The sequence below is a fragment of the Meles meles genome, chromosome 11, assembly GCF_922984935.1.
Source record: "Meles meles chromosome 11, mMelMel3.1 paternal haplotype, whole genome shotgun sequence".
NCBI classification, from domain to species: domain Eukaryota; kingdom Metazoa; phylum Chordata; class Mammalia; order Carnivora; family Mustelidae; genus Meles; species Meles meles.
Window position 1 is genome coordinate 64,542,424 of NC_060076.1, and position 72,089 is coordinate 64,614,512.

Genomic DNA, 72,089 nt, shown 5'->3' on the forward strand with positions numbered 1-72,089 from the left:
ACTATAAGGTGTATAAGGTACAGGTCACTTAAGGAAAAAGTATCCCTAGTCTAGAGGAGCAAACATTACGGAAAAAGAAATGTTTAAAATAAGAAGCAAAAGGGTCTTGCCGTGCACTTAACTTAGATTATGCAACTTGCCTTGAGTGTGCCCTTGTTCTAACTTCTTTCCACAACTGGGAACACACAGCCACATAAGAATCTTCACTAAAAATTGAATTTACGTTTATGAAGCATAAGGGTCTTGGCGTGCACTTAACTTAGAGTATTCAACGTGCCTAGAGTGCACCTAGGTACTTACTTCTTTCCACAACTGGGAACAAACTGCCATTTTGAATCTTCACTTTAAGATTGAGTAGACGTTTTCGAAGCAAAAGCGTCTTTGTGTGCCCTTAACTCAGAGGATCCCATAGGCTTCTAGTCCAACCTTGTTCTAAATTCTTTCCTTAACTGGGAACACACTGCCACTTATGAGACTTAACTTTAAGTGAGATTATATGTTTTGGAAGCAAAAGGGACTGGACGGGCACTTAACTCATAGTGTCCAACTATCTTATAGTCTGCCCTTGTTCTAAGTACTTTCCTGAACTGGGAACACACGGCCGCATAGGCCTCTTCGCCTTAAGAGCACTTATACGTTTTGGAAGCCTAAGGGCCTTAGCCTGCATTTTCCTTAGAGCTTCCAACTTGCTTATAGTCTGCCTTTGTTCTAAGTTCTTTCCTGAACTGCGAACACACTGCCACTAATGACACTTCACCTTAAGAGCGATGATATGTTTTGGAAGTCTAAGGGACTTGGTGTGCAGTTCATTCAGAGTATCCAACTTGCCTACAGTCCTTCCTTGTTCTAACTTCTTTCCTCAACTGGGAAGACACTGCCAGAACGGGTTTTCCTCCTCAGTGGGATTTTTCGTTTTGGAAGAAGAAGTGCATTGGTGAGCACTTCACTCAGAGTCTCCAACGTGCATCGAGCCTGCCTTGCTCTAACACCTTTCCTCAACTGGGAAAACACTGCCATTTAGGAGTGTTCCTCTTCAGGGCATTTGTAGGTTTGGAAGCATAAGAGTCTTCACCTGAAAAAACTAAGAGTGACCAACATGCTTATAGTCTGCCCTTGTTCTAAGATCTTTCCTCACCTGGGTACTCACTGACACTTAAGAGACTTAAGCTTAATAGCGATTATACGTTTTGGGAGCAAAAGGGACTTGGCATGCACTTACCTTAGAGTATCCGAATTGCCTATAGTGTGGCCTTGTTCTAACTTCTCTCCACACTGGGCACAAACTGCCACATATGAATCTTCACTTCACATAGAGTTTGCGTTTTGGAAGCATAAGGGTCTTGGAGTGCACTTAGGTTACAGTATGCAACTTGCCTATAGTGGGCCCCGGTTCTAACTTCTTTCCACAACTGGGAACACACAGCCACATAGGAATCTTCACTAAAGATTGAGTTTACGTTTTGGAAGCATAACGGTCTTGGCCTGCACTTAACTTAGAGTATCCAACTTGCCTAGAGTGCACCCAGGTTCTAACTTCTTTCCACAACTGGGAACACACAGCCACATAGGAATCTTCACTAAAGATCGAGTTTCCGTTTTGGAATATAAGGGTCTTGGCGTAAATGCACTTAACTTAGAGTATGCAACTTGCCTATAGTGCCTTCAGGTCTATCTTCTTTCCACAACTGGAAACAAACCGCCATTTTTGAATTTTCACTTGAAGATCGCGTTTATGTTTTGGAAGCATAAGCGTCTTTGTGTGCCCTTAAGTCAGAGGATCCAACAAGCTTCTAGTCCGCCCTTCTTCCAAATTCTTTCCTCACCTGGGAACATACTGCCACTTATGAGACTTAACCTTAAGAGCGATTATACGTTTTGGAAGCAAAAGGGACTTGGCATGCACTTACCTTAGAATATCCAACTTGCCTATAGTGTGGCCTTATTCTAACTTCTTCCACAACTGGGCACAAACTTATTGAACTTATGCAAATGACGGATTGTTAAGCAAGAAAGAATACTTGCTGATACCTTTTGCTTTCAGGAGGTCCAGACAGAGAAAAGTTGAATGCCTTGATTTATTTACAAATGAGCGCTTTTACATCTCTATAAGGTACAGGTCACTTAAGGAAAAAGTATCCTTAGTCTAGAGGAGCAAACATTACAGAAAAATAAATGTTTAAAATAAGAAGCAGAAGGGTCTTTCCCTGCACTTAACTTAGAATATGCAACTTGCCTAGAGTGTGCCCTTGTTCTAACTTCTTTCCACAACTGGGAACACACAGCCACATATGAATCTTCCATAAAAATGGAATTTATGTTTTGGAACCATAAGGGTCTTGGCGTGCACTTAACTTAAAGGATGCAAATTGTCTATAGTGCACCAGGTTCTAACTTTTTTCCACAACTTAGAACAAACTGCCATTTTGAATCTTCACTTTAAGATTGAGTTGACGTTTTGGAAGCATAAGCGACTTTGTGTGACCTTAACTCAGAGGATCCAACAAGCTTCTAGTCCGCCCTTCTTCTAAATTCTTTCCTTAACTGGGAACACACTGACACCTATGAGACTTAACCTTAAGTGCGATTATATGTTTTGGAATCATAAGGGACTGGATGTGCACTTAATTCAGAGTATCCAACTATCTTATAGTCTGCCCTTGTTCTAAGTTCTTTCCTGAACTGGGAATTCATGGCCGCATAGGCCTCTTCATCTTAAGAGCGCTTATACGTTTTGGCAGAATAAGGGCCTTAGCCTGCATTTTCCTTAGAGCTTCCAACTTGCTTATAGTCCGCCTTTGTTCTAAGTTCTTTCCTGAACTGTGAACACACTTCCACAAATGAGACTTCACCTGAATAGCGGTGATACGTTTTGGAAGTCTAAGGGACTTGGTGTGCAGTTCATTCAGAGTATCCAACTTGCCTACAGTCCGCCCATGTTCTAACACCTATCCTCAACTGGGAAAACACTGCCAGAATGGGATTTCCTATTCCGCGGGATTTTACGTTTTGGAAGCAGAAGTGCATTGGCGAGCACTTCGCTCAGAGTCTCCTACCTGCCTAGAGTCCGCCCTTGTTCTAACACCTTTCCTCAACTATCAAAACACTGCCATTTAGGAGTGTTTGTCTTCAGGGCTTTTGTAGGTTTTGGAAGTCTAAGGGCCTTAGCCTGCATTTTACTTAGAGTTTCCAACTTGCTTATAGTCCGCCTTTGTTCTAAGTTCTTTCCTGTACTGGGAACACACTGCCACTAATGAGACTTCACCTTAAGAGCGATGATAGCTTTTAGAAGTCTAAGGGACTTGATGTGCACTTCATTCAGAGTATCCAACTTGCCTACAGTCTGCCCTTGTTCTAACTTCTTTCCTCAACTGGGAAAACACTGCCAGAATGGGTTTTCCTATTCAGGGGGATTTTACATCTTGGAAGCAGAAGCGCTTTGGGGATTCTCCAACCTGCCTAGAGTCCGCCCTTGTTCTAACACCTATCCTCAACTGGGAAAACACTGCCATTTAGGAGTGTTCATCTTCAGGTATTTGTAGGTTTTGGAAGCATAAGGTCCTTCACTTGAATTTAACTCAGAGTGTCCAACATGCTTATAGTCTGCTCTTGTTCTAAGATCTTTCCTCACCTGGGAACTGACTGCCACTTATGAGACTTAACCTTAAATGCGATTATACGTTTTGGAAGCATAAGGGACTTGGCATGCACTTACCTTAGTATCCAACTTCCTTCAGTCCGGCCTTGTTCTAACTTCTCTCCACAACTGGGCACAAGCTGCCGCATATGAATCTTCACTTCAGATCGAGTTTACGTTTTGGAAGCATAAGGGTCATGGCGTGCACTTACGTTAGAGTACGCAACTTGACTATCGTGCCCCCAGGTTCTAACTTCTTTCCACAAATGGGAACACACAGCCACATATGAATCTTCACTAAAGATTGAGTTTACATTTTGGAAGCATAAGGATCTTGGCGTGCACTTAACTTAGAGTATGCAACTTGCCTATAGTGCTTTCAGATTCTATCTTCTTTCCACAACTGGGAAAAAACTGTCATTTTTGAATCTTCAATTTAAGAGCGCGTTTAGGTTTTGGAAACATAAGCGTCTTTGTGTGCCCTTAACTCAGAGGATCCAACAGCTTCTATTCCGCCCTTGTTCTAAATTCTTTCCTTAACTGTGAACACACTGCCACTTATGAGACTTAACCTTAAGTGCGATTATACGTTTTGGAAGCATAAGGGTCTTGGCCTGCACTTCACTTAGAGTATGCAACTTGCCTATATTGTCTTCAGGTTCTATCTTCTTTCCACAACTGGGAACACACAGACACATATGAATCTTCACAAAAGAATGAGTTTACATTTTGGAAGCATAAGGGTCTTGGCGTGTACTTAACTTAGTGTATGCAGACTGCCTATAGTGCCTTCAGGTTCTATCTTCTTTCCACAACTGGAAACAAACTGCCATTTTTGAATCTTCACTTGAAGATCGTGTTTACATTTTGGAAGCATAAGCTTCTTTGTATGCCCTTAACTCAAGGATCCAACAAGCTTCTAGTCTGCCCTTGTTCTAAATTCTTTCCTTATCTGGGAACACACTGCCACTATGAGACTTAAACTTAAGTGCGATTCTATGTTTTGGAAGCATAAGGGACTGTACGTGCACTTAACTCAGAGTATCCAACTGGCTTATAGTCCGTCCTTCATCTAAGTTCTTTCCTAAACTGGGAACACACAGCCGCATAGGCCTCTTCACCTTAAGAGCGTTTATATGTTTTGGAAGCCCAAGGGACTTGGCATGCACTTACCTTAGAGTATCCAACTGGCCTATAGTGCGGCCTTGTTCTAACTTCTCTCCACAAATGGGGACAAACTGCCACATATGAATCTTCACTTCAGATCGAGTTTACGTTTTGAAAGCATAAGGGTCTTGACATGCACTTAAGTTAGAGTATGCAACTTGGCTATAGTGCGCCGAAGTTCTAACTTCTTTCCACAAATGGGAACACACATCCACATAGGAATCTTCACTAAAGATTGAGTTTATGTTTTGGAAGCATAAGGGTCTTGGCCTGCACTGAACTTAGAGTATGCAACTTGCCTAGAGTGCACCCACATTCTAACTTCTTTCCACAACTGGGAACACACAGCCACATATGAATCTTCACTAAAGATCGAGTTTACGTTTTAGAAGCATAAGGGTCTTGTCGTGCACTTAACTTAGAGTAGGCAATTTGCCTATAGTGCCCTCAGGTTCTATCTTCTTTCCACAACTGGGAACAAACTGCCATTTTTGAAACTTCACTTGAAGATCGCGTTTATGTTTTGGAAGCATAACCGTCTTTTTGTGTCCTTAACTCAGAGGATCGAACAAGCTTCTAGTCCGCCCTTGTTCTAAATTCTTTCCTTAACTGGGAACACACTGCCACTTATGAGACTTAACCTTAAGTGCAACTATAAGTTTTGGAAGCATAAGGGACTGGAAGTGCACTTAACTCAGAGTATCCAACTGGCTTATAGACTGCCCTTGTTCTAAGTTCTTTCCTGAACTGGAACAGGTGGCTGCATAGGCCTCTTCGCCTTCAGAGCATTTATACGTTTTGGAATCATAAGGGAGTGGATGGGCACTTAACTCAGAGTATTCAACTCTCTTATAGTCTGTCCTTGTTCTAAGTTCTTTCCTGAACTGGGAACACACAGCCGCACAGGCCTCTTCACCTTAAGAGCTTTTATACATTTTGATAGACTAAGGGACTTGGAATGCACTTACCTTAGAGTATCCAACTTGCCTATAGTGCGGCCTTGTTCTAACTTCGCCCCACAACTGTGCACAAACTGCCACATATGAATCTTTACTTCAGATCCAGTTTACGTTTTGGAAGCATAAGGGTCTTGGCGTGCACTTAAGTTAGACTATGCAACTTGCCTATAGTGCACCCAGGTTCTAATTTCTTTCCACGAATGGGAACACACAGCCATATATGAATCTTCACTAAAGATTGCGTTTACATTTTGGAAGCATAAGGGTCTTGGTCTGCAGTTAACTTAGAGTATGCAACTTTCCTTGAATGTGCCCTTGTTCTAACTTTTTCCATAACTTGAACACACAGCCGCATATGAATCTTCACTAAAGATTGAGTTTACGTTTTGGAAGTTTAGATAAGCCTGCACTTATCTTAACTATATCTGCACTTATCTTAACTATAGGCAACTTGTCTATAGTGCACCCAGGTTCTAACGCCTTTCCACAACTGGGAACAAACAGCCACATATGAATCTTCACTAAAGATCAAGTGTATGTTTTGGAAGCATATTGGTCTTGGCCTGCACTTAACTTAGAGTATGCAACTTGCCTATATTCCCTTCAGGTTATATCTTCTTTCCACAACTGGGAACACACAGCCACATATGAATCTTCACAAAAGAATGAGTTTACATTTTGGAAGCATAACGGTCTTGGCCTGCACTTAACTTAGAGTATGCAACTTGCCTATATTGCCTTCAGATTCTATCTTCCTTCCTCAACTGGGAACAAACTGCCATTTTTGAATCTTCACCTTAAGATCGCATTTACGTTTTGGAAGCATAAGCGTCTTTGTTTGCCCTTCATTCAGAGGATACAACAAGCTTCTAGAACGTCCTTGTTCTAAATTCGTTCCTTAACTGGGAACACACTGCCACTTATGAGACTCAAACTTAAGTGCGATTATATGTTTTGGAAGCATAAGGGACTGGACGTGCACTTAACTCAGAGTATCCAACTGGCTTATAGTCCGCCCTTGGTCTAAGTTCTTTCCTGAACTGGGAACACACAGCCGCATAGGCCTCTTTGCCTTAAGAGCGTTTATATGTTTTGGAAGCCTAAGGGACTTAGCATGCTCTTACCTTAGAGTATCCAACTTGCCTATAGTGCGGCCTTGTTCTAACTTCTCTCCACAACTGGGCACAAACTACCACATATGAATCTTCACTTCAGATCGAATTTACGTTTTGGAAGCAGAAGGGTCTTGGCATGCAGTTAAGTTAGACTATGCAACTTGCCTATAGTGCACCCAGGTTCTAAATTCTTTCCACAAATGGGAACACACAGCCACATATGAATCTTCACTAAAGATTGAGTTTCCGTTTTGGAAGCATAAGGGTCTTGGCCTGCACTGAACTTAGAGTGTGCAACTTGCCTATAGTGCACCCAGGATCTAACTTCTTTCCACAACTGGGAAGACACTGCCACATATGAATCTTCACTAAAGATCGAGTTTAGGTTTTGGGTGCATAAGGGTCTTGGCGTGCACTTAACTTAGAGTAGGGAACTTGCCCATAGTGTTTTCAGGTTCTATCTTCTTTCCACAACTGGGAACAAACTGCCATTTTTGAAACTTCACTTGACGATCGCGTTTACGTTTTGGAAGCATAAGCGTCTTTGTGTGCCCTTAACACAGAGGATCAACAAGCTTCTAGAACGCGCTTGTTCTAAATTCTTCCTTAACTGGGAACACACTGCCACTTATGAGACTTAACCTTAAGTGCGATTATACGTTTTGGAAGCATAAGGGACTGGACGGGCACTTAACTCAGAGTATCCAAATGGCTTATAGTCTGAACTTGTTCTAAGTTCTTTCCTGAACTGGGAACACACGGCCGCATAGGCCTCCTCGCGTTAAGAGCCCTTATACGTTTTGGAAGCCTAAGGGCCTTAGCCTGCATTTTACTTAGAGCTTCCAGCTTGCTTATAGTCCGCCTTTATTCTAAGTTCTTTCCTGACTGTGAACACACTGCCACTAATGACACTTCACCTTAAGAGCGATGATACGTTTTGGAAGTCTAAGGGACTTGGTGTGCACTTCATTCAGAGTATCCATCTTGCCTACAGTCCATCCTTGTTCTAACTTCTTTCCTCAACTGGGAAAACACTGCCAGAATGGGTTTTCCTATGCAGCGGGATTTTATGTTTTGGAAGCAGAAGCGCATTGGTGAGCAATTCACTCAGAGAATCCAACCTGCCTCGAGTCTGCCCTTTTAACACCTTTCCTCAACTGGGAAAACACTGCCTATTTAGGAGTGTTCGTCTTCAGGGCATTTGTAGGTTTTGGAAGCATAAGGGCCTTCACTTGAATTTAATTCAGAGTGTCCAACATGCTTATAGTCTGCCCTTGTTCTAAGATCTTTCCTCACCTGGGAACACACTGCCACTTATGAGACTTCACCTTAAGACTGATTATACATTTTGGAAGCCTAAGGGACTTGGCATGCACTTATCTAAGAGTATCCAAGTTGCCTATAGTGCGGTCTTGTTCTAACTTCTTTCACAACTGTGTACAAACTTATTGAACTTATGCAAATGACGGATTGTTAAGGAAGAAAGAATACTTGCTGAGACCTTTTGCTTTCAGAGGGTCCAGACAGAAAAAAGTTGAATGCCTTGATATATTTACAAATGAGCTCTTTTACATCTCTATAAGGTACAGGTCACTTAAGGAAAAAGTATTCCTAGTCTAGAGTAGCAAACATTACTGAAAAAGAAATGTTTAAAATAAGAAGTAGAAGGGTCTTGGCGTGCACTTAACTTAGAGTATGCAGGTTGCCTATAGTGCACCCAGGTTCTAACTTCTTTCCACCACTGGGAACGAACTGCAATATTTGTGTCTTCACTTTAAGATCGCGTTTACGTTTTGGAAGCGTAAGCGTCTTTGTGTGCCCTTAACTCAGACGATCCAACAAGCTTCTAGTCTGCCCTTGTTCTAAATTCTTTCCTTAACTGGGAACACACTGCCACTTATGAGACTTAACCTTAAGTGCGATTATACGTTTTGGAAGCATAAGGGACTGGACGTGCACTTAACTCAGAGTATCCAACTGGCTTATAGTCTGCCCTTGGTCTATGTTCTTTCCTAAACTGGGAACACAGCCACATAGGCATCTTCGCCTGAAGAGCGTTTATACATTTTGGCAGCCTAAGGGACTTGGCATGCACTTACCTTAGAGTATCCAACTTGCCTATAGTGCGGCCTTGTTCTAACTTCTCTCCATACCTGGGCACAAACTGCCACATATGAATCTTCACTATAGATCGAATTTACGTTTTGGAAGCATAAGGGTCTTGGCGTGCACTTAAGTTAGAATATGCAACTTGCCTAGAGTGCGCCCAGGTTCTAACTTCTTTCCACAAATGGGAACACACAGCCACATATGAATCTTCACTAAAGATTGAGTTTACTGTTTGGAAGCATAAGTTCTTGACGTGCATTTAACTTAGAGTATGCAACTTGCCTATAGTGCACCCAGGTTCTAACTTCTTTCCACAACTGGGAACAAACAGCCACATATGAATCTTCACTAAAGATTAACTTTACGTTTTGGAAGCATATGGTCTTGGCCTGCACTTAACTTAGAGTATGCAACTTGCCTATACTGCACCCAGGTTCTATCTTCTTTCCACAACTGTGAAAAAACTGGCATTTTTGAATCTTCACTTTAAGATTGCATTTCCGTTTTGGAAGCATAAGCGTCTTTGTGTGCCCTTAACTCAGAGGATCCAACAAGCTTCTTGAACGCCCTTATTCTAAATTCTTTCCTTAACTGGGAACACACTTCCGCTTATGAGATTTAACCTTCAGTGCGATTATACGTTTTGGAAGCATAAGGGACTGGACGTGCACTTAACTCAGAGTGTCCAACTGGCTTTGTAAGCCCTTGGTCTATGTTGTTTCCTGAACTGGGAACACACAGCCACATAGGCCTCTTCGCCTTAAGAGCGTTTATACGTTTGGAAGCCTAAGGGACTTGGCATGAACTTACCTTAGAATATCCAACTTACATATAGTGCAGCCTTGTTCTAACTTCTTTCCACAACTGGGCACAAACTGCCACATAGAATCTTCACTTCAGATCGAGTTTACGTTTTGGAAGCATAAGGATCCTGGCCTGCACTTAACTTAAAGTATGCAACTTGCCTATAGTGCCTTCAGGTTCTCTCTTCTTTCCACAACTGGGAACAAACTGTCATTTTTGAATCTTCACTTTAAGATCACATTTACGTTTTAGAAGCATAAGCGTCTTTGTTTGCCCTTCACTCAGAGGATCCAACAAGCTTCTAGTCCGCCCTTGTTCTAAATTCTTTCCTTAACTGGGAACACACTGCCTCTTATGAGACTTAACCTTAAGTGCGATTATACGTTTTGGAAGCATAAGGGACTGGACGTGCACTTAACTCAGAGTATCCAACTGGCTTATAGTCTGCCCTTGGTCTATGTTCTTTCCTAAACTGGGAACACAGCCACATAGGCATCTTCGCCTGAAGAGCGTTTATACATTTTGGCAGCCTAAGGGACTTGGCATGCACTTACCTTAGAGTATCCAACTTGCCTATAGTGCGGCCTTGTTCTAACTTCTCTCCATACCTGGGCACAAACTGCCACATATGAATCTTCACTATAGATCGAATTTACGTTTTGGAAGCATAAGGGTCTTGGCGTGCACTTAAGTTAGAATATGCAACTTGCCTAGAGTGCGCCCAGGTTCTAACTTCTTTCCACAAATGGGAACACACAGCCACATATGAATCTTCACTAAAGATTGAGTTTACTGTTTGGAAGCATAAGTTCTTGACGTGCATTTAACTTAGAGTATGCAACTTGCCTATAGTGCACCCAGGTTCTAACTTCTTTCCACAACTGGGAACAAACAGCCACATATGAATCTTCACTAAAGATTAACTTTACGTTTTGGAAGCATATGGTCTTGGCCTGCACTTAACTTAGAGTATGCAACTTGCCTATACTGCACCCAGGTTCTATCTTCTTTCCACAACTGTGAAAAAACTGGCATTTTTGAATCTTCACTTTAAGATTGCATTTCCGTTTTGGAAGCATAAGCGTCTTTGTGTGCCCTTAACTCAGAGGATCCAACAAGCTTCTTGAACGCCCTTATTCTAAATTCTTTCCTTAACTGGGAACACACTTCCGCTTATGAGATTTAACCTTCAGTGCGATTATACGTTTTGGAAGCATAAGGGACTGGACGTGCACTTAACTCAGAGTGTCCAACTGGCTTTGTAAGCCCTTGGTCTATGTTGTTTCCTGAACTGGGAACACACAGCCACATAGGCCTCTTCGCCTTAAGAGCGTTTATACGTTTGGAAGCCTAAGGGACTTGGCATGAACTTACCTTAGAATATCCAACTTACATATAGTGCAGCCTTGTTCTAACTTCTTTCCACAACTGGGCACAAACTGCCACATAGAATCTTCACTTCAGATCGAGTTTACGTTTTGGAAGCATAAGGATCCTGGCCTGCACTTAACTTAAAGTATGCAACTTGCCTATAGTGCCTTCAGGTTCTCTCTTCTTTCCACAACTGGGAACAAACTGTCATTTTTGAATCTTCACTTTAAGATCACATTTACGTTTTAGAAGCATAAGCGTCTTTGTTTGCCCTTCACTCAGAGGATCCAACAAGCTTCTAGTCCGCCCTTGTTCTAAATTCTTTCCTTAACTGGGAACACACTGCCTCTTATGAGACTCAAACTTAAGTGCGATTATACGTTTTGGAAGCATAGGGGACTGGACATGCACTTAACTCAGAGTATCCATCTGGCTTATAGTCCTCCCTTGTTCTAAGTTATTTCCTGAACTGGGAACACACAGCCGCATAGGCCTCTTCGCCTTAAGAGCGTTTATATTTTTTGGAAGCCTAACAGACTTGGCATGCACTTACCTTAGAGTCTCCAACTTGCATATAGTGTGGCCTTGTTCTAACTTCTTTCTGCAACTGTGCACAAACTGCCACATATGAATCTTCACTTCAGATCAAGTTTATGTTTTGGAAGCATAAGGGTCTTGGTGTGCACTTAGAGTATGCCACTTGCCTATAGAGCACCCAGGTTCTACCTTCTTTCCACAAATGGGAACACACAGCCACATATGAATCTTCACTAAGGATTGAGTTTACATATTGGAAGCATCAGGGTCTTGGCGTACACTAAACTTAGAGTATGCAACTTGCCTATAGTGCGACCAGGTTCTAACTTCTTTCCAAAAATTGGAACACACAGCCACATATGAATCTTCACTAAAGATTAAGTTTACGTTTTGGAAGCATCTGGGTCTTGGCGTGCACTTAACTTAGAGTATGCAACTTGCCTAGAGTGCACCCAGTTTCTAACTTCTTTCTACAACTGGGAACAAACTGCCATTTTCAAATCTTCACTTTAAGATTGAGTTGACATTTTGGACGCATAAGCATCTTTGTGTGCCCTTAACTCAGAGGATCCAACAAGATTCTAGTCTGCCCTTGTTCTAAATTCTTTCCTGAACTGGGAACACACAGTCGCATAGGCCTTTTCGCCTTAAGAGCATTTATACGTTTTGGAATCCTAAGGGACTTGGCATGCACTTAACTTAGAGTATGCAACTTGCCTAGAGTGCACCCAGTTTCTAACTTCTTTCTACAACTGGGAACAAACTGCCATTTTCAAATCTTCACTTTAAGATTGAGTTGACATTTTGGACGCATAAGCATCTTTGTGTGCCCTTAACTCAGAGGATCCAACAAGATTCTAGTCTGCCCTTGTTCTAAATTCTTTCCTGAACTGGGAACACACAGTCGCATAGGCCTCTTCGCCTTAAGAGCATTTATACGTTTTGGAATCCTAAGGGACTTGGCATGCACTTACCTTAGAGTATCCAACTTGCCTATAGTGCGGCCTTGTTCTAACTTCTCTCCACAACTGGGCACAAACTGCCACATCTGAATCTTCACTTCAGATCGAGTTTATGTTTTGGAAGCATAAGGGTCTTGGCGTGCACTTAAGTTAGAGTATGCAACTTGCCTATAGTGCACCCAGGTTCTATCTTCTTTCCACAACTGGGAACAAAATGCCATTTTTGAATCTTCACTTGAAGATCGTGTTTACGTTTTGGAAGCATAAGCGTCTTTGTGTGCCCTTAACTCAGAGGATCCAAGAAGCTTCTAGTCCGCCCTTGTTCTATATTCCTTCCTTAACTGGGAACACACTGCCACTTATGAGACTTAACCTTAAGTGTGATTATACGTTTTGGAAGCATAAGGGCCTGGATGTGCTCTTAACTCAGAGTGTGCAACTGGTTTATAGTATGCCCTTGTTCTAAGTTCTTTCCGGAACTGGGAACAGAGGGCCACATAGGCCTCTTCGCCTTAACAGCGTTTATACGTTTTGGAAACATAAGGGACTGGAAGTGCACTTAACTCATAGTATCCAGCTGGCTTATAGTCTGCCCTTGTTCTACGTTCTTTCCTGAACTGGGAACACTGGGCCACATAGGCCTCTTCGCCTTCAGAGCCTTTATACATTTTGGAAGCATAAGGGACTGGACGTGCACTTAACTCAGAGTATCCAACCTTCCTGGCGTCTGCACTTGTTCTAACTTCTTTCCTCCAGGGAAACCCTGCCATTTATGAGAATTCGCCTTAAAAGCATTTATACTTCATGGAAGCATAAGGTCCTAGGCGTGCACTTAACTCAGAATATCCAACCAGCCTGGAGTCCTTCCTTCTTCTAACTTCTTTTCACAACTCTGAACGCTCTGCCTCATAGGAGTGTTAGCATTGAGAGCATCTAAACATATTGTAAGCATAATGCCTTGGCTAGTGCTTAAGTCAGATTATCCAACCTGCCTTGAGGCCATCCTTGTTCTAACTTCTTTCCTCAACAGGGAACACTCTCCAAATATGAGTGTTAGCCTTAAGAGCGATTATATGTTTTGGAAGCATAAGGGCCTTGGTGAGCACTTAACTCAGAGTATCCAACCTACCTTGAGTCCGTCCTTGTTCTAACTTCTTTCCTCAACTGGGAACACTCTCACATATATGAGTGTAAGTCTTAAGAGTGATTATATATTTTGGAATCATAAGGGACTTGGCGTGCACTTAAGTCAGACTATCCAAACTGACTAGATTCCATCATTTTTCTAACTTCTTTCCTCACCTGGGAAAACACTTCCATTTAAGAGTATTTGCCTTAAGAGCATTCATACTTTATGGAACCATAAGGGCCTTGGCATGAACTTAACTCGGAGTATCCAACCAGCCTGGAGTCCAACCTTCTTCTAACTTCTTTTCTAACCTGGGAACACTCTGCCACATACGTATGTTAGCCTTGAAGGTGACTATACGTTTTGGAAGCATAAGGGCCTTTTCTAGCCCTTAATTCAGAGTATCCAACCTGCCTTGAGCCCGTCCTTTTTCTAACTTCTTTCCTCAACTGGGAACACTCTCCCACACATGATTGTTAGCCTTTAGAGCGACTATACGTTTTTTTTTTTAACCTTTTCCATTTTATTTATTTTTTCAGCGTAACAGTATTCATTCTTTTTGCACAACACCCAGTGCTCCATGCAAAACGTGCCCTCCCCATTACCCACCACCTGTTCCCCCAACATCCCAACCCTGACCCTTCAAAACCCTCAGGTTGTTTTTCAGAGTCCATAGTCTCTTATGGTTCACCTCCCCTTCCAAATTTTTTTTTAATAAACATATAATGTATTTTTATCCCCAGGGGTACAGGTCTGTGAATCGCCAGGTTTACACACTTCACAGCACTCACGATAGCACTTACCCTCCCCAATGTCCATAGCCCCCTCCCCTCTCCCAATCCCACCTCCCCCCAGCAACTCCCAGTTTGTTTTGTGAGATTAAGAGTCATTTATGGTTTGTCTCCCTCCCAATCCCATCTTGTTTCATTTATTCTTCTCCTACCCCCCTAACCCCCCATGTTGCTTCTCCATGTCCTCATATCAGGGAGATCATATGATAGTTGTCTTTCTCCGATTGACGTATTTCACTAAGCATGATACGCTCTAGTTCCATCCACATCGTCGCAAATGGCAAGATTTCATTTCTTTTGATGGCTGCATAGTATTCTATTGTGTATATATACCACATCTTCTTTATCCATTCATCTGTTGATGGACATCTAGGTTCTTTCCATAGTCTGGCTATTGTAGACATTGCTGCTATAAACATTCGGGTACACATGCCCCTTCGGATCACTATGTTTGTATCTTTAGGGTAAATACCCATAGTGCAATTGCTGGGTCATAGGGTAGTTCTATTTTCAACATTTTGAGGAACCTCCATGCTGTTTTCCAGAGTGGTTGCACCAGCTTGCATTCCCACCAACAGTGGAGGAGGGTTCCCCTTTCTCCACATCCTCTCCAGCATCTGTCATTTCCTGACTTGTTAATTTTAGCCATTCTGACTGGTGTGAGGTGATATCTCATTGTGGTTTTGATTTGTATTTCCCTGATGCCGAGTGACGTGGAGCACTTTTTCATGTGTCTGTTGGCCATCTGGATGTCTTCTTTGCAGAAATGTCTGTTCATGTCCTCTGCCCATTTCTTGATTGGATTGTTTGTTCTTTGGGTGTTGAGTTTGCTAAGTTCCTTATAGATTTTGGATACTAGCCCTTTATCTGATATGTCGTTTGCAAATATCTTCTCCCATTCTGTCAGTTGTCTTTTGGTTTTGTGAACTGTTTCCTTTGCTGTGCAAAAGCTTGTGATCTTGATGAAATCCCAATAGTTCATTTTTGCCCTTGCTTCCCTTGCCTTTGCCGTTGTTCCGAGGAAGATGTTGCTACGGCTGAGGTCGAAGAGGTTGTTGCCTGCATTCTCCTCAAGGATTTTGATGGATTCCTTTCTCACATTGAGGTCCTTCATCCATTTGGAGTCTATTTTCGTGTGTGGTGTAAGGAAGTGGTCCAATTTCATTTTTCTGCATGTGGCTGTCCAATTTTCCCAGCACCATTTATTGAAGAGGCTGTCTTTTTTCCATTGGACATTCTTTCCTGCTTTGTCGAAGATTAGTTGACCATAGAGTTGAGGGTCGATTTCTGGGCTCTCTATTCTGTTCCACTGATCTATGTGTCTGTTTTTGTGACAGTACCATGCTGTCTTGATGATGACAGCTTTGTAATAGAGCTTGAAGTCCGGGATTGTGATGCCACCAACTTTGGCTTTCTTTTTCAATATTCCTTTGGCTATTCGAGGTCTTTTCTGGTTCCATATAAATTTTAGGATTATTTGTTCCATTTCTTTGAAAAAAATGGATGGTATTTTGATAGGGATTGCATTAAATGTGCAGATTGCTTTAGGTAGCATAGACATTTTCACAATATTTATTCTTCCAATCCAGGAGCATGGAACATTTTTCCATTTTTTTGTGTCTTCCTCAATTTCTTTCATGAGTACTTTATAATTTTCTGTGTATAGATTCTTAGCCTCTTTGGTTAGGTTTATTCCTAGGTATCTTATAGTTTTGGGTACAATTGTAAATGGGATTGACTCCTTAATTTCTCTTTCTTCAGTCTTGTTGTTGGTATACAGAAATGCAACTGATTTCTGTGCACTGGTTTTATATCCTGACACTTTACTGAATTCCTGTACAAGTTCTAGCAGTTTTGGAGTGGAATCTTTTGGGTTTTCCACATATAGTATCATATCATCTGCGAAGAGTGATAGTTTGACTTCTTCTTTACCAATTTGGATGCCTTTAATTTCTTTTTGTTGTCTGATTGCTGTGCCTAGGACTTCTAGTACTATGTTGAATAGCAGTGGTGATAATGGACATCCCTGCCATGTTCCTGACCTTAATGGAAAAGCTTTCAGTTTTTCTCCATGGAGAATGATATTTGCGATGGGTTTTTCATAGATGGCTTTGATAATATTGAGGTATGTGCCCTCTATCCCCACACTTTGAAGAGTTTTGATCAGGAAGGGATGCTGTCCTTTGTCAAATGCTTTTTCAGCATCTATTGAGAGTATCATATGGTTCTTGTTCTTTCTTTTATTAATGTGTTCTATCACATTGATTGATTTGCGGATGTTGAACCAACCCTGCAGCCCTGGAATAAATCCCACTTGGTCGTGGTGAATAATCCTTTTAATGTACTGTTGAATCCTATTGGCTAGTATTTTGGCGAGAATTTTTGCGTCTGTGTTCATCAAGGATATTGGTCTGTAGTTCTCTTTTTTGGTGGGATCCTTGTCTGGTTTTGGGATCAAGGTGATGCTGGCCTCATAAAATGAGTTTGGAAGTTTTCCTTCCATTTCTATTTTTTGGAACAGTTTCAGGAGAAGAGGAATGAGTTCTTCTTTAAATGTTTGGTAGAATTCCCCTGGGAAGCCGTCTGGCCCTGGGCTTTTGTTTGTTTGGAGATTTTTTTTTTTAAAAGATTTTTATTTATTCATTTGACAGAGAGATCACAAGTAGGCAGAGAGGCAGGCAGAGAGAGAGGAAGGGAAGTAGGCTCCCTATGCGGGGCTCGATCCCAGGACCCTGAGACCATGACCTGAGCTGAAGGGAGCGGCTTAATCCACTGAGCCACACAGGCGCCCCTTGTTTGGAGATTTTTGATGACTGTTTCAATCTCCTTACTGGTTATGGGCCTGTTCAGGTTTTCTATTTCTTCCTGGTTCAGTTGTGGTAGTTTATATGTCTCTAGGAATGCATCCATTTCTTCCAGATTGTCCAATTTGTTGGCGTAGAGTTGCTCATAGTATGTTCTTATAATTGTCTGTATTTCTTTGTTGTTAGTTATGATCTCTCCTCTTTCATTCATGATTTTATTGATTTGGGTCCTTTCTCTTTTCTTTTTGATGAGTCTGGCCAGGGGTTTATCAATCTTATTGATTCTTTCAAAGAACCAGCTCCTAGTTTCATTGATTTTTTCTATTGTTTTTTTTTTGTTGTTTGTTTCTATTTCATTGATTTCTGCTCTGATCCTTATGATTTCTCTTCTCCTGCTGGGTTTAGGGTTTCTTTCTTGTTCTTTCTCCAGCTCCTTTACGTGTCGGGTTAGGTTGTGTACTTGAGACCTTTCTTGTTTCTTGAGAAAGGCTTGTACCGCTATATATTTTCCTCTCAGGATTGCCTTTGCTGTGTCCCACAGATTTTGAACTGTTGTGTTTTCATTATCATTTGTTTCCATGAATTTTTTTCAATTCTTCTTTAATTTCCTGGTTGACCCATTCATTCTTTAGAAGGATGCTGTTTAGTCTCCATGTATTTGGGTTCTTTCCAGCTTTCCTCTTGTGATTGAGTTCTAGCTTCAGAGCATTGTGGTCTGAAAATATGCAGGGAATAATCCTAATCTTTTGATACCGGTTGAGAGCTGATTTGTGACCCAGGATGTGATCTATTCTGGAGAAGGTTCCATGTGCACTAGAGAAGAATGTGTATTCTGTTGCTTTGGGATGAAATGTTCTGAATATATCTGTGATGTCCATCTGGTCCAGTGTGTCATTTAAGGCCTTTATTTCCTTGTTGATCTTTGGCTTGGATGATCTGTCCATTTCAGTGAGGGGAGTGTTCAAGTCCCCTACTATTATTGTATTATTATTGATGTGTTTCTTTGATTTTGTTATTAATTGGTTGATATAATTGGCTGCTCCCACGTTAGGGGCATAGATATTTAAAATTGTTAGATCTTCTTGTTGGACAGACCTTTGAGTAGGATATAGTGTCCTTCCTCATCTCTTATTATAGTCTTTGGCTTGAAATCTAATTGATCTGATATAAGGATTGCCACCCCAGCTTTCTTCTGATGCCCATTAGCATGGTAAATTGTTTTCCACCCCCTCACTTTCAATCTGCAGGTGTCTTCGCGTCTAAAATGAGTTTCTTGTAGGCAACATACTGATGGGTTTTGTTTTTTTATCCATTCTGATACCCTGTGTCTTTTGGTTGGGGCATTTAGCCCATTAACATTCGGGGTAACTATTGAGAGATATGAATTTAGTGCCATTATTAGTCTGTAAGGTGACTGTTACTGTCTATTGTCTCTGTACCTTTCTGATCTACTACTTTTAGGCTCTCTCTTTGCTTAGAGGACCCCTTTCAATATTTCCTGTAGAGCTGGTTTGGTGTTTGAAAATTCTTTCAGTTTTTGTTTGTCCTGGAAGCTTTATATCTCTCCTTCTATTTTCAATGATAGCCTAGCTGGATAGAGTATTCTTGGCTGCATATTTTTCTCGTTTAGTGCTCTGAATATATCATGCCAGCTCTTTCTGGCCTGCCAGGTCTCTGTGGATAAGTCTGCCGCCAATTTAATATTTTTACCATTGTATGTTACAGACTTCTTTTCTCGGGCTGCTTTCAGGATTTTCTCTTTGTCACTAAGACTTGTCAATTTTACTATTAGGTGACGGGGTGTGGACCTATTCTTGTTGACTTTGAGGGGGGTTCTCTGCATCTCCTGGATTTTGATGCTTGTTCCCTTTGCCATATTAGGGAAATTCTCTCCAATGATTCTCTCCAATAGACCTTCTGCTCCCCTCTCTGTTTCTTCTTCTTCTGGAATCCCAATTATTCTAATGTTGTTTCGTCTTATGTTGTCACTTATCTCTCGAATTATCCCCTCATGGTCCAGTAGCTGTTTGTCCCTCTTTTGCTCAGCTTCTTTATTCTCTGTCATTTGGTCTTCTATATCACTAATTCTTTCTTCTGCCTCATTGATCCTAGCAGTGAGAGCCTCCATTTTTGATTGCACCTCATTAATAGCTTTTTTGATTTCAACTTGGTTAGATTTTAGTTCTTTAATTTCTCCAGAAAGGGCTTTAATATCTCCAGAGAGGGTTTCTCTAATATCTTCCATGCCTTTTTCGAGCCCGGCTAGAATGTTCAGAATCGTCATTCTGAACTCTTGATCTGACATATTACCAATGTCTGTGTTGATTAGGTCCCTAGCCTTCGGTACTGTCTCTTGTTCTTTTGTTTGTGGTGATTTTTTCCGCCTTGTCATTTTGTCCAGATAAGAGGCTATGAAGGAGCAAATAAACTACTAAAAGGGTGGCAAAGACCCCAGAAAAATGCGCTGTAACCAAATCAGAAGAGATCCCTAATTGTGGGGGGGAGAAAGGGGATAAAAACAGGTTCTGAAAAAAAAAGAAAAAAAAGGAAAAAAAAGAAAAAAATTTAAAAAATAAAACAAATAAAAAAATATAAAAAAGAAAGAAAAAATATATATATTTAGATGAACTAGTGAAAAAACGTTAAAAAAGAAAAGGGTAAAAGTTTTAAAAAATTTAGCAGAAGAAGAAAAAAGAAAAAAGAAAAAAAAATTGAAAAAAGAAAAAAAAAATTGAAGTAGCCGCAAGACTAAAGAATCATGGGGAGAAAGCCATGAGTTCCGTGCTTTGCTTTCTCCTCCTCTGGAATTGCTCTGCTGTCTTGGGAATTGAACCTGCTTTCTCCTTGATAGATGAACTTCGTCCTGGCTGGATATATTGTTGATCTTCTGGGGGAGGGGCCTGTTGTAGTGACTCTCAAGTGTCTTTGCCCGAGGCGGGATTGCACCGCCCTTACCGGCGGCCGGACTAAGTAATTGGCTCGGGTTCGCTTTTGGGAGCTTCTGTTCCCTGAACGCTTTCCGTAGAGTTCTGGAGGACGGGAATGAAAATGGCGGCCTAGTCTCCGGCCCGGAGGAGCCGAGAGCCTGGGGCCCCACTCCTCAGTGCGCCCCCAGAGGACAGCACCCAATCACTCCCGTATCCCCAGCCTCTAGCCGCGCTCTGAGCTCACCCAGCCCGTGACCAGTTCAAGGTAACCCCGAGCTGAGAGTTCAGTCCTCGGCTCTGTCTCTGCAGCCGGCTTCTCCGTTCTAATACCTGGGAGCTCTCCGACACTCTGACACCTCCGATCCTTCTGTGACCCTGCAGGGCCTGGGGCCACGCTGACCCCACATGGGCTTCACCCTGGTTTAGCCTCTGGAGCAATGTCCCTCAGTGGAACAGACTTTTAAAAGTCCTGATTATGTGCTCCGTTGCTCTGCCGCTTGCCGGGAGCCGGCCCCTCCCCCCGCGGTCTATCTTCCCGTCGTTTTAGATTCACTTCTCCGCCAGTCCTACCTTTCAGAAAGTGGTTGATTTTCTGTTTCTAGAGTTGCTGTTCTTCTTCTCTTCACTCTCCCATTGGATTTGTAGGTGTTTGCAATGTTTAGATAAGCTATCGAGCTGATCTCCTGCTACCTGATGTAGTCTCAGGCTGCTACTTCTCCGCCATCTTGACTCCTCCCTCAATACCCAACTTTTGTAGCAACATGGACGGGACTGGAAGAGATTATGCTGAGCGAAATAAGTCAAGCAGAGAGAGTCAAGTATCATATGGTCTCACTTATTTGTGGAGCATAACAAAGAACATGGAGGACATGGGGAGATGGAGAAGAGAAGGGAGTTGTGGGAAATTGGAAGGGGAGATAAACCATGAGAGACTATGGTCTCTGAAAAACCATCTGAGGGTTTTGAAGGGGCGGGGGTGGGAGGTTGAGGAACCAGGTGGAGGGTAATAAAGAGGGCATGCATTGCATGGAGCACTGGGTGTGGTGCAAAACAATGAGTACTGTTATGCTGAAAATAAATAAATTAATAAAAAAAAAGGAGAGCTAGGTTCTGCTCACCTATGCATCTCTACTCTGACTAAATTTGTCCCTCACTGTCCTCCTTTCCTGGGTTTTCAGAACAGTCCTCTCAACTCTCTCCATGTCCACATTCTGGGTTCCAATTTCACCCACATTGCACCTCTAAGGGTCAGCTGCAGAGTCACTGCCCAGACATCCCTGTGAGCAGGGTAACCCTACCTCAGAGCCTTTCAGTGGCTCTAGGTGCCCTTATCAGGAAGATCTTCCTGCTGCCCAGCCTCCACTTGCCTCACCAGCTCCCCAAGATCTCCTCCAGGTCTCCTCCTGGCCCTCTTCCACACTCCACTCTAAGCAAAGGACACTTGCAATTTTCCCATTGATATCATGACCAGTGTTCCAGCGTTGAACTCTGCTTTCAGAATTTTCAGGTCCTGGGGCATAGGTCCATCTATCTCACTCCTTCTTATCCATCAAATGCCCAATTAGACATCATTCCCATTGAAGAGGGTTCTGGGGCCCATTCCCCACCCCTAGCACTATCTCCACACAGGCATCTACCAACCAGGGGAAAAAAAAGACGACAAGAGAACCACCACCACTACATCATAGATACAACTTTTATTTTTAATTTATTCCCACTATTATGGTTCATCTTATTTTATATAGATAATTTTTTACCTATTATCCATCACAGTGAGATGTCCAGTACATCAAATTCCATAATAGGCTTTTAACCTGAACTTTTTGATATATACACCCATGTTGTTCTTTTGATTTTCTTTTTTAAATTTTTTTTAAAATTTTAGTTCAGATTAGTTTAGTTTATTCTTTTTTTATTTTTATTTTTTAATATTCATATAGAGTTAAACTTCAAGGTAATCCCCTTGCCCCAATCAATACTACTTCTATAGGTAAACCAATTTTTAATTCCCCTTTATCTTAGGAAAGTTGAGTCCTTTAACAAAGACATCAAGATACATCCAGGAAGAATCAAAATAAACTTCTTCACCCACTCTGAGAATTTATAACCATTCGCCCATCTTTTTCTTCTGCCAGTGTTTCTGTGTATTTGTGTTTGTCCTGGTAGTACATAAATCTTATACTTGGGGGTCTTTTTGATGAGGTTCTTTTTTTTTTTTTTTTGCTTTTATATATATATATTTTCTCTTCTCATATACTTTTATCAGTCTTTTTGTTTGTCTGTTTTTGATTGTATACTTCATAAATCTTACCTATGGGCCCATTTGGGCTGAGCCTTCTCTTTTATCTTCCCTTTTTTTCCTGTCTCTCTCTCTCTCTTTTATTTCCTTTTCCTTTTTCTTTTCTTTTTTCTCTCATTTGGGTGGGGACTCCTGATTGCTCAGAAGCGTTCAAGGGTGCACCATGACTGCACCACAGTCAATACATCCAGCTACATCCATTCAGCCATCTCTCACCAAAATGACTAGGAGAAAGAATGCTCAACAGAAGAAAAATACAGAGGATGGACCTTCTGCAACAGAGCTAATGGCTACCGACATAGATAATATGTTGGAAAGGGAATTCAGGCTAACAATTATCCAGGCAATAGCTAGGTTGGAAAAAGCCATGGATGACCAATCAGAATTGAATAGGGCAAAACAGAAAGCCACCAGGGATGATGTTCACAATGTTAGGGCAGAAATGAAAGCCACCAGAGATGATGTTCAAAATGCTCTCAATGAGTTTCAATCTAATCTAAATTCTCTAAAAGCTAGGGTAACTGAAACAGAAGATAGGATTAGTGATCTGGAGGAGAAACAGAGAGAAAGGATCAGGACTAAGCCTGGAACAAACAGCTTAGAAGGCACAAAACAGAATCAGGGAAATAAATGATGCCATGAAACGTTCCAACGTCAGAATTATTGGAAGGCCTGAAGGGGAGGAGAAAGAAAGAAGTTTAGAAGATATAGTGGAAATTCTCCATGAAAAATTTCCCAATCTCGGGGCGCCTGGGTGGCTCAGCGGGTTAAAGCCTCTGCATTCGGCTCAGGTCATGATCCCAGGGTCCTGGGATCGAGCCCCGCATCGGGCTCTCTGCTGGGAGCCTGCTTCCTCCTCTCTCTCTCTCTCTGCCTGCGTCTCTGCCTACTTGTAATCTCTATCTGTCAAAAAAAAAATAAATCTTAAAAAAAAAAATTTCCCAATCTCTCAAATGGAACCAACGGTCATGTACTAGAGGCAGAAAGGTCTCCCCCTCCCAAGATAATAGAACCTAAAAAAAAATCAAGGCACCTAATAGTAAAATTGAGAAATCATAATTGTAGACACGATTTCTTGAAAGCAGCTAGGACAAAGAACCTCCTTACGTACTAAGGAAAGCCCATCAGAATAACATCAGACCTGTCCACAGAAACCTGGCAAGCCGGAAACGGCTGGCAAGATGTATTCAGGGCACTAAATGAGGAGAACATGCAGCCAAGAATACTTTATCCAGCAAAACTGACATTCAAAATGGATGGAGAGATAAAGAGTTTCCAAGACCGGCAAGGTTTAAAAGCATATGCAAACACCAAGCGGACACTGCAGAAAATATTAAGGGGGGGTTATATAAAGGAGGAAAAATCCTAAGAATATCACTGAACAGAAATATAGAGACAATCTACAGACAGAAAGACTTCAAAGGTAACACGATGTCAATAAAAACCTATCTCTCAATAATCACTCTCAATGTGAATGGCCTAAATGTGCCAATAAAATGACACAGGGTTGCAGATTGGATAAAACGACAGGACCTATCCATATGTTGCTTACAAGAGACCCATTTTGAACCTAAGGATACACCCAGACTGAAAGTGAAGGGATGGAGAAGATTCTTTCATGCCAATGGGCCTCAAAAGAAGGCCGGGGTAGAGATTCTCATATCAGATAAATTAGATTTTAAACTAAAGACTGTAATCAGGGATACAGAAGGACACTACATAATTCTTAAAGGGACTATCCACCAAGATGATCTAACAATTGTGAATATCTATGCCCCTAATATGGGAGCACCCAATTATATAAGAAAACTATTACTTAAGATAAAGAGTCATATTGATATGAATACATTAATAGTAGGAGATCTTAACATGCCTCTCTCAATAATATACAGATCATCCAAGCAGAAAATCAACAAAGAAACAAGAGCATTGAATGACACATTGGACCAGATGGACCTCATAGATATATAGAAACAACCCACCCTAACACAACAGAATACACATTCTTCTCAAGTGCACATGGAACCTTCTCCAAAAGGGACCACATACTGGGTCACAAATCAGGGCTCAACAGATACCAAAAGACTGACATTATTCCCTGCATGTTCTCAGATCACAATGCTTTGACACTGGAGCTCAATCACAAGGAAAAGTTAGGAAGGAACTCCAACACCTGGAAGCTAAAGACCACCTTGCTTAAGAAAGCTTGGATCAACCAGGAGATCAAAGAAGAACTTAAACAATTCATGGAAACCAATGAGAATGAAGACACTTCGGTCCAAAAACTATGGAAAACAGCAAAGGCCGTTCTAAGGGGGAAATACATAGCCATCCAAGCCTCCCTCAAAAAAATTGAAAATACACCAGCTGTTTCTACAACTTAAAGAACTGGGGAATCAACAACACATTAAAACAACTCCACACATAAGAAGGGAAATAATCAACATTAGAGCAGAGATCAATGAGGTAGAAACCACAGATACAGTAGAACATATCAATGAAACTAGAAGCTGGTTTTTTGAAAGAATCAATAAGATCGATAAACAATTGGCCACACTAATCTAGTGCCGAGATTGAAGCAATGATCAAAAACCTCCCAAAAGACAAGAGCCCAGGATCAGACGGATTCCCTGGGGAATTCAACCAAACTTTCAAAGAAGAAATAACACCTATTCTCTTGAAACTGTTTCAAAAAATTGAAGCAGAAGAAAAACTTCCAGACTCTTTTTATGAAGCCAGCATTACCCTGATCCCCAAACCAGGCAAAGACCCTGCCAAAAAGGAGAATTTCAGACCAATATCTCTGATGAGTATGGATGCTAAGATTCTCAACAAGATCCTAGCAAACAGGATCCATAGCACATTAAAAACATTATCCACCATGACCAAGTGGGATTCATCCCTAGGTTACAAGGATCGTTTGACATTCGCAAATCAATAAATGTGATAGAACAAATCAATACGAGAAGAGAGAAGAACCACATGGTCCTCTCAATTGATGCATAAAAAGAATTTGACAAAATCCAGCATCCATTCCTGTTTAAAACGCATCAAAATATAGAGACAGTGGGAACATTCCTGAACTTCATAAAATCTGTCTATGAAAAGCCCACAGCAAATATCATCCTCAATGGGAAAAGCTCGCATCCTTCCTGTTGAGATCAGGAACACGACAAGGATGCCCACTCTCACCAATCTTGTTCAACATAGTATTAGAAGTCTTCGCAATGGCAATCAGACAACAAAGAAAAATAAAAGGTATCCAAATTGGCAAGGAAGAAGTCAAACTCTCTCTCTTCACAGATGACATGATTCTTTAAATGGAAAACCCCAAAGACTCCACCCCCAAACTACTAGAACTCATACAGCAATTCAGTAAAGTGGCAGGATACAAAGTCAATGTACAGAAATCAGTGGCTTTCTTATACACTAACAATGAAAATACAGAAAGGGAAATTGGAGGATCAATTCCATTTACTATAGCACCAAGAACCATAAGATACCTGGGAATAAACCTAACTAAAGAGGTAAAGGATCTGTACTTGAGGAACTACAGAACACTCATGAAAGAAATTGAAGAAGACACAAAAAGATGGAAGACCGTTCCATGCTCTTGGATTGGAAGAATAAACATTGTTAAATTGTCTATACCACCTAGAGCAATCTATACCTTTAATGCCATTCTGGTCAGATTCCACCAGTATTTTTCAAAGAGCTGGAGCAAATAATCCTGAAATTTGTATGGAATCAGAAGAGACACCGAATTGATAAGGAAATTTTGAAAACAAAACAAAACAAAACTGGGGGCAACATGTTACCTGATTTCAAGCTTTACTACAAAGCTGTGATCACCAAGACAGCATGGTACTGGCATAAAAACAGACACATAGGGGCGCCTGGGTGGCTCAGTGGATTAAAGCCTCTGCCTTCAGCTCAGGTCCTGATCCCAGAGTCCAGTGATCAAGCCCCACATGGGGCTCTCTGCTCTGCGGGGAGCCTGCTTCCTTCTCTCTCTCTGCCTGCCTCTCTGCCTAGTTGTGATTTCTCTCTGTCAAATAAATAAAATTTAAAAAACAAACAAGCATTTCAACCTGTACCCTAAAGTGAGCTGATTACCTACCAAAGAACTCCGACCACCCATGAAATCAGCCTGAGATCAGAATTATACACGTCTGGATCTCTACAGGAGCAGAAGACGCCAGTGGCAGGTAAAGCAGACTGGGAAAGTCCGACTGATATCGGAAGATAAACAAAAGGGGGAGGGAGCCACCAGAGGTGACCCATTGGAAAGTAACACCCCAACACGAGAGTGCTCTGCGTCTGGGGACCAGCATTAACTTGGAGTCTGGTTGAAAGCACTCAAAAAACAAACAGCAAAGGATCGCGGGGGGTAATAGTGGGAACCTGGGCGGTTAGGGTCAGGGACCTAAGTCCCCGGACCCAGGAGAGCCTCCCCTGGCGCGGAGCCAGAGAGAGTGTGGCGGAGAAATCAGGTCTCCCTCCCTGAGCCTCCAGTGCGCGCCTGAATGCCAGCATGCCCGAGAATGAGTGGGGTCTGGCTCCCCTGAGGGGCTGGGAGCCTGGCCAGAGGGCAATCCTGAAGCGCGCGCGTCCCACACCCTCCCTTGGGAGAGGTGCTCATAGGCGCTAGCCTGGAGCTCTGGCAGCCAGAAAAACCAGAGACATTCCCAGCCCTGGACAGCGGGAAAATCTCAGTGTGTGATCTAGGCTCGGAACCTCTCTGGTGGTCTGGAGCTGCCTAGACAGCCACCTCTGCCCTGGTTTTGGGTAAAACGAGGAGCTCCTGCATCCCCAGGGATAGTGACTCAGAACCGACTCTGCCAGCAGCTTTTGCAAAGCAGTCTGAGGATTCTCTCTGAGAGGGAGGTTGGGGTGCTGTTTGCTCTCCTCTAAACCTCAAAAAAACCATCAAAAGCTGTCAAGGCGAGAGAAAGCAGATGAAAGAACATAAAAACCCCCAGAGAACAAAAGGCTGAAAAAAACAGTTTCCTGAAAAAAAAAGAGCTCACCCCCTTGAGGGGAGCAGGAGGACCTAACTCAGGGAACATCATTGTCTGAAAACCCATGTGGCAGGCCCCTCCCCCAGAAAACCAACCAGGAAGGAAGAAAAAAAAAAAAGACTACAAGAGAACAATCACCACTACTTCATAAATAAAACTTTTATTTTTAACTCTTTACCAATATTCTGGTTCTTTTTTTTTATACATACAGATAATTTTTTAACCTATTTACCATCACACTGAGATGTCCAGTACATCAAATTCTTTAATAACCTTCTAACCTGAACTTTTTGATACATATACCCGTGTTTTTCTTTTGTTTTTCTATTTTTTTAATTCTTTTTAATTTTAACTTAGTTTAGTCTAGTTTATTCTTTTTTAATTTTTATTTTCTACTATACATATAGAGTTAAACTTCAAGGTAATCCCCTTTCCCCAATCAATGCTACCCCTATAGGCAAACCAGTTTCTAATCCCCCTGCAACTTAGGAAAGTTGAGTCCCTTAACAAAAACATCAAGATACCTTCAGGAAGGGGCGCCTGGGTGGCTCAGTGGGTTAAAGCCTCTGCCTTCAGCTCCGGTCATGATCCCAGGGTCCTGGGATCCAGCCCCACGTCCCGCTCTCTACTCCACAGGGAGCCTGCTTCCTCCTCTCTCTCTGCCTGCCTCTCTGCCTAGTTGTGATTTCTCTGTCAAATAAATAAAATATTAAAAAAAAAGATACCTTCAGGAAGAATCAAAATAAACTTCCTCACCCACACTGAGAATCTATAACCATTCTCCCAATTTTCCTTCTGTCAGTGTTTCTGTGAATTTGTGTTTGTCCTGATAATATATAAACCTTATACTTGGGGTTCTTTCTGATGAGGTTCTTCCCCTTTTTTTTTTCTTATATATACATATTTTTTTCTCTTGTCATATACTTTTATCACTCTTTTTGTCTGTCTGTTTTTGTTTGTATACTCCACAAATCTTACCTTGTGGCCCATTTAGGCTGAACCTTCTCTTTTATCTTCCCTTTTTTTCCTATCTCTCTCTCTCTTTTTTTTTCCTTTTTTCTTTCCCCCTTTTTTTTCTTTCTTCTTCTCTATTTCTTTTTCTTTTCTTTTTACTCTCATTTGGGTGGGGAATCCTGATTGCACAGAAGCATTCCAGGGTGCACATTGACTGCACCACAATCGATAAGTCTAGCTGCATCTGTTTAGTCATCTCTTACCAAAATGACTAGGAGGAGGAATACCCAACAGAAGAAAAATACAGAGGATGGGCCTTCTGCAACAGAGCTAATGGCTATCGACATAGACAATATGTCAGAAAAGGAATTCAGACTAACAATTATCCAGGCAATAGCTAGGTTGGAGAAAGCCATGGATGACCAAACAGAATTGATTAGGGTAGAACTGAAAGCCACCAGGGATGATGTTCACAATGTTAGGGCAGAACTGAAAGCCACCAGGGATGATGTTCAAAATGCTCTCAATGAGTTCCAATCCAATCTAAATTCTCTAAAAGCTAGGGTAACTGAGACAGAAGATAGAATTAGTGATGTGGAGGACAAACAGATAGAGAGAAAGGATCAGGAGGAAGCCTGGAACAAACAGCTCAGAAGCCACGAAAACAGAATCAGGGAAATAAACGATGCCATGAAACGTTCCAACGTCAGAATTATTGGAATCCCTGAAGGGGAAGAAAAAGAAAGAAGTCTAGAAGATATAGTGGAAGAAGTTGTCTATGAAAATTTTCCCAATCTCACGAATGGAAACAACGTTCATGTACTAGAGGCAGAAAGATTTCCTCTCAAGATTTTAGATTCTCGAAAGTCCTCACGGCACCTTATCGTTAGAATGGGGAATTTTGTTTCAAGAGAGACCCTCTTAAAAGCAGCTAGGACAAAGAAGCTTCTTACATACAGAGGAAAGCCCATTAGAATAACGTCAGATCTTTCCACAGAGACCTGGAAAGCCAAGAAGGGCTGGCACAATATATACAGAGTACTAAATGAGAAGAACATGCAACCAAGAATACTCTATCCAGCAAGACTGACATTTAAAATGGATGGAGAGATAAAGAGTTTCCAAGACCGGCAAGGCTTAAAAGACTATGCAACCACCAAGCCGACACTGCAGGAAATATTAAGGGGGGTCCTATAAGAGAGAAAAAATCCTAAGAATATCATTGAACAGAAATATAGAAACAATCTATAGACAGAAAGACTTCAAAGGCAACACGATGTCAATAAAAACCTATCTCTCAATAATCACTCTCAATGTGAATGACCTAAATGCGCCCATAAAACGACACAGGGTTGCAGATAGGATAAAACGACAGGACCCATCCATATGTTGTCTACAAGAGACCCATTTTGAACCTAAGGATACACCCAGAGTGAAAGTGAAGCGATGGAGAAGCATCTTTCATGCCAATGGGCCTCAAAAGAAGGCCGGAGTAGTGATTCTCATATCAGATAAATTAGATTTTAAACTAAAGACTGTAGTCAGAGGTACAGATGGACACTACATAATTCTTAAAGGGACAATCCGCCAAGACGATCTAACAATTGTGAATATCTATGCCCCCAATATAGGAGCACCCAATTACATAAGAAAACTATTAATCAAGATAAAGAGTCATATTGATACGAATACAATAATAGTAGGAGATCTTAATACGCCTCTCTCAGAAATAGACAGATCATCGAAGCAGAAAATTAATAAAGAAATAAGAGCATTGAATGAAACATTGGACCAGATAGACCTCATCGACGTATACAGAACATTCCACCCTAAAACAACAGAATATTCATTCTTCTCAAGTGCACATGGAACCTTCTCCAGAATAGACCACATACTGGGTCACAAAGCAGGACTCAACCGATACCAAAAGACTGACATTATTCCCTGCGTATTCTCCGATCACAAAGCTTTGAAACTGGAGCTCAATCACAAGGAAAAGTTCAGAAGGAACTCAAACACCTGGAAGCTAAAGACCACCTTGCTTTAGAATGCTTGGATCAACCAGGAGATCAAAGACGAACTTAAACAATTCATGGAAACCAATGAGAATGAAGACACCTCGGTCCAAAACCTATGGGATACAGCAAAGGCGGTTCTAAGGGGGAAATACATAGCCATCCAAGCCTCCCTCAAAAACATTGAAAAATCCAGACTACACCAGCTGTCTCTACACCTTAAAGAACTGGAGAATCAACAACAAATCAACCAACTCCAGACGCAAGAAGGGAAATAATCAAGATTAGAGCAGAGATCAATGAGATAGAAACCAGAGATACAGTAGAACGTATCAATGAAACTAGAAGCTGGTTTTTTGAAAGAATCAATAAGATCGATAAACCATTGGCCACACTAATCCAAAAGAAAAGAGAGAAAGCCAAATTAATAAAATGATGAATGAAAAGGGAGAGATCACAACTAACACCAAGGAAATAGAAACAATCATCAGAAATTATTACCAACAGTTATATGCCAATAAGCTAAGCAACCTAGATGAAATGGATGCATTCCTGGAAAGCTACAAACTCCCAAAATTGAACCAGGAAGAAATTGAGAACCTGAATAGACCGATATCTAGTAATGAGATTGAAGCAGTGATCAAAAACCTCCCAAAAAACAAGAGCCCAGGACCTGATGGATTCCCTGGGGAATTCTACCAAACTTTCAAAGAAGAAACAACACCAATTCTCCTGAAGCTGATCCAAAAAATTGAAGCAGAAGGACAACTTCCAGACTCTTTTTATGAAGCCAGTATTACCCTGATCCCCAAACCAGGCAAAGACCCTACCAAAAAGGAGAATTTCAGACCAATATCACTGATGAATATGGATGCTAAGATTCTCAACAAGATCCTAGCAAACAGGATCCAGCAGCACATTCAAAAGATTATCCACCATGACCAGGTGGGATTCATCCCTGCGTTGCAAGGTTGGTTCAACATTCGCAAATCAATCAGTGTGATAGAACACATCAATAAGAGAAGAGAGAAGAACCACATGGTCCTCTCAATTGATGCAGAAAAAGCATTTGACAAAATCCAGCATCCGTTCCTGATGAAAACGCTTCAAAGTATAGGGATAGAGGGAACATTCCTGAACTTCATAAAATCTATCTATGAAAGACCCACAGCAAATATCATCCTCAACGGGAAAAAGCTTGCAGCCTTCCTGTTGAGATCAGGAACACGACAAGGATGCCCACTCTCACCACTCTTGTTCAACATAGTATTAGAAGTTCTAGCAACGGCAATCAGACAACAAAGAGAAATAAAAGGTATCCAAATTGGCAAGGAAGAAGTCAAACTCTCTCTCTTTGCAGATGACATGATTCTTTATATGGAAAACCCCAAAGACTCCACCCCCAAACTACTAGAACTCATACAGCAATTCAGTAATGTGGCAGGATACAAAGTCAATGTACAGAAATCAGTGGCTTTCTTATACACCAACAATGAAAATACAGAAAGGGAAATTAGAGAATCGATTCCATTTACTATAGCACCAAGAACCATAAGATACCTGGGCGTAAACCTAACCAAAGAAGTAAAGGACCTATACTCGAGGAACTACAGAACACTCATGAAAGAAATTGAAGAAGACACAAAAAGATGGAAGACTGTTCCATGCTCTTGGATTGGAAGAATAAACGTTGTTAAAATGTCTATACTGCCTAGAGCAATCTATACTTTTAATGCCATTCCGATCAAAATTCCACCGATATTTTTCAAAGAGCTGGAGCAAATAATCCTACAATTTGTATGGAATCAGAAGAGACCCCGAATTGCTAAGGAAATGTTGAAAAACAAAAACAAAACTCGCGGCATCACGTTACCCGATTTCAAGCTTTACTACAAAGCTGTGATCACCAAGACAGCCTGGTACTGGCATAAAAACAGACACATAGACCAGTGGAACAGAGTGGAGAGCCCAGATATGGACCCTCAACTCTATGGTCAAATAATCTTCGATAAAACAGGAAAAAATATTCAATGGAAAAAAGACAGTCTCTTCAATAAATGGTGCTGGGAAAACTGGACAGCGATATGTAGAAGAATGAAACTCGACCATTCTCTTACACCGTACACAAAGATAAACTCGAAATGGATAAAAGACCTCAACGTGAGACAGGAATCTATCAGAATCCTAGAGGAGAACATAGGCAGTAACCTCTTCGATATCAGCCACAGCAACTTCTTTCAAGATATGTCTCCAAAGGCCAAGGAAACAAAAGCGAAAATGAACTTTTGGGACTTCATCAAGATCAAAAGCTTCTGCACAGCAAAGGAAACAGTCAACAAAACAAAGAGGCAACCCACGGAATGGGAGAAGATATTTGCAAATGACAGTACAGACAAAAGGTTGATATCCAGGATCTAGAAAGAACTTCTCAAACTCAACACACACAAAACAGATAATCATATCAAAAAATGGGCAGAAGATATGAACAGACACTTCTCCAACGAAGACATACAAATGGTTATCAGACACATGAAAAAATGTTCATCATCACTAGCCATCAGGGAGATTCAAATTAAAACAACATTGAGATACCACCTAACACCAGTTAGAATGGCCAAAATTAGCAAGACAGGAAACAACATGTGTTGGAGAGGATGTGGAGAAAGGGGAACCCTCTTCCACTGTTGGTGGGAATGCAAGTTAGTGCAGCCACTTTGGAGAACAGTGTGGAGATTCCTGAAGAAATTAGAAATAGAGCTTCCCTATGACCCTGCAATTGCACTGCTGGGTATTTACCCCAAAGGTACAGATGTAGTGAAAAGAAGGGCCATTTGTACCCCAATGTTTATTGCAGCAATGGCTACGGTCGCCAAACTGTGGAAAGAACCAAGATGCCCTTCAACGGATGAATGGATAAGGAAGATGTGGTCCATATACACAATGGAGTATTATGCCTCCATCAGAAAGGACGAATACGGGGCGCCTGGGTGGCTCAGTGGGTTAAAGCCTCTGCCTTTCGCTCAGGTCATGATCCCAGAGTGCTGGGATTGCGCCCCGCATCGGGCTCTCTGCTTAGCAGGGAGCCTGCTTCCTCCTCTCTCTCTCTGCCTGCCTCTCTCCCTACTTGTGATCTCTATCTGTCAAATAAATAAATAAAATCTTTAAAAAAAAAAAAAAAAAGAAAGGACGAATACCCAACTTTTGTAGCAACATGGACGGGACTGGAAGAAATTATGCTGAGCGAAATAAGTCAAGCAGAGAGAGTCAAGTATCATATGGTCTCACTTATTTGTGGAGCATAACAAATAACATGGAGGACATGGGGAGATGGAGAGGAGAGGGAGTTGAGGGAAACTGGAAGGGGCGATGAACCATGAGAGACTATGGACTCTGAAAAACAACCAGAGGTTTATGAAGGGGCGGCAGGGGAGTGGGGGGGCTGGGAGGTTGAGGAACTAGGTGGTGGGTATTAGGGAGGGCACGTACTGCATGGAGCACTGGGTGTGATGCCAAAACAATGAACACTGTTAGGCTGTAAATAAACAAATAAAAATAAATAAATTTTAAAAAAAGAAACAAACAAACAAACAAACAAAAAACCAGACACATAGACCAGTGGAACAGAGTAGAGAGTCCAGATATGGACCCTCAACTCTATGGTCAAATAATCTTTGACAAAGCAGGAAATAATATACAATGGATAAAAGACAGTCTCTTCAATCAAAGGTGCTAGGAAAATTGGACAGCTATATGTTGAAGAATGAAACTCGAACATTCTCTTACACTGTACACAAAGATAAACTTGAAATGAATAAAAGACCTCAACGTGAGACAGGAATCCATCCAAATCCTAGAGGAGAACATAGGCAGTAACCTCTTCGATATCAGCCACAGCAACTTCTTTCAAGATCTGTCTCCAAAAGCAAAGGAAACAAAAGTGAAAATGAACTTTTGGGACTTCATCAAGATCAAAAGCTTCTGCACAGCAATGGAAACAGTCAACAAAACAAGAGGCAACCCACGGAATGGGAGAAGATATTTGCAAATGACAGTACAGACAAAAGTTTGATATCCAGGATCTATAAAGAACTTCTCAAACTCAACACACACAAAACAGATAATCATGTCAAAAAATGGGCAGAAGTCACTTCTTCAAAGAAGACATACAAATGGCTATCAGACACATGAAAAAATGCTCATCATCACTAGCCATCAGAGAGATTCAAATTAAAACCACAGTGAGATACCACCTTACACCAGTTAGAACGGCCAAAAATGGCAAGACAGGAAACAACATGTGTTGGAGAGGATGTGGAGAATGGGGAACCCTCTTACGCTATTGGTAGGAATGCATGTTGGTGCAGCCACTTGAGAACAGTGGAGAACAGTGTGGATATTCCTTAAGAAATTAAAAATAGAGCTTCCCTATGACCCTGCAATTGCACTACTGGGTATTTACCCCAAAAATACAGATGTAGTGAATAAAAGAGCCATCTGTACCCCAATGTTTATAGCAGCCATGGCCACGGTCACCATATTGTGGAAAGAACCAAGTTGCTCTTCAACGGATGAATAGGTAAGGAAAATATTGTCCATATACACTATGGAGAATTATGCCTCTATCAGAAAGGATAAATACCCAACTTTTGTATCAACATGGATGGGACTGGAAGAGATTATGCTGAGTGAAATAAGTCAAGCAGAGAGTGTCTATATCATATGGTTTCACTTATTTGTGGAGCATAACAAATAACATGGAGGACAAGGGGAGATGGAGAGGAGAAGGGAGTTGAGGGAACTTGGAAGGGGAGATGAGCCATGAGAGACTATGGTCTCTGAAAAACCATCTGAGGGTTTTGTAGGGGCAGATGGTGGGAGTTTGGGGGAGCCAGGAGGTGGGTAATAGGGCAGGCACTTAATGCATGGAGCACTGGGTGTGGTACATAAACAATGAATTCTGTTACAGCTGAAAAGAAATAAATAATTTTTTTTATTTGATTATTTACAGCAAAACAGTGTTCATTGTTTTGGCACCACACCCAGTGCTCCATGCAGTACGTGCCCTCCCTATTACCCACCAACTGGTTACTCAACCTCCCACCCCACTGCCCCTTCAAAACCCTCTGGTTGTTTTTCAGAGTCCATAGTCTCTCATGGTTCATCTCCCCTTCTAGTTTCCCTCAACCCCCTCTCCTCTCCATCTCCCCATGTCCTCCATGTTATTTGTTATGTTCTGCAAATAAGTGAGAGAATATGATACTTGACTCTCTCTGCTTGACTTATTTTCCTCAGCATAATCTCTTCCAGTCCCGTCCATGTTGCTACAAAGGTTGGGTATTCATCCTTTCTGATGGAGGCATATTACTCCATTGTGTATATGGACCACATCTTCCTTATCCATTCATCCGTTGAAGGGCATCTTGATTCTTTCCACAGTTTGGCGACCGTAGCCATTGCTGCTATAAACATTGGGGTACAGATGGCCCTTCTTTTCACTTCATCTGTATCTTTGGGGTAAATACCCAGCAGTGCAATTGCAGGGTCATAGGGAAGCTCGATTCTTAATTTCTTCAGGAATCTCCACACTGTTCTCCAAAGTGGCTGCACTAACATGCATTCCCACCAACAATGGAAGAGGGTTCCCCTTTCTCCACATCCTCTCCAACACACGTTGTTTCCTGTCTTGCTAATTTTGGCCATTCTAACTGGTGTCAGGTGGTATCTCAATGTGGTTTTAATTTGAATCTCCCTGATGGCTAGTGATGATGAACATTTTTTCATGTGTCTGATAGCCATTTGTATGTCTTCATTGGAGAAGTGTCTGTTCATATCTTCTGCCCATTTTTTGATATGATTATCTGTTTTGTGTGTGTTGAGTTTGAGAAGTTCTTTCTAGATCCTGGATATCAACCTTTTGTCTGTACTGTCATTTGCAAATATCTTCTCCCATTCCGTGGGTTGCCTCTTTGTTTTGTTGACTGTTTCCTTTGCTGTGCAGAAGCTTTTGATCTTGATGAAGTCCCAAAAGTTCATTTTCGCTTTTGTTTCCTTGGCCTTTGGAGACATATCTTGAAAGAAGTTGCTGTGGCTGATATCGAAGAGGTTACTGCCTATGTTCTCTTCTAGGATTTGGATGGATTCCTGTCTCACGTTGAGTTCTTTTATCCATTTTGAGTTTATGTTTGTGTACGGTGTAAGAGAATGTTCGAGTTTCATTCTTCTACATATCATTGTCCAGTTTTCCCAGCACCATTTATTGAAGAGACTATCTTTTTTCCATTGTATATTATTTCCTGTTTGGTCAAAGATTATTTGACCATAGAATTGAGGGTCCAAATCTGGGCTCTCCATTCTGTTCCATTGGTATGTGTCTGTTTTTATGCCAGTACCATGCTGTCGTGGTGATCACAGCTTTGTAGTAAAGCCTGAAATTGGGTAACGTGATACCGCCAGTTTTTGTTGTTTTTCAACATTTCCTTAGCAATTCGGGGTCTCTTCTGATTCCATACAAATTTTATGATTATTTACTCCAGCTCTTTGAAAAATATCGGTGGAATTTTGATCGGAATGGCATTAAAAGTATAGATTGCTCTAGGCAGTATAGACATTTTAACAATGTTTATTCTTTCAATCCAAGAGCATGGAACGGTCTTCCATCTTTTTGTGTCTTCTTCAATTTCCTTCATGAGTGTTCTGTAGTTCCTGGAGTACAGGTCTTTAAGTCTTTGGTTAGGTTTATTCCCAGGTATCTTATGGTTCTTGGTGCTATAGTAAATGGAATCAATTCTCTAATTTCCCTTTCTGTATTTTCATTGTTAGTGTATAAGAAAGCCCCTTATTTCTGTACATTGATTTTGTATCCTGCCATGTTACTGAATTGCTGTATGAGTTCTAGTAGTTTGGGGGTGGAGCCTTTGGGCTTTTCCATATAAAGAATCATGTCATCTGCAAAGAGAGAGAGTTTGACTTCTTCCTTGCCAATTTGGATACCTTTTATTTCTCTTTGTTGTCTGATTGCCGTTGCTAGGACTTCTAATACTATGTTGAACAAGAGTGGTGAGACTGGGCATCCTTGTCGTGTTCCTGATCTCAACGGGAAGGCTGCAAGCTTTTTCCCATTGAGGATGATATTTGCTGTGGGTCTTTCATAGATAGATTTTATGAAGTTCAAGAATGTTCCCTCTATCCTTATACTTTGAAGCGTTTTCATCAGGAACGGATGCTGGATTTTGTCAAATGCTTTTTCTGCATCAACTGAGAGTACCATGTGGTTCTTCTCTCTTCTCTTATTGATTTGTTCTATCACATTGATTGATTTGCGAATGTTGAACCAACCTTGCAACCCAGGGATGAATCCCACCTGGTCATGGTGGATAATCTTTTGAATGTGCTGCTGGATCCTGTTTGCTAGGATCTTGTTGAGAATCTTAGCATCCATATTCATCAGTGATATTGGTCTGAAATTCTCCTTTTTGGTAGGGTCTTTGCCTGGTTTGGGGATCAGGGTAATGCTGGCTTCATAAAAAGAGTCTGGAAGTTGTCCTTCTGCTTCAATTTTTTGGAACAGCTTCAGGAGAATTGGTGTTATTTCTTCATTGAAAGTTTGGTAGAATTCCCCAGGGAATCCGTCAGATCCTGGGCTCTTGTTTTTTGGGAGGTTTTTGATCACTGCTTCAATCTCGTTACTAGATATCGGTCTATTCAGGTTGTCAATTTCTTCCTGGTTCAATTTTGGGAGTTTGTCATTTTCCAGGAATGCATCCATTTCATCTAGGTTGCTTAGCTTATTGGCATATATCTGTTGGTCATAATTTCTGATGATTGTTTCTATTTCCTTGGTGTTAGTTGTGATCTCTCCCTTTTCATTCATCATTTTATTAATGTGGGCTTTCTCTCTTTTCTTTTGGATTAGTGTGGCCAATGGTTTATCTTATTGATTCTTTCAAAAAACCAGCTTCTAGTTTCATTGATACGTTCTACCGTATCTCTGGTTTCTACCGCATTGATCTCTGCTCTAATCTTGATTATTTCCCTTCTTGTATGTGGAGTTGGTTTGATTTGTTGTTGATTCCCCAGTTCTTTAAGGTGTAGAAAGAGCTGGTGTATTCTGGATTTTTCCATTTTTTTGAGGGAGGCTTGGATGGCTATGTATTTCCCCCTTAGGACCGCCTTTGCTGTATCTCATAGGTTTTGGACCGAAGTGTCTTCATTCTCATTAGACTAAACTAAGTTAAATTAAAAAAGAATTTTAAAAAATTAGAAAAGCAAAAGAAAAATATGGGTGTATGTATCAAAAAGTTCAGATTAGAAGGTTATTAAAGAATTTCATGTACTGGACATCTCAGTATGATGGTAAATAGGTTAAAAAATTATCTGTATGTATTTAAAAAAAGAACCAGAATATTTGTAAAGAGTTAAATATAAAAGTTGTATTTATGAAGTAGTGGTGGTTGTTCTCTTGTAGTCTTCTTTTTTTTTTTTCTTCCTTCCTGGTTGGTTTTCTGGGGGTGGGGCCTGCCACATTTTCAGACAATGATGTTCCCTGAGTTAGGTCCTCCCACTCCCCTCAAGGGGGTGGGCTCTGAGGAAACTGCTTTTTTCAGCCTTTTGTTCTCTGGGGGTTTTAATGTTCTTTCATCTGTTTTCTCTCGCCTTGACAGCTTTTGGTGGTTTTTGGAGGTTTAGAGGAGAGCAAACTGCACCCCAACCTCCCTCTCATAGAGAAGCCTCAGAATGATCTGCAGAGTTGCTGGCAGAGTATGTTCTGAGTCACAGTCCCTTGGGATGCAGGAGCTCCTCGTTTTACCCAATACCAGGCAGCAGCTGCTGTCTAGGTGGCTCCAGACTGCCAGAGAGGTTTCGAGCAGAGATCGCACACTGAGATTTTCTCGCTGTCCCGGGCTGGGAATGTCTGTTTTTTCCGGATGCTAGTGCTCCAGGCTAGCACCTATGAGCACCTCTCCCAAGGGAGGGTGTGGGACATGCGTGTTTCAGGATTGCTGTCTGTCCAGGCTCCCAGCCCCTCATGGGAGCCAGACCCCACTCGTTCTCAGGCGCGCTGGTGGGTCAGGTGCACTGGCGGCTCAGGGATGGAGACCTGATTTCTCCGCCGCATTCTCTCTGGCTCAGTGCCAGGGGAGGCTGTCCTGGGTCTGGGGACTTAGGTCCCTGTCCCTAACCGCCCAGATTCCCACTATTTCCCCCCGCGAGCCTTTGCTGTTTGTTTTTTTAGTGCTTTCAACCAGACTCCAAGTTAATGCTGGTCCCCAGACGCAGGGCACTCTCGTATTGGGGTATTACTTTCCAATTGGTCACCTCTGGTGGCTCCCTCCCCCTTTTGTTTATCTTCGATATCAGTCCGAGGCTCCCAGTCTGCTTTACCTGCCACTGGCGTCTTCTGCTCCTGTAGAGATCCAGATGTGTATAATTCTGATCTCAGGCTGATTTCTTTGGTGGTCGGAGTTCTTTGGTAGGTAATCAGCTCACTTTAGTGTACTGGTTGAAATGGTGCCTCCTCCTACTTTCCCGCCATCTTGACTCCCCCAGAAATAAATAAAAATTTTTAAAAAAGAAGTACAAGCTAGTATGGCAGTAGAGTAAGTAGCAAAAATTTGGTGAATACTCTATTTGGTTTTACATGAAACCAACAACAGCTGCGGATGAATTGAGAGTGTGAGAGAAAGTGAGTCAAGGATTCCTACATTTTAAAAAGTTTTAATTTAAATTATTAATATATAGTGTAACATATTGTGTAATATTAATTAACATATAGTGTAATATTAGCTTCAGGAGCAGAATTTAGTGACTAGTTAGTTAACATATAGTGTAATATTAGTTTCAGGAGCAGAATTTAGTGATTCATCACTTACGTACAACACCAAGTGCTCATCACAAGTGCACTCCTTAATACCCATCACCCATTTAACCCATCCCCCTGCCCACCTCCTTCTTGGAAAACCTCAGTTTGTTCTCTATAGTTAAGAGTCTGTTTTATAGTTTGCCTCTCTTTCTTTTTTTCTCCTATGTTCAACTGTTCTACTTATGTATTTGGATATAATAACTAAACTAAATTAATTATGTTAACTTTGTAGAAGTCTTGAAATTTGGTAATGTGTTTCCTCCAACTTTGTGATTTTTTTTCTACAAGAGTGCCTTGGCTGTTCAAGGTTATTTTTCATTTCCATTTAAATTTTATAATGAATCATTGAATACTACATCAAAAACTAATGATGTACTATATGTTGGTTAACTGAACATAATAAAAAAGTTAAAAGAAACTGTCTTTTTCATTTCCTTTACTTTCTTCTTGTTGTTGTTCTTCTTTTTTTAGTTTAAATTCAATTAGACAACAGGTGGCCATCCAATTTTCCAGCACCATTTGTTGAATAGACTGTCTTTGTTCCACTCAATATTCTTTCCTGCTTTGTCAAAGATTAATTGAGGTTCACATCTGGGCTCTCTATTGTGTTTCATTAATTTATGTGTCTTTGTCCCAATCCCATACTGTCTTGATGATCACAGCTTTGTAATATAGCTATAAGTCAGGCATTGTGATGTCTCCAGCTTTGGTTTTCCTTTTCAACCATCCTGGTGATCCAGGTTGGAACCTTTTGTGGTTCCATACAAATTTTAGGATTGTTTGATCCAGCTCTGTGAAAAATGTCGATGGTTTTTATGATATGGATTGCATCAGAAGTATAGCTTGCTCGGGGCAGCCAAGACTTTTAACAATCTTTATTCTTCCAAACCATGAGCATTGGATAGCCACATGCAGAAGTATGAAACTGGACCCTTCTCTTACTACATACACAAAGATAAACTCAAAATGGATGAAAGACCTAAATGTGAGACACAATTCATCAAATGCTAGAGGAGAACACTGGCAGTGAAACTCTTCAATATTGGCTACAGCAACTTCTTGCAAAATACATCTCTAAAGACAAAGGAACAAAAAAATGATCTCTTAGGACTTCAAAAGATAAAGAGATTCTTGGCAACAAAGGAAATAGTCAGCAATACTAAGGCAACCATGGATTGGGAGATGATATTTGCAAATGTCTTATCAGAGATGTATAATGAATAAACTCAACACCCAAAAAACAAATAATCCAGCTGAGAAATGGGCAGAAGGCATGAACAGACACTTGACTATAATATTCATGAAAAAATGCTCCAAATCAAAAAGCGCAGTCTCTTCAACAAATGGTGTTGGAAAAATTGGACATCCACATGCAGAAGAATGAAACTAGACCATTTCCTTACACTGCACACAAAAATAGACTCAAAATGGATGAGAAACCTAAATGTGAGACAGAAATCCATTAAAATCCTTGAGAAGAACACAGACAGCAATCTCTTTGACCTCAGCCACACCAACTTCTTCCTAGAAACATCACCAAAGGCAAGGGAAGTAAGGGAAAAAATGGACTATTGGGACTTCATTCAGATCAAAAGCTTTTGCACATCAAAGGAAACAGTCAACAAAACCAAAAGACAACCAACAGAATGGGAAAAGATATTACAAATGACCTATCAGGTAAAGGGCTGGTATCCAAAGTCTATTAAGAACTTATCAAACTCAACACCCAAAGAACAAATAATCCAATCAAGAAATGGGCAGAAGACATCAACAGACATTTCTGCAAAGAAGACATCCAAATGGCCTACAGACACATGAAAAAGTGCTCAACATCACACAGCATCAGGGAAGTACACATCAAAACCACAGTGAGATACCACCTCACACCAGTCAGACTGGCTAAAATTAATGTCAGGAAATGACAGGTGTTGGCTAGGAGGGGTAGAAAAAGGAAACCTCCTACACTGTTGGTAGGAATGCAAGCTGGTGCAGCCACTCTGGAAAACAGCACGGAGATTCCTCAAAAACTTGAAAATGGAGCTACCCTATGACCCACCAATCACCCTACTGGGTATTTACCCTAAAGATACAAATGTAGGGACGCTTGGGTGGCTCAGTTGGTTAACCTGCTGTCTTCGGCTCGGGTCATGATCCCGGGGTCCTGGGATTGAGTCCCACATCGGGTTCCTTGCTTGGCAGGAAGCCTGCTTCCTCCTCTCTCTCTGCCTGCCTCTCTGCCTGCTTGTGTGTACTCTCTCTGTCTGACAAATAAATAAAATCTTAAAAAAAAGTGAAATATTAAAAAAAAGATACAAATGTAGTGATCAGAAGGGATACATGCAGCTGAATATCTATAGCAGCAATGTCCGCAATAGCCAAACTATGGAAAGAACATAGATGTCCATCAACAGATGAATGGATGAAGATGTGATATATATATATATATGTGTGTGTGTGTATATATATATGAATATATATATTATATATAATGAAATTATATATATTATATATAATAGTATATTATATATTTATATATATTATATATTATATATATATATGATGGAATACTATGTAGCCATCAAAAACCCCATAATCTTGCCACTTTACAACAACATGAGTAGAACTAGAGGGTATTATGCTAAGTGAAATAAGTCAGTCAGAGAAAGACAATTATCATATGATCTCTCTGATATGAGGAATTTGAGAGGCAGGGAGGGGGTTCATGGGGGGAAGGGAGGAAAAAAATGAAACAATATGGGACCAGGGAGGGAGACAAACAAATCAAACCACAAAGAGATACCACCTTATACCAGTCAGAATGGTTAAAATGAACAAGACAGGGGACAACAAGTCTTGGCAAGCATCTGGAGGAAGGGGGAATGCTTTTACATTGTTGGGGTTACATTGTTGGGGGGAATGCAAGCTGGTACAGCCACTCTAGGAATCAATACGGAGATTCCTCAAGAACTTAAAAAATACAGTTACCCTACAACCCAGTAATTGCACTACTAGACATCTACCCCTAAGATACAGACATAGTGAAAAGAAGGGTACCCTATACCCTAATGTTCATAGTGGCAATGTTCACAATAGCCAAGCTGTGGAAGGAACTGAGATATACTTCAATAGATGAATAAATAAAGAAGATATGGTTCAACTATGCAATAGAGTATTACTCAGCCATCAGAAAACATGAATATCTACCATTTACATCGACATGGATGGAATAGAATTCATTCTCCTAAATGAATTCAGTCAAGCTGAAAAAGACAATTATCATATGGTTTCCCTCATACGTGGAATATAAGTAAAGGGAAGGAAAAGTGAAATGGAAAAAGCAGAGAAGGAGACAAACCATGAGACTCTGGACTCTGGGAAACAAACTAAGGGTTACAGAAGGGAGGGTGTTGGGGGATTGGGTAACTGGGTGATGGCTGTTAAGGAAGGCACATGATGAGCCTGGGTATCATATGCAATTAATGAATTTTTGAGCACTACATCAAAAACTAAAGAAGGTTATATATGTTGGCTAATTGAACATAATTTAAAAAAGAAATGAAAGTTATCTGGGACTGAGATGTCTTTCATCTCCCCTTACCCCAGAAATGAGGCAAGCAAGCTCCCACCCAAAACCTCAGGCCATACCTATACACAATATTTTGAACTCATAGACATCCTAGCCTTCCTGATGTCAACATTGTCCTGAAGCCAAATTACAGAAGGCCCCATGGAAAAATATATCTCAGAATCACAGAGACTCAGTAAGATTTCCCAGCTTCAATAAGAAAATATTGTTCTGAAAACACTGGCTCTCAATGTCCTCCAGGAAGAACGTAGGTTGAAAAAGAGCACAGAGGTGTATATGTATGTGTGTAGGCAAGCTTCCTTATTGACTCCAAGAAGGAAAAATTTCTACATTTCAAATGGGAATGGAATAAATTTGAAAGTCTAACTTAATTTCTCTTTGACCCAGAAATGACACCAACTCCCTTCCAAATCCTCTGGTGCAAAGTACACACATTCTCTGGTGGGCACCTTCAAATGCCTTAGGTTTCATGATGTCCACAGAGTTCTGAAGCTCAATGTCAAAGGTCCCTTGTGGCCCTAGATATCCCACAGTCCCAAGAACTCTGACAGACTCCCTAGATTAAAGCATAAAATATGGTTCAGAGACACTTCTTCCAAATGCTCCCTCCCTCAGACTGAATAGATTTTTGAAAAGAGAGAGAGAGAGCACAAATAAATGGAAATGGACACAGGAGGGGCCAAAATGTTTCATGGACAAAACAATGGGATAATATTGAGAATGAAGTGGCTAGCACATTGTCCTATCTGGGTGTTTTAGGAATAAGAAATTCCAGTGCTTTTGCCCAAAGTGAAATCCATTTGCTACACCTGGGAACTGAGTAAACAAGAGGACTTAATTCCTAGTTTTTAAGACACAGAGAAGATGCGTGCACACGCGTGTGCACACACACACACAGTGAGAACTCAGTGCAGGGGAGAGGCAGAGGGAGAGAGAGAGAATCTCAAACAGGGTCCATGTACAGCATAGAGCCTATGTGGGGCTCAATCTCACATGACGCCAAAGTCATGACCTGAACCAGTATCAAGAGTGAGGTGCTTAACCACCTGAGTCACTCAGGTGCCCCAAGATGCCTTCATTCTTCCTTCAGAAAGAGAGGTAAAGCTTCTGACATTAGAGGTTTTCCTGCATTTGTATTAGTGCAGAGAGGCAGCAGTGATTCAGAGGTACCAGGCTGCATCTCCTAACTAATGCCCAAATGTTTGGATCTGCTACTTGGAACATTACTCACTGAAAAAGCTTTTCCTGCACTGAAGAGGTCCTGGAGCATAGCAGGCCATGCGCAATCTATCTGTTCTTCAGAATGAAGGCATCTCAATCAGTCAGGAGAGTGTGGCAAGCTAGATCCTCATCTATGTGCTTCCACAGCTGGCCAAGAACCAAGGGATCAGGGACAGAATGGCCAACTTTCCTTTCCAATATTAGACATTGATTGTTCTATTGTAACACAGGTCCAGGGTGAGAAGTCACCACAAACCCCTGGGTGCTGTGTGAGTTAAAGCACCATAGCTCATGAAGATGACCCTAGACCTTGTTAGAGAAACAGAAAGGACAAGGGAATAACCACAGAGAGTGCCAAAGTTTTCCATGTCAAATGGGAATGGGATGCATCTTGAAAGAAAATATCTACCTTTGCTTCCACTTGTGCCAAGAATTAGGCCAGCTCCCTCCCAAAACCTCTGTTGTATACTACACACAAAATTCTGTTGGCTCCCTTCAAATTCCCTAGTCATCCTGATGTCAATGCACTTCTGAGGCTAAGTTACCAAAGCTGTTTTGACCTAACTTTTCCCATAGTGGCAAACATTATTCCACATGGTTCAGTTTTGAGCACAAGATATGCTCTGAGACACCAACTATGCCCTCCACACACACACCAGGGAGAACCGAGTTTGAAAACAAAGGAATGGAAGTAGATACACAGAGGGCTAAAATTATTCATCAGGGATGAAAATGGGATCATGCTGAGCATGAAGTGACTAGTAACATCTCCTAACAAATTGGCCATTTTGTAAATAAGAATCACTTGTGGGCATGTATAGTATGGAGCACTGGGTGTGGTGCATAAACAATGAATTTTGGAACACTGAAAAGAAAAAAAAAAAAAAAGAATCACTCATGGACTTGGGTGAAGGGAAAACTTCCATTTGCTACTCCAGGAAAGCTTTAGGCAGAGGCCTGCATTCTTCATCCATAAATGGAAGGAATGTTTCTGTTCATTGCTGTTAGTCCTGCTTTTCCATCTGTGGTTCAAGGTAGCACTGATTCAGGGGTAGCAGCTTGGTTCTCACCAGATGACCAAGTATTTGGAGCTGTTTCTGTGTACAGTATTCCTTGGGAAAATTCTTTCTGCACTGACCAGCTCCAGCTTCATTTCTTCAAAATGAAGGTACCTCAATCTACCAGCGGATGGAGGAAAGCTGGCTACCCATCCCTGTACTTCCCTAACTGGCAAAGAGCCATGTTCTCAGCAACAGGAGTGCTGTAGTTCCATTGGGAATCTCAGTTATTGACTGCTCTTACTTAGCACAGGACCAGACTTGGGACTTACCACCCCTCCCTGGTCACTGGCTGTGTGAGTGACAGCACCATGGTCTTGATAGTGACCCAAGACCTCGTCAGGAAAATAGCAAGAAAATGGGACTATTTGCAGTGAAAGTTAATGTTCTCCATTTCAGATGGGATTGAAATAAATATGGGAATGAGATGTCCAACTTTCTTTTTCCCTTACCCTACAAATGAAGGCAGCTCCCCACCCCAAACCCTCTGGCCAAGTCTACCCACAAATATTCCATGTTTTGTGCCTTCAAATGCCTAACTCTGCCAGGGTCAAAATAGTTCCAGAAACCATGGTCGGAGAGGCCCTGTGGCCAAAACTGTCCCACAGTCTCCAGGACTTGGCCACACTCCCAGTGAAAGGCAAAGGGTATCATTCTGAGACATTGGATCTGGATGGACCTGGGGAGAACCTAGACTGAGAAAACATCCATCAAAGAGATGGAAATGAAATACTTGGGAAGCCAAAGTTTGTCATTAGAGATGAGAATGGGATAATGTTGAAAATAAAGGGACTAGTACAATTTCTGAGCAAGCTGGCTGTCTCAAGACTAAGAAAGTGTGAAAGGCCTGTGCAGAGGGAAACCTCCATATACCACACTGGGAACTGTTAGAAAAAGCCTGCATTCTTCCCTCAGAAAGAGAAGGAAAGCTTCTGCCTTGACCGTTTTTCCTGCCCTACCAATCAGGGGATCCTGGCAGTGTTAGTTCAGATCTATTAGGTAGTTGTTCAGGCTAAGGTTCAAGTGTTTGGAACCAGGCTTTGGGGCAGTATCTGAAAGGGCTCTTTCTGCACTGACTAAGTCCTAGAGCATGCTGTGCATGAGAAAACCATCTGTCCTTCAGAATGAAAATATTTTAGGCATCCAGGAGTGGAAGGCAAGTTGGCTACTCACACCTGGGCTTACTCCAGCTGGCCAAGAAACCAGAGCTCTGGGACAGGAAGACCATCTTTTCTGAAGTTATCAGACGTGGATTGCTCTGGCTTAGTAGAGGAACACAGTAGGCATGGTCTATCCATTTCTGCATGCTATCTACAAGAGTTACAGCCCCATCATCCCTGAATGTGAATGAAGATCAAGTTCAAAATACAGCAAGAGAATGTGAATGGCAATCAGAAGTGTCACATCCTACTTTTCTAATGGGAATGGAATAAATCTGGGAAACAAATGTCTCAATTCATTTTCTGTTATCACAGGAATGAGGCCACCTTGCTCCTAAATTCTGTGGCCCAATCTAGATACAAACATTCTCTCCTGGGAACATTCAAATATCCTAAGCCTCCTAATGTCTACATCCTTCTGAAGCCACATTTTTTGAGGGATCGTCTTGCCCTACCCATCCTACAGTCCTAAGCATTCATCTGACTCCTCAGTTTCAAGCAGGGGCTATTGCTCTAAGACACTGTATTCTATGGATGTTAAAAATGATGTTACTGGCCCAATTTCCTCGCAAGCTGGCCATCTCAGGAATAAGAAATACCAGTGCATCTTGACTAAAGGAAACCCCCATTGGCTATACCTGGGAAGTCTGTCAACAAGAGGCCTGGCTTGTTTGTTCACAGGAAGAGAATGCTTTCAGCCTTGGCTCTGTCTCCTGCAATTCCTATCAGTAGACTGAGGCAGCAGTGGCTCAGTCGTAGCAGCTGGATGCTTGTGATTGATGCTCAAGTGTTCGGAACTGGGGTTTGGGGCAGTATTGTTTGAGAGGGCTCTTTCTCTGTTGAGCAGTTCCCAGAGCATACTTCACATGCGTGAACCTCCTGCTTTTCAGAATCCATTCATCCAGGTCAGTTAAAGGTGGTTGGGAAGGTGGCTGCCAATCACCTCCTTTGCCACAGCAGGCTAAGCAGCAAGAATTCAGTGACCACAAAAGTTTTGTTTTGTTTTATTATTTTTTTTTCTTTTTCCAGGATGGGGGAGATATCAGACATTGATTGATTTGCATAGCAGAAGACTAGAGTGTGAACTCACCAGCAATCCCTGAGGGGATTTCCTAATACAGGAAAAGAACCAATGGATGGAAATGGATACAGAGGGCCAGCATTCTTCAATAGAGATGAGAATGTGATTATGACAAAAATGAAGTTACTAGCACAATTTCCTAGCAAGTTAACCATATCAGGAATAAGAAACACCTGTGGGCTTGTTCAAAGGGAACCTCCATTGGATACACCTGGGAGCCCTGTCAGCAAGAGGCATGAATTCTTCCTGCAGAAAGAGAGAGAAAGCTTCTGGACTTGGCTCTTCTTCCTGCTCTCCTCATCAGTGAATACAGGTCGCAGTGGCTCAGGGATAGCAGGGTGATTTGGGGGGTGAATCTCAAGTGTCTGTAACTGGGACTTGCTGTAGTATTCCAGGCAAGGGGTCTTTCTGAGCAGGCCATGCTGTGAAGTGTTCTGTGCATGGGTGAACTATCTTCTCTTCAAAAGGAAGGCATGTTAATTAGCCTGTGGGGAGGTGCAGGACAAGCTGGGTACATATCAGCAGGTTGACACCAGCCAACCAAGAACTAAGCAGGGGTGTGTGCATGTGTGCATGTGTGTGTCTTTCTGTGCCCGTGTTCATTGAAAGTGTAGTGTGTGATGCTTGTGTGTGTGTATACAGTGTTGTTTGAGTGTGATATGAGTCTGATAGGTGTTCTGGCTTGTGTGGTATATGTAGATGTATTGAATAGGTGGGAATAGCTGTGTGGTAGAGGTATGGTGAGTGTGTACAGTGCTTGAGTGGTGTGTGTGGTCTGTGATTTGTGTGTTGTATGTGTGGCTTCTGTGTAATGGAGATGTGTTTTGTATGGTGTACGTTTGGTGTTTGTGTAGTGTATATAGGTGTGGGTATGTGTGGTGTGTATGTATGATATACATGCAGTGTGTTTGTGGTATATGTGTTGTGCATGGGTTATTTGTGTGCTGTGCACATGGTGTATGTGTGATATGGTTTTGGGTGGTAAATGTGTGCTGAGTGTGGTGTATCTGTGGTGTGTGCATGGTGTGGGTGTGTGTGTGAGTGATGCCTTTTTATGTGGTCTGTGTGGGGTATGTGAATGGGAGATATATGGTGTGTGTAGTGTATTGCAGTGTGTGTATGGTGTGTGCGTTGTGTGTGTTTGGCATGTTTTTCTATGGTACAGATGTTGTGAGTTTCTGATGTATATGTGGTATGTGTTGTTATGTGACCTACATATGTGAAGTATATACATGTAATTTAGTTTGCATGTGTGGTGTGCATTATATTGTATCAAATATTGATGTTGGTGTGTTGGCTTTTGTGTGGTTTCTGTGTGTGCATTTGACACATGTCTGGTGTGTGTGAGACCAATATGTTGAATTTCTGTGGTAAGTGTGTGGTGATGTGAGGTGTGGGTGAGTGGCAGAGTTGTGGCATGTAGACAGTGTATGTGGGGTGTGTGGGTGTTGTATGGGTGGTAATTTTTTGTTGCATGTATAGTGTGAATGAGGGAAATACATGGCATGTTTTGTTATAGGTGTTTGTAGTGTATTTGTGATGTTGTGGTGGGTTTGTGTATTATATATGTGTGATGTGTGTTTGACATATGTGTTTTGTGTGGAATATGTGTAGTGTGTGTGTTGAATATTGTGGTATGTGTGGTTTATATGATGTGGGTAGGTGTGTGTGCTATATGTGTTGCATGTGTCATGTATGTGTTGTTTGTGATGTCCATGTGGTAAATGGGTCAAGTATGTGTGGTACGAATCTGTTGTGTTATACAAGTGGTTTTGATGTGAGATGTGTGCAGTGTGTTTTGTTGTGTGTTATTTGTATGATGTGGGGTGTGATTGCACTGTATGGGTGGCGTGTGTTGTAGGTCTGATGTGTCTGTGTTGGAGGTGTTGTATATATTCTGTGTCCTCTTGGTGTGTGTGTACTATGAGCTTTGTGTGTGCCACTCATGTGTTTTCATGGTGTATGTGTGAGTGTGGTATATGTGTGTGTATGTATGCATGGTATATATGTGTGTGGTACCTGTCTCTGTGTTATGTGTTGGTGTTGTATGTGTGGTGTGACCATGATGGGTAGTGTATGTTCAGTTTCTGAGGTTTCTTTGTGGTATGTGTGTTTGGCATTTTTATGGCATATGTGGGGTTTCTGTGTGTGTAGTGTATGTGTGATTGTGTGGTGCCTGTGTGAAGTCTGTGTGTGAGTGCATGTCTGTGTGTGTGGTAGTGTGGTATGTATTTAGTATTTGTGGTGTGGATGTCTGTAGGCATTGTGTGTGTGTTTGGCAGTGTGTGTTACATGTGTATTTTGTGTGAGGTTTATGTGTGATGTATTTGTGTAGTAAAGGAGTGGTGATGGGTTATCTATGAGGTGTGAATGTGGTGTCTGTGGTGCGTGTGAGTTTCTGTAGGGTATGGGCTATGTGTGCTTTCTGTGTGTGGTTGTGTAACATCTATGTTTTGTGCAGGTGATGTATATGTGTTAAATATATTGGGTGTTTTGGGTGTGACTGTTGTATATGAGATAAATGAAATGTGTATGTGGTGTCTTCTGTGTATGGTTTTGGCTGGTATGTGTATAGTAGGTGTTGGCGTGCATTGTGTGTGTGACATGGGATGTGTGTATAGTGAGTTTGTTGTGTATTCTGTATGTCTGTTATAGGCATGTGTTACAAATGTTGAGAGGTTTGTGTGTGGCACATGCATAGTGTATATTGTGTAGGTGCACTGTGTGTGTGGCGATTGTATGGTATATGTGTTTATGTGTGTGACATAGGTGTGGTGTGTGTGGTGTATGCATATTCTGTGTTTTTTATGTGTGAAGCGTGAGGCAGTGTATCTGTATGTGTTCTATGTATGGATGGAGTGTCTATGGTGTATGTCTCATGGGTGTGCTATATGTGTAGTGTGTAGGTGTTTGGTGTACACGTGCTGTGTATGTGATGTATTGGTGCTGTGTCTGAAGTCTATGTGTTGTGTGTAGCATGTATGCATAGTTTGTGCTCTTGGCACGTGATGTAAGTGTGTCAGTGTCTGTTGTTTTTGTGATGTCTGTGGGGTATGCATTTGTATGTGGTACATGCAGATGTGAGAGTAGAATGTGTGTGGTGATTGTGTGGCTAATCGCAAGTGCACTGACCACAGTACTTTCAGCAGTAACTACAGGGATGGGAGGGCCATGGTTTTGGGGGGATATCACCATTTATGCTTGCTGAGCACAGAAACAAAGTGAGAACTCATCAAAATCTTCAGATGATGGCAGTGTGAGTGAGAACTCTATCACTCCTGAATGTGAGCAAATACCTAGTTAGAAATATGGAAGGTTATGGGAATGCCTACCAGGAGGATCCATGCTCTACATTTCACATAGGAATGGGGGAAAAGAAAACCTAGGAAGAAGATAACTACTTGCCCCAGGAATGAGGCCACCTCCTATGAGGCCTCCTGTGAGGCCACGTTTGGCCTAACACAAACGTGTTCTGCTGAGCCCCTTCAAACATCTGAAATTTCCTATGCCCAGATTGTTCTGAAACCACATTTGAGGGGCCCTATTGTAGGGGCCTGATTAGGCAGAGGAACTGTAAACCCCGGATATAGGGGTGGGCCAGGCCAGATAGCCGTATCCAATCAGTGGGGTACGCATATATTAACTGTGGTGAGTTGAAATCTCATTGGCCACCTGTCTGTGGGCAGGGCTCAACCACCTCTATAAAGGTTAGTCTGTGAGGCTGGGTTGGGGGAAGAAGTAGGAGGTGTTAGAATAGCCGTTGGAGAAGTGGGAGGAGTTAGAATGGCAGTTAGAATAGCAGTTAGAATAGCCATTAGAGTAGCTGTTAAAGTAGCCTTTGGGAGCCGTTAGAGTAGCCGTTAGGGTAGCCTTTGGGAGCCATTAGGGTAGTCATAGGAGTGATAGCGTCTGGGTCATCGGGAGCAGTGACGCCCCAAGCCGCGGCCCCGCGGCCGGTGGCCTCACCGCCCCCAGCTGCAGCCCCGCTGCCAGGGGCCTCGCCGCCCTGAGCCACAGCCCCACCACGACCAGCCTCACCGCCTCCAGCAGCCTCGCTGCCCCAAGCCACAGCCCCGCCGCCAGGGGCCTCGCCGCCCTGAGCCGCAGCCCCACCGCGACCAGCCTCGCCGCCTCCAGCAGCCTCGCTGCCCCAAGCCACAGCCCCGCCGCCAGGGGCCTTGCCGCCCTGAGCTGCAGCCCCACCGTGACCAGCCTCGCCGCCTCCAGCAGCCTCGCTGCCCCCAGTTGCGGCCCCGCTGCCAGCGGCCTCACTGCTCTGAGCCGTGACCTTGCTGGAGTGGCCTGGTCCGGAGCGACATTGCCAGAGCGGCGTCATTCCGGGGAGTGGCCTCGTTGGCATGTGGCCCCGTCCTTGAGCAGCCTTGTCTAGAGCGGCCTCTTCATCGTCGGAAGCGGCCTCGTCCAGTGTGTGGCCTCGTCCGGGGAGTGGCCTTGATGGAGTGGCATCATGGGGAGCAGAGTCTGTGTCTTCGGGGTTGTTGTCCTTGTCATCCTCGCCTCTTTGTCATCGGGAGTGGCATCCTTGTCGTTGTCGCCTCTGCGTAAGAGATGGCCCCGACCGGTCAGTTTGATTCTCGAGTGGCATCGCCCTGTGCACTGCCCAGGGCAGCAACGGCAGCGGCGCCACTGTGAGCAGCACCGCCGCCCAGAGCAGCAGGGTCAGCGGCGCCACCACGAGCGGCACCACCCCGTGCACCAGAGCAGCAGCGGCAGTGGCGCCATGCGAGTGGCACCGCCCAGAGCAGCAGCAGGCAGCGGCACCACCACAAGCAGCACCGCTCAGAGAGCAGCGGCAGCAGCGCTGCCACGAGTGATGCCACCCTGAGCCAGAGTATCAGCAGCAGCGCCGCCACAAGCAGCCACACCGCCTCGGGCAGTGCCACCATCAGGAGCAGACTCTCAGGAGCCAACGGTGCAGCCACGCCGGGAGTGGGTCTGTGGTACTGTGAAGGTGAGGCAGGGAGCCTCCAGGAGGGACCCCAGCGACTGGGAGGCGGTGGTCCCCAGCAAGACTCAGGCACCTACTGGTCAGTTTGGTTTCTGATGCAGTTTGGTTTCTGATGCATGGCGCAAAATAAAACTTTGCTTGATTTTCGCTTTGTGTCAGTCTCGTTCCTTTGATCACGGACCCTAACATTGGGGGCTCGTCCGGGATCAAACAACGAGAACTGAGCCAGCATTGGAACTTATGGGAAAAGCCTCTGGAGGTGTTAGGATTTTATCTGTCTGGTTGGAGCTCCAGGGTGTGGCCCACCGGGGAGAAGCTGGACGCAGCCATGCTCCCCAGGGCTGGAGTGGATGCGGGGACGCCCCATCCCTCTGCTGGTAGATCGACAGGGGGTTCGAGTCCCCCTGGATGGTCAGGGGGTTCGAGTCCCCCTAGGCGGTCATCGGGGGTTCAAGTCCCCCAAGATGGTCATTGGGGGTTCGAGTCCCCCGAGGTGGTCATTGGGGGTTTGAGTCCCCCTGGACCGTCACCAGGGGGTTCGAGTCCCCCAAGATGGTCAGGGGGTTCGAGTCCCCCGAGGTGGTCATCGGGGGTTCGAGTCCCCCTAGGCGGTCATCGGGGGTTCGAGTCCCCCAAGATGGTCAGGGAGTTCGAGTCCCCCGAGGTGGTCATCAGGGGTTCGAGTCCCCCTAGGCTGTCATGGGGTTTGAGTCCCCCTAGGAAATCCCCACTGGTGGCAGGACCGCTGGGCCTGTGGTTGTCTTTGTCTTGTCTTTTTGTTGTCTGCTGTGTTGTTATGTTTGAAGGAATGGGGCAAGCAAAGAGTAAGGGGACTCTGACTTTCATCCCTCTGTTCCTCATAATAGATGTGGGGCTTCTCCCTCACTCATTTCGTGTGTTAAGGGGTATCACTAGAGCCAACTGGGGTTAGTCTAACTCAGGACAGAGACTTTAAGGAATATTCCCAAGCAGCTGCCGAAACTCCCTTTGTTTCGGGGAATTCCTTGCCTTCTCTGGCCCGACCTGGACTGCCTAGCCCCTCCCCATTGCTGGCGGGAAACATGGCGTCTGAAGTGGAATGGGCCCAGATGGAACATGAAATCTGTTAGCAAAGAGATGACTGAACTGATGGTTAATTGTCTGTCTCAGGGTTTTAATGGGTAATTGTTAAAGTAGCTTTCAGAGTCTTTGGCAACCTGAATCTTTGAAGTTTAGCTTGGATGACAAATGGGATGAAGTGCTAGGGTGCTGGTTGCTGGAACTGGGTTTGTGCTTTTGAAATCTGTTAGTAAACAAGTTTTGTGCTTAACAGCTGTCGTAAGAGTTCACAAGTGGCTAAAATGTGAATGGTTTTCTCTTTGCCCACCTAGAATTGTAAATGAGATCTCTTTGACTCATAAGGCTTTTCCCTGATGTGCTAAGATACTCAGGAAGTACTGCTAAATCAATGATAAACCTTGGGTTACATTTGGGTAAATGCTGTAACAACTCTAGAGGTTCTATACATTTCCTGAAGCTTTAATGTTTTGATAAGGGTCATCATTTGATATTTAACCATAATTATTCTGAGTTTTTTTGTCATTTGTAATTGTTTTAATTCTCTTGTAAGATGAATTCTGCCTTAAAGGAAATTAATATGGGAGACTTTCAGAACAAATACAGGTCTTTGATATGTTGAAATCCTGGAACTGAATTTCCAGAAGTAAAAGTTGCACTCAGACTAAACCATCAGACTAAACCAGAATTAGTACAGTGACTTAAGGTAAGAATGAGTCTACAGGAGCTTTCCTAGAGAGGCTTATTAAAGCCTATAAAATGTATAGCCTGATCGACCCTGAGGAACCTGAAAATCAGGGGGCAGTGAATCTTGATTTTGCCAGTCAGTCAGTCCCGGATACAAGGAGGAAACTTCAGGAAATTGAAGGATTTGAAGGGAAGAATCTGATTGAGTTATTGGGAATAGGAGAAAGGATGTTTAACAACAGGGATGCACAGGAGGATGAAAAACAGACAAAAAGCTGGTTAAGGTTTTGGCATTACATGAGATAGTTAGGGGTACTAAATGGAAGGAAAAGCCTAAGCACAGAAAAGGCAGGTGGGAAGACTTAGGTTCAGATCAGTGTGCTTACTGTAAGGAAAAAGGACACTGGACCAGGGAGTGCCCCAAAAGGAAGATGGCAATGCTGGCCCCCAGAGTAAAAATTGAAGTGGAGGGGAAATCAATTTATTTTTTTTGGAGGACACGGGAGCCCAGTTTTCATCATTACTTGAACCTATGGGAAAACTCTCTGGAGAGGAAGTTTGGGTACAAGGAGCAAATAGCACAGAGAGACATAAATGGACAATAGAAAGGACTTTAAATTTGGCCTCGGGAATAGTTAAACATTGGTTTTTGGTCCTCCTTAATGCCCCATATAACTTGATGGGAAGAGATCTCCTCCACAAGTTATGAGCTGGCATTCAGTTCTTGGAAGGAGACATGACTGTAACCTTGAAACCACACACTGTACAGGTGCTTATGGAAGCAGTAGATGAATACCTCCTTTACAAGCCAGTCTCAAAACCAGAGGAGACAAAGGTGGGGAGCCTTCTCCAAATCCTACAGGTCAAGTTTCCCGAGGTCTGGGCAGAAGGGAAGACCCCTGGCTTGGTCAGGGGACAACCTCCAGTGGTGGTACAATTAAAGGCGATGGCTATGGCTGTTCACAATCGGCAGCACCCCCTTCCCCGGGAAGCAAAGGAAGGGATCAGAAAACACATTAACCACCTCCGAGGAGAAGGGATCCTAGATCCTTGCAAATCTCCATGGAACACACCTTTGCTGCCCACCAAAAAGGCCAAGACTGGGGAGTACAGACCCGTTCAGGACTTGTGGGAAGTTAATAAACAGGTTGAAGATATCTACCCGATGGTGCCTAACCCCTATACCCTACTCTCCCTCCTGGGCCCCCAAAGAACTGTGTATACCGTCTTAGATCTCAAGGATGCATTTTTCTGCATATCTTTAGCAAGGGAATCTCAACCCCTTTTTGCTTTTGAGTGGTCCGACCCACAGGAAGGATTCCAAGGCCAGCTCACCTGGACAAGACTTCCTCAAGGATTCAATAATTCACCCACCATTTTTTTTTGACGCCCTATGTGAGGATTTGCGTGAGTATAGAACCTCCAACCCAGGAGTCACTCTGCTACAGTATGTTGATGACTTGCTAATAGCCGCTGAAGACTATGAGTCATGTTTGTGGGGGCCAAGAGCTCTTTTACAGACTCTGCAGGAAAAAGGGTATTGGGTGTCAGCAAAGAAATCATAGCTCTGTCAGAGCCATGCCACTTATCTAGGCTCTGATCTTCATGAGGGAGTGCATTCACTGTCTGAGTCCAGGAAACAGGTGATCACCAGATACCCCCGCCCCATCACGTCCCGACATCTGAGGAAGTTTCTTGGACGGTGGGCTACTGTAGGCTGTGGATACTGCAGTTTGTGGAGATTACCCAACCTCTGTATGAACTGGTAAAAGGGGGGGGCTCACTATGATAGAGTGGACAACTGAGGCCAAAGGAGCATTTTGGGAATTACAAACAGTTGTACTGAGTGCCCCAGCACTGGCCATCTCAGATGTTACCAAGCCCTTCCACTTGTATGTGGATGAAAAAGCAGGGGTGGCCAAAGGAGTTTTCACTCAGACTCTGGGGCCTTGGCAAAGGCCAGTAGCCTATCTTAGCAAGGAACTAGATCCAGTAGTGGCTGGGTTCCCCTCTTGCCTCTGCATAATTGCTGCCATGGCCCTCCTGGTCAAGGATGCAAGTAAATTGACTTTGGGTCAAAATCTCATTTTGACCACCACACACGCCATCAAGGGCCTTCTCTGGACTCCACCAGACCGATGGATGAAAAACGCCTGAGTTATGGGGTATCAGGCCCTCCTCTTCAACAAACCAAGAGTGACCATCTGGCCCCTGACAGTGCTAAATCAAGCCACGCTGCTGCCAGAGGAGCTGGCTGACCACCCACATGACTGTGGGGAGGTCCTAACCCACGTTGCAGGAATAAGGCCGGATCTCAGAGACATTACCCTCCCGATGCCGAGATGATTCTGTTCACAGATGGGAGTAGCTACATGGTCAATGGAAAGAGGTATGCGGGGGCTGCGGTAGTCTCTCCTGGGCAGAGACTCTGGATAGCAGCCCTGCCACATGGAACTTTGGCACAAAAAGCGGAACTGATTGCACTCACTAAGGCACTGCAGATGGCCAAAGGTAAAACCGCCAACATCTATACAGACAGCAGGTACGCCTTTGCTACTCTCCATATACATGGGGCTATTTATAAAGAAAGGGGTCTACTAACAGCAGAAGAAAAAGGAATTAAAAACAGAGGAGAAATATTGGCTCTCCTCCAGGCTATTTGGACCCAAAAGAGGTGGCTTTTATGCATTGCCCAGGACACCAAAAGGGGACTGATCTGATGTCAAAAGGAAACCAATTAGCAGATCAAGCTGCTAAGCAAACAGCCCGAGAAACAGAGCAAGAACTGGTTACACTCCCGGCTCCAGCCCTACCAGAAAAACCGAACTCTTCAGAAGAAGATTTAAAGTATTTACAGAAATGGGTTAAATTGAACTATGAAGGGGACTGGGCTAAGACTGAAGCAGGAAAAATAATTCTTCCTCGAAGACTAGATAAGAAGTTAGTAGACCAGATATATCAGGGTACTCATTTGGGGATACGCAAACTCAAGGAGCTTATAGGCAAGCAGTTCCAGGTTTCTAAATTAGGGCGTATGGTTCAGGATGTAGTCGATAGATGTGCTCAATGCCAGGCAGTTAGTGTGGGAAGAACGAAAATGGGAAGAGGAAAAGAGAAAGAGGTAAGGAACCAGGAATTTATTGGGAAATAGATTTTACAGAAATGAAACCTGGAAAATATGGGCACAAGTACATGTCAGTTTTTGTAGATACATTTTCAGGCTGGATAGAGGCTTTTCCCGCCAAACATGAGACGGCAGGAGTGGTAGCCAAAAAGCTACTAGAAGAAATAATTCCTAGGTTTGGGCTGCCCCTTGCAATCGGGTCAGACAATGGCCCTGCATTTGTGAGTTCAGTCTCACAGGCATTGGCCAAGGCTGTGGGCACTAATTGGAAATTACATTGTGCCTACTGGCCTCAGAGTTCTGGGCAAGTAGAGAGAATGAACCGGACTCTTAAAGAGACCTTGACAAAACTAATTCTGGAGACTAGCGGTGGATGGGTAGATCTCCTTCCTTTCACCCTCTTCAGGGCACGATGTACACCCTATTTAAGCAAGGTGACCCCATTTGAAATAATGTTTGGGAGATCCCCCCTCTCTGTCCTTGACTACTAGAGGTTGACCTAGCAGAAATAACTGATCAGTCTGTACTCTAGTCACTGCAGGAATTAGTCTGTCTTTAAAAAAGCCCACTCAGGGATCCGGACTGCCCACACTGGGATGGAGACAGAGGTGGAACCACATCCTTAGCAACCTGGGGACTAGGTTTGGATACGTTGCTATCAAGGGGAAACTTGGAGCCTCGCTGGAAGGGACCATTAACTGTTACCCTGACCACCCCCCATGGCAGTAAAAGTAGAAGACATCAGGGCCTGGATTCACACGGGTCACGTCAAACGAGCCGAGGACGAGGACGCCCCCCCAGAGATGGAAGCTGCAGTTGACAGACCCCGCTACCATGGACTAAAGATAAGACTAAAAAAACTGTGAGTTTATTGTTGCTCCTATTTTACCTGTTTATGTAAAGTATAGGTGGGAATTTAGATGAACGGAATTAGGAAAAATGGAAAAGGTTATACAAAGCGTTGAATGGCTAACTCATCAGCCGACTGTGCACTACTGTTACTTTTTGGCCCCTGTATTATAAACACCCTAATGTCATTTGTACCAAAGAAAATTGGAGCGATAAAAATGTTAGTCTTACATGCTCAATATAACCCCCTTACAACAGGAGAACATAGAACTGGTTGAGAAGTCAAGGATTTGACTGATTTCCAAAGAAAAGGGGGGAATGTAGGGGCCTGATTAGGCAGAGGAACTGTAAACCCCGGATATAGGGGTGGGCCAGGCCAGATAGCCGTATCCAATCAGTGGGGTACGCATATATTAACTGTGGTGAGTTGAAATCTCATTGGCCACCTGTCTGTGGGCAGGGCTCAACCACCTCTATAAAGGTTAGTCTGTGAGGCTGGGTTGGGGGAAGAAGTAGGAGGTGTTAGAATAGCCGTTGGAGAAGTGGGAGGAGTTAGAATGGCAGTTAGAATAGCAGTTAGAATAGCCATTAGAGTAGCTGTTAAAGTAGCCTTTGGGAGCCGTTAGAGTAGCCGTTAGGGTAGCCTTTGGGAGCCATTAGGGTAGTCATAGGAGTGATAGCGTCTGGGTCATCGGGAGCAGTGACGCCCCAAGCCGCGGCCCCGCGGCCGGCGGCCTCGCCGCCCCCAGCTGCAGCCCCGCCGCCAGGGGCCTCGCCGCCCTGAGCCGCAGCCCCACCGCGACCAGCCTCGCCGCCTCCAGCAGCCTCGCTGCCCCAAGCCACAGCCCCGCCGCCAGGGGCCTTGCCGCCCTGAGCTGCAGCCCCACCGTGACCAGCCTCGCCGCCTCCAGCAGCCTCGCTGCCCCCAGTTGCGGCCCCGCTGCCAGCAGCCTCACTGCTCTGAGCCGTGACCTTGCTGGAGTGGCCTGGTCCGGAGCGGCATTGCCAGAGCGGCGTCATTCCGGGGAGTGGCCTCGTTGGCATGTGGCCCCGTCCTTGAGCAGCCTTGTCTAGAGCGGCCTCTTCATCGTCGGAAGCGGCCTCGTCCAGTGTGTGGCCTCGTCCGGGGAGTGGCCTTGATGGAGTGGCATCATGGGGAGCAGAGTCTGTGTCTTCGGGGTTGTTGTCCTTGTCATCCTCGCCTCTTTGTCATCGGGAGTGGCATCCTTGTCGTTGTCGCCTCTGCGTAAGAGATGGCCCCGACCGGTCAGTTTGATTCTCGAGTGGCATCGCCCTGTGCACTGCCCAGGGCAGCAATGGCAGCGGCGCCACTGTGAGCAGCACCGCCGCCCAGAGCAGCAGGGTCAGCGGCGCCACCACGAGCGGCACCACCCCGTGCACCAGAGCAGCAGCGGCAGTGGCGCCATGCGAGTGGCACCGCCCAGAGCAGCAGCAGGCAGCGGCACCACCACAAGCAGCACCGCCCAGAGCAGCAGCGACAGCAGCGCTGCCGCAAGTGATGCCACCCTGAGCCAGAGTATCAGCAGCAGCGCCGCCACAAGCAGCCACACCACCTCGGGCAGTGCCACCATCAGGAGCAGACTCTCAGGAGCCAACGGTGCAGCCACGCCAGGAGTGGGTCTGTGGTACTGTGAGGGTGAGGCAGGGAGCCTCCAGGAGGGACCCCAGCGACTGGGAGGCGGTGGTCCCCAGCAAGACTCAGGCACCTACTGGTCAGTTTGGTTTCTGATGCAGTTTGGTTTCTGATGCAGTTTGGTTTCTGATGCATGGCGCAAAATAAAACTTTGCTTGATTTTCGCTTTGTGTCAGTCTCGTTCCTTTGATCACGGACCCTAACACCTATGGCAAACATATTCCACAATCCTAAGAAGTCTGTGTGATCCCCACTTTAAAGCAGAAGATATTCCTCTGAGACACTGGCTCAGAATGGTCCCTTGGGTTCATCTAGTTTCTGATAAAAAGAAAAGGGTAGGGGGGCGCCTGGGTGGCTCAGTGGGTTAAAACCTCTGCCTTCAGCTCGGGTCATGATCCCAGAGTCCTGGGATCAAGCCCCACATCGGGCTCTCTGCTCTGTAGGGAGCCTGCTTCCTCCTCTCTCTTTGCCTGCCTCTCTGCCTGGTTGTGATTTCTCTCTGTCAAATAAATAAAAAAAAAAAAGAAAAAAGAAAAAAAAAAAAGAAAAGGGTAGGGACACCTGTTTGGCTCAGGGAGTTAAGCATCCAACTCTTGGTTACAGCTGAGGTCACAATCTCATGGATTGTTAATGGAGCCCCATGTTCTGCTCTGTGCTCAGTGGGGAGTCTACTTGAAGATTCCCTCCTCTGACCCTACCCCAAGTAATGTGCACACTCCATTCCCCTCTCTCAAATAAATAAGCCCTAAAAAAAAGAATAAAAGGGTCTAATGGATACACAAAAGGTTAAAGTTCACAATGAGAGATGAGAATGGCCTAATGTGGTGAATAGAGTTGCACCATCTCCTGATAAGAGAGCCACCTCCAGAATAGCTAACACCTGTGAACTTGGGCAAAGAGAAATCTTCATTGTTTATGTATGAGAACTCTGTCAGCAAGAGACCTTCATTCTCCCCTCAGAAAGAGTGGGAAACCTTCTGGACTTGGCTATTTTCCCTACCAGTCTCACTGGTGGATAGACACAGCAGGGGATCAACAGTATCATGTGGGTGCTTGCTACTTGATCCTCAAGTGTTTAGAATGGGACCTTGGTGCAGTATGCCTTGGAAGGGCATTTTATGCACTCACCATGTTCCTGGAGCATACTGCATGCACACGAATTATCTGCTCTTGGTAATGAAGGCATCTGGATCAGTCAGGGGAGGGAAGCAAACTGGTTATTGAGCACTCTGTTTATACCAGCCAGCCAGGCAAGTGCTCAGGAACATGAATGCCACTGTTCTTTTGGGATATCAGACACTGATTGCTCTTCCTTACCCTGGATTAGAGTGGGAACTTGACAACAATCCTTGGGTACTGGCTGTATGGGAGCCCCATCACCCCTGGATGGGAATGAGACCTTGTCAGAAATTATGCAACAATATAGGAATGGTTCCAAAGAGTTAAGTTCTCTATTTCAAAGAGGAATGGGAAATATCAGGGAGATGCCTTCATGTCCATTTGCCTCAGAGATGAGGCCAACTCTTTTCCCAAAAAGGGATGTCCCCGCCTATACCCAAACATTCTTTGCTGGGCAATGTCAAATGCCCTAGACCTCATGATGTCAAGATACTGCTAAAGCCAAATTACAAGTGGTCTAGTGGCCTAACCTGTCCCATGCTCACAAAAACATGACCAGGCTCCTGAGTTTCTTTTTGTTGTTTATTTAGATTTTTATTTAAATTTGAATTAGATAACATTAAGTGTAATATTCATTTCAGGAGTAGAATTTCATGATTCTTCATTTACCTATAATGCCCCCTATAATGCTCATCATAACAAGTGTCCACGCATCACCCATTTAGACCATCCCCCAACTAGCTCCCTGTTCTCTATTGTTATGTGTTTCATGGTTTGCTTCCCTCTCTCTTTTTTCTTCCCTTCCCACCTTTTCATCTGTTTTGTTTCTTAAATTACATATGTGAGTAAATTCTGATGTTATTTGTCTTTCTCTGACTGACTGACTGACTGATTTCATTACACAACGCTCTAGCTCCATAGGTCACAACTATATATATACCTATATATGTCCCAACTTCCTTATCCATTCCTCAATGGATGTACAGTTGAGTTCTTTCTATAGTTTGGCTATGGTTGATAAGCCTGATTTAAAAATCATGGGGGCTCACGTGTCCCTTTGAGTCTGTATTTTTGTACCTGTTGGGTAAGTACCTAGAGGTGCAATTACTGAGTGGTAGGGTACTTTCATTTTTAACTGTTTGAGAAATTTCCACACTGCTTTGAAGTGTAACTACACCAGTTTGCATTCCCACCAACAGTGTAAGTGGGTTCCCCTTTCTCTACAACCTCACCAACACCTGTCATTTCCTGTGGTGTTAATTTTAGACATCTGATTGGAGAGAGGTGATATCTCCTTGAACTTTTGATTTGTATTTCCCTGATAGTAAGTGATGTTGAGCATCTTTTCATGGGTTTCTTGGCCATCTGGATGTCTTCTTTGGAAAAAAGTCTATTCATGATATTTTGCCCATTTTTGAAACTGGATTATTTGTGGTTTTTTTTGAGTATTCATTTTATAAGTTCTTTATCTATTTTGGATCTTACCTTTACTAGATAGGTCCTTGGCAAATATCTTCTCCTATCCCAAAGGTTGCCTTTTAGTTTTGTTGATTGTTTCCTTCAACGTGCAGAAGATTTTACTTGTGATGAAGCCAAAATATTTTATTTTTAGTTTGTTTGCCTTAACTCAGGAGACATACTTATTAATATTGTCATAGAGCCAAAGTCAAAGAAGTTGCCGCCTGTGTAATCCTCTAAGATTTTAGTTTAGTTGTTTAGTTTAGTTTAGTTTAGTTAGTTTAGTTTAGTTTAGTTTAGTTTAGTTTAGTTTAGTTTAGTTTCAGGGGTAGAACTGAGTGATTCATCAGCTGCATATAAAACCCAGCACTCACTACATCAAGTGCCCTCCTTAATGCCCATCACAGAATTACTCCATCTCCCCAACCACCTCCCTTCCACCAACATTTGGTTTGTTTTCTAGAGTTTCCTGGACTTAAGATATCCTTAATGCCCATCACCCAATGATCCCATCCCCCCACCCATCTCCCTTTCAGCAAACCCTCACTTTGTTTCCTATAGTTCTCTTACTGTTTGCCTCACTGTTTTCATCTTATTTTTTCATTCCCTTATCCCATGTTCATCTGTTTTGTTTCTTAAATTACACATCTGAGTGAAATAATATGTATTTGTCTTTCTCTGACTGACTTATTTTGGTTAGCATAAAATGGCAAGATGTCCTTTTTATGGCTGAATATCATTACAGTGTGTGTGTGTGTGTATGTGTGTGTGTGTGTGTGTGTGTGTGTGTGTGTGTATCAAAACTTCTTTATCCATTCATCTGTTGGTGGACATCTGGGCTCTTTCCATAGTTTGGCTATTGGGGACATTCCTGCTCTAAGCACTGGGGTACATGTGTCTCTTCAAATCAGCACTTCTGTATCTTTTAGATAAATACCTGGTAGTGTAATCACTGTGTCATAGGATAGTTCTATTTTTATGTTTTTGAGGGACCTCTATAATGTTTTCCAGGGTGACCGCACCAGTTTGCATTCCTACCAACAGTGTAGGAGAGTACTCCTTTCTCCACATCCTTGCCAACAGGTGTTGTTTCCTGAGTTGTTCATTTTAGTCATTCTGAGTGGTGTGAGGTGTATCTCACTGCAGTTTTAATTTGTAGCTCCCTGATGCTCAGTGATGTTGAACACTTTTTCGCGAGTCTGTGAGCCATCTGTATGTCTTCTTTGGGGAAATGTCTGTTCATCTTCTGCACATTTATTGACTGGAATTTTAGGGGTTTTGTGTATTGAGTTTGATAAGATCTTGACTGGTTTTGCATACCAGACCTTTATCTGGTAAGTCATTTGAAAATATCTTCTCCCATTGCCCTTTTGTTTGGTTGACTGTTTACTTTGTTGTGCCAAAGCTTTGGATCCTAATGAAGTCCCAATAGGTTATCTCTGCTTTTGTTTTCATTGCCTGGGAGCTGTGTCTAGCAAGAAATTGCTGAGACCTAGGTCAAAGAAATTGCTGGCTCTGTTCTCCTCCAGGATTTTGATGGGTCTTTGTCTCATATTTAGGTTGTTCATAAATTTGGAGTTTATTTTTTGTCAATGGTGTCAGAAAGCATCAAGTTTCATTATTTTGCATGTTACTTAACATAGTCCTGGGAGTCCTAGCCTTTGCGTCTAGTTGAAACTGCACTGTGCTTAAAACCATGTGTTAAGTCTCTTCAATAAATGGTGCTGGGAAAACTGGACAACGATATGTAGAAGAATGAAACTCGACCATTCTCTTACACCGTACACAAAGATAAACTCGAAATGGATAAAAGACCTCAACGTGAGACAGGATTCCATCCAAATCCTAGAGGAGAACATAGGCAGTAACCTCTTCGATATCAGCCACCGCAACTTCTTTCAAGATATGTCTCCAAAGGCCAAGGAAACAAAAGCAAAAATGAACTTTTGGGACTTCATCAAGATCAAAAGCTTCTGCACAGCAAAGGAAACAGTCAACAAAACAAAAAGGCAACCCACGGAATGGGAGAAGATATTTGCAAATGACAGTACAGACAAAAGGTTGATATCCAGGATCTATAAAGAACTCCTCAAACTCAACACACACAAAAGAGATAATCATATCAAAAAATGGGCAGAAGTTATGAACAGACATTTCTCCAATGAAGACATACAAATGGCTATCAAACACATGAAAACATGTTCATCATCACTAGCCATCAGGGAGATTCAAATTAAAACAACATTGAGATACCACTTGACACCAGTTAGAATGGCTAAAATTAGCAAGACAGGAAACAACATGTGTTGGAGAGGATGTGGAGAAAGGGGAACCCTCTTACACTGTTGGTGGGAATGCAAGTTGGGGCAGCCACGTTGGAGAACAGTGTGGAGATTCCTCAAGAAATTAAGAATAGAGTTTCCCTGTGACCCTGCAATTGCACTGCTGGGTATTTACCCCAAAGATACAGATGTAGTGAAAAGAAGAGCCATCTGTACCCCAATGTTTATAGCAGCAATGGCCATGGTCGCCAAAGTGTGGAAAGAACCAAGATGCCCTTCAAGGGATGAATGGGTAAGGAAGATGTGGTCCATATACACAATGGAGTATTATGCCTCCATCGGAAAGGATGAATACCCAACTTTTGTAGCAACATGGACGGGACTGGAAGAGATTATGCTGAGCGAAATAAGTCAAGCAGAGTGAGTCAAGTATCATATGGTCTCACTTATTTGTGGAGCATAACAAATAAAATGGAGGACATGGGGAGATGGAGAAGAGAGGGAGTTGAGGGAAACTGGAAGGGGAGATGAACCATGAGAGACTATGGACTCTGAAAAACAACCAGAGGGTTTTGAAGGGGCGGGGGAGTGGGAGGTTGAGGAACCAAGTGGTGGGTAATAGGGAGGGCACGAACTGCATGGAGCACTGGTGTGGTGCAAAAACAATGAACACTGTTATGCTGAAAATAAACAAATAATAATAATAATAATAATAATAATAATAATAATAATATTAATTTTAAAAATCCATGTGCCAAGTAACATTACTTTCATGAAGATATGAGTGTTTTAATGTGATAGAAGTGATTTAATGCATAGAACAACTAGGAAAAATTCATGTGTTTACCTCTTTGAAACTACACTCTGCTTAAAGTGTCCTTGAATTAATATCTTTTCATTTGAACCTTATGTGAAGACACATTAGGGAAAAGGAAGAAAGAAAGTGTTTAACATTTTGAAACTACTCTGTGCTTAAAGCATTGGTTAAGCAACAACTTTCTCCTTCACATATATGTTCATAAATTTATGTGTACAATCCCTAGAAATTGGCCTTGTACTTCATTTCTTAAAATTATAATGTCTTTAAGCATCTTCCAAAAATGTCAGAGTTTCATAAAGAAGTGTTTTCACATCTGTAGGTTTGACACAGTGAAATGGCATTGTGTGTATGTTCTCAAAACTACACCGTTTTATGTCCATACTCCAAGCAGCATCTTCTTTTCCTTAGAATATAAGTATTTTATCTTATGGATAAGATACTAAAAGCCATTGGTTGAACTCCTCATAACAACATTGTTTTTAAACCACTTGTCCAGGAATGTCTTCCTTTCATGAATAAATAGATTTTATTATTATTATGTGTAGAAGTATTAGGAAAATGCACGTGCTTATCTACTTGAAATTACCCTACTTATCTACTTTAAACTACCTTACTTAAATTGTCCATCAAGTATCGTGCCTTTTTCACTAAGATGTAAATGTTTTTAAACTTATGTGTATCCATAGTAGAGAAACTCCTTGAAACTACGTTGTGTTTAAAGTGTCCCTAAAGTGTCTTTCTTTAAGACACAAGTTGTTGTGTGTGTTACATTTCCAAGATGGTAGGATAGTAGGGGGGTCCAGAACTTGCAGTGCTCTTCAAATACAACTAGATCAACATTCAGCTCTTTTGAACAAGTAGGAAGAGCATTGATATTTGGATATTTGGATATATCTGGATATTTGGAGGGAAGGAAGGACACAATCTTCACAATTGGAGGCAAAGGCGAGGTTCAGAGACCTGAGTTGGGGGATTGTGAATCCCTGTAGCTGAGACAGCGAGGAAGTGCAGCTCACAGAACAAAGTTGGGAAGAGGGAGCAAATTGGAAGGAGTGCAGCTGTTGTGACCACACAATAAGCTGAGGCAAGGAGATCCTTGGGGTCACTCAGGGAGAGATTGCTGTCCTCCATGGAGGGCATTTTGCCAGATTTGAAAGAGATCATATGAGATTTGGACTGAAATCTGGTGAGATTTGGAAGAGATCTCAGGAGATTTGGCCTGAGTTCTCATGAGATTTGAACTGAGATCTCACTAGATTTGGGCAGAAATCTTGTCAGATGTGCCTGAGATCTCATGAGATTTGGACATAGATCTGGCGAGATTTGGAAGACATTTCATGAGATTTGGACTGAGATCTGATGAGATTTGAATGTGATTTCACAAGATTTGGATGAGTTCTCTCAAGCTTTGGACAGAGATTGGTGGGAGATGAATGAGATCATATTAGATTTGGACTGAGTTCTCATGAGATACTGAGATCTCATGAGATTTGGGTAGACATCTCACATGATGTGCATGAGATCTCATGAAATTTTATGTAGATCTGTGGAGATTTGGAATAGCTTTCATGAGATTTGGACTGAGATCTGGTGATATTTAGATGAAATCTCACAATGTGCATGAGATGTAACAAGATTTGAACTGAGATCTCCCAAGGTTTGAACTAAGATCTTATAAGACATGGGTAGGAAAAAGGTGAGATGTGTGTGAGATCTCATGAGATTTGGTCTGAGATCTGGCAAGATTTAGAATAGATCTCATGAGATTTGGACTGAGTTCTCATGATGTATGAATTTAGATCCCACAAGATTTAGGCAGAATTCTCACCAGATGTATGTGAGATCTCAGGAGATTTGGCCTGAGATCTGGCAAGATTTGGATGAGATCTCATGAGTTTTGGGTAGAAGTCATGTGAGAAGTGCCGGAGATAGCACGACATTTGGACTAAGAGCTGCTGAGATCTGTATGTGATCATATGAGATTTGGATGAGTTCTCTCATCTCACAGATATTGGTGAGATTAGAAATAGGTCATATGAGATTTGGACTGAGTCTCATGAGATTTGATTGAGCTTTCACAGGATTTGGCTAGATATCTCATAAGAGATTTCTGCATGAAAGCTGATGAGATTTGGACTAAGATCTGTTGAGATTTGAAAGAGATCTCACAAGATTTGAATGAATCATGATTTGGGCATAGATTGGCAGGACGTGACTAAGATCATACAAGATTTGGACTGAGTCTCATGAGATTTGGAATGAGATCTGATGAAATTTGGCTAGAAATCTTGAGATTTGTGTGCCATCTCATGAGACTTGAACTGAGATTTGGTGTTATTTGGAAGAGATCTCACGAGATTTGGACTGAACCTTTTTTTGGTTTGCAATGAGATCTCATGAGATTTACCTAGAAATCTCACAAGACGTGTGTGAGATATCACAAGATCTGGACTGAGATAGGTGACATTTAGAAGAAATCTTATCAGATTTGGAATGAGATCACATGCAATTCTCACAGGATCTCAGTCAAAATCTCCTGCATTTTCATTCACATCTCATGAGATGTCATCCAAATATTGCCAATCTTGTTCCAAATCTCATGAGATCTCATCCAATCCCCTGAGATCTCGGGTCCAGCTTAAGAGCTACGGCAAAATTCTGGCACTTTTTGGCCAAATACTTGGGTCTTTCATAGAATCTACATACCCTGACAGAGACTGCTTTCTGATACTTATTTCTTGTGGTGCCCACATAGCAGTTTTGGGCAGAAATTCCAAATTTTCTGGTTTTATCATTGCTCTCAGATGAACTGCAGGATGTCACAAAGTGTCTCACACCTAAGTCTCTGGCATTTCAATGTCCTGGGTGAAGACCAGTTCAAAAGGACACATTGCATTCAGAATGCACGGGCCTTGTGGACTCTTATTCAAACTCAACCAGAGGTAATAGAAACAGAAGGGCATTAAGGGGGAAGAAAGAATCCCCCTGCCCCCTAGAAGGGCATGCAGACCTACAAGCAGGTTCCTTGAGGGGAATTCTTAGGCTTTCCACACATGAAGGCTATCTCTATTAGCATCACAAACCCCAAGAAAAGTGGAATGTTACCTCTTCCTTATCAGGACCTCACATTATCGTGGGGAATATCTACTGAGATTTCAGTCCAAATCTCCTGAGATCTCATCCAATTCTCACAGGATCTCAGTAGAAACTTCATGGATTCTCTTCTACATCTCATGAGATCTCATCCAAATCTCACCAAATCCCAAACCATATCTTGTGACATCTCATCCAAATCCTCAAGATCTCTGTCTACATCTTGAGAGAGCTCATCCGAGTCTTGTGGGATCTCAGTCCAAATCTTATGAGATCTCAGTCAAAGTTTCACAAGATCTCATCCAACTATTGAGTTCCATAGAAATCTCATGGGATCTCATTTCCAATTTCACAAGATCTCATCCAATCTCCTAAGATCTCAGGCCTAGCCAACAGTTCTAGGGCAAAAATCTGAGGGGTTGTGGCCAAACTGCCAGGCTCTTGGTAAAATCTGTGAAGCCGGGGGCGCCTGGGTGGCTCAGTGGGTTGAAGCCTCTGCCTTTGGCTCAGGTCATGATCTCAGGGTCCTGGGATTGAGCCCCACATCTGGCTCTCTGCTCTTCAGAGAGCCTGCTTCCTCCTCTCTCTGCCTGCCTACCTGTGATCTCTCTCTCTCTCTCTCTGTCAAATAAATAAATAAAATATTTAAAATTTAAAAAAAAATAAAATAAAATCTGTGGACCGTGGGAGAGCCTTCTGTGTGATGTTTATTTGGTTAGGAAGCACACATGGCAGGACTGGGCAGAAATTCCAAATTTTCTGCCTTAATAATTGCTCTTAGACCTCTTGCAGGAGGTCACAAGGCATCTCACACCTAAATTCCTGGTGTTCAATATCCTGAGTGAAGCTGTTAAACAGAGAACATTGAATTCAGGATGTAGGAACTCCATGGACTCTTACACTCAACGAGAACTGATAGAAATGGACGAAAGGAAAGGAAGAAGCCATCTTTCCCAAGTAAGAACACGTGGGCCCACAGGCAGGCTCCCTGGGGATTTCTCAGGCTTTTCACACATGAAGACAATTTCTGTTAACCTCATAACACCCCATCCCAAATGGAATGTTACCTCTTCCTTAGCCAGACCCCACATTAGCTTGGGTATTATCTACTGAGATCTCAGTCCAAATCTTGTGGTATCTCATCCAATTCTCATGGGATCTCAGTACAAACCCCATGATATCTCATGTACATCTCATGAGATCCCATCCAAATCTCCCCAAATCTCAGGCCATATCTCATGATATATCATCAAATCTTCAAGATCTTGTCCAAATCTTGAGAGATCTCCAATTCGTATGGGATCACAGTACAAATCTCATGAGATATCAGTCCAAAGCTCACAAGACCTCATCCAATAACTGAGAGATCTCAGTCAAAATCTCTTAATATCTCGTTCCAAAACTTGTTAGATGTCAGTACAAATCTTATGAGATATCATCCAGATGTTGTGAGAGTTCAGTCAAAATCTCATGAGAGCTCATTCCAAATTTCATGAGATCTCATCCAATCTCCTCAGATCTTGGATCCAACCAATAGATATAGGGCAAACATCCAGTGGTTTTTTGCTAAACTGGTGCATCCTTGTTAGAATCTGCATATCCTGGCAGAGCCTACTTTTGTGATGCTTATTTGGTTGGGAAGTGCACATGGCAGGTTTGGGCAGAAATTCCAAAATTTCTAGTTTCATAACTGCTCTCAGACATGACCAGCAGGATGTCACAAGTTGTCTCACAGCTAAGTCCCTGGTGTTTCAATATCCTGCGTGAAGAGCAGGTCAAAAGTGTGCATTGCATTCTGGTTGCATGGGCCCTGTGGACTCTTATTCACACTCTTATCACACCAGAAGTGATAGAATCAATCAAAAGGGAATGAGAGGGGGGAAGAAGCCATCTGCCCCCTAGCAGGACACGTGGGCCACAGGCAGGCTTCCTGTGGGATTTCCCAGGCTTTCCAAACATGAAGACTATTTTTAGCATGGTCACACCCCAAGAAAATGGAATTTTACCTCTTCCCTAGCTGGACCCCACATTATCTTGGGGGAATATCAGCTGAGATCTCAGTCCAAATCTCATGAGATCTCATCCAATTCTCTTGGGGCTTCAGTACAAATGTGAGAACTAATACCAAATTTCATGAAATCTCATCTGATTCTTGCAGGATTTCAGTCCAAATTTCATGAGGTCTCATGCATGTCTCATGAGATTTCATCCAAATCTTTGAGATCTCGGTCCAAATCTTGTGAGATCTTATCCAAATCTTGGGGGATCTCATCATAAAATCTCAGTCCAAATCTCATGAAATCTCATCCAATCTCCTGAGATCTTGAGTCCAGCCACCAGATCTAGGGCCAAACTCCCAAAGAAAAAAAGAAATATTACCTCTTTCTTAGCAGGAACTCACATTATTTTGGGGAA